The 59,852-nt window shown below is 46.1% G+C and overlaps 1 protein-coding gene across 2 annotated transcripts; it reads left to right on the top strand.

Annotated features, from left to right (window-relative positions):
* Positions 1–26,104: 26,104 nt before the first annotated feature.
* Positions 26,105–47,413, top strand: tap1 (transporter 1, ATP-binding cassette, sub-family B (MDR/TAP)). Of its 2 annotated transcripts, none has more exons than XM_056286145.1 (13): positions 26,105–26,139; positions 27,923–28,252; positions 29,943–30,135; positions 32,126–32,240; positions 33,646–33,776; positions 35,202–35,407; positions 36,636–36,833; positions 38,409–38,537; positions 39,728–39,916; positions 43,252–43,425; positions 44,748–44,907; positions 46,486–46,622; positions 46,711–47,413. In XM_056286145.1, the coding sequence occupies exons 2-13, from the start codon at positions 27,935–27,937 to the stop codon at positions 46,942–46,944; spliced, it is 2,184 nt and encodes a 727-aa protein (XP_056142120.1). In that variant the 5' UTR covers positions 26,105–26,139; positions 27,923–27,934; the 3' UTR covers positions 46,945–47,413. The 2 variants fall into 2 exon arrangements, with proteins under 2 accessions (XP_056142120.1, XP_056142121.1); XM_056286146.1 differs by having other exon boundaries at positions 26,135–26,263.
* The last annotated feature ends 12,439 nt before the right edge of the window (positions 47,414–59,852 follow it).

Here is a 59,852-nt window from a genome sequence, read left to right as displayed (position 1 = left end):
GCAGCGAGGCTGAAAAGATATAAAGCTCGTTTGACTTCGCGGCGGAGGGTGATAAAGTGGACTATGATATCGTACTGAAAAAGTTCGACGACTACTTTATTCCCCGCCGTAACATCATACATGAGAGGGCGTGCTTCTATCAACATAGCCAGCAGCCAGGAGAAACAGCGGAGATGTACATCCGGACATTGTATGAGCTGTCTGAACACTGTGAGTTTGGGGACAAGAGGGATGAACATATCAGAGATCGTCTGGTAGTGAGCATAAAAGACAAAGTGCTCTCCCGTCAGTTCCAGCTCACAGCGGACCTTACTCTGGTGAAAGTCATTGAACTAGTGCGCCAGGCGGAGGCAATAACAAAGCAGCTCAGCCTCCAAGCTAACCAACCAGAGGCCCAGCTGGCTAACGTCAATGTTGTCCGACGGCGGGACGGACGCCAAAAGAAAAAGGGCGGACAGCGTCATGGTGGCGGCAGTCCTGCAACCAACAAAGTAGATGAATGCGGGAGGTGCGGCAAGACGCAGCACACCGATGAGCGGAAGTGTCCTGCAATGAACAGTAAGTGCAACAAGTGTCATAAAAAGGGACATTGGGAGCGTGTATGTCACTCTAAAGCGGTGAGAGAGGTCACTGAAGAGGTTAAACAGCTGTACTTTCTGGGAGAAGTTGGCAAAGAGAGCAGTCAGGAAGATTGGACTGTTAGTTTAACAATAAGTGATGTACCAATAACCTTTAAAATTGACACGGGGGTTGACGCTACTGTTATCAACCAAGGGACATTTAAAAAGCTGAAGCCAAACATAAAACTGGGACCTCCTGACACATACTTCATAAGCCCAGGTGGAAACATCAGCTGCATAGGACAGTTTCAGGCCACAACCAAATACAAGGAGAAACAATACTCCTTTCCAGTGTATGTGATCAAGGGGAGAGGCAGCTGTCTGCTGAGTCGTCCAGAGGCAGTGGAGATGGGTCTAGTGAAGCGGATGGATGAGGTCAGTGGAGTTTTCGGTTCAAGTGGACTGCTGAAAACCGACCCAGTGAAAATAGCTCTAGTGGAGGATGCCCAGCCATATGCGGTGCATACAGCCAGACGGATACCGCTGCCACTTGTACCACTGGTTAAGAAAGAACTGCAGCGCATGGAAAATGAGGGTATTATTGAAAAAGTGACTCAGCCCACAGAATGGTGCGCCGCTATGGTGCCGGTGCTGAAACCGAACAAGAAAGGGGTTCGCTGCTGCGCTGACCTCAGGAGGCTGAATCGAGCGGTGAAACGTGAGAAATACGTGCTGCCCACTATGGAGGAAATAATGCCAAGGCTCGCAGGGTCAAAGTTCTTCACAACGTTGGATGCAGCAAGTGGGTTTTACCAGATCCCCTTGCATGAAGACAGTAGGGGGCTCACCACTTTCATCACCCCATTTGGGAGGTATGCTTTCTGCCGCCTTCCATTTGGTATAACGAGTGCTCCAGAGATTTTCCAGAGAAAGATGGCGGAAACTCTGACCGGGCTAGAGGGCACAGAGGTGTATATGGATGACATCCTTATACATGGAGAGACTGAGGAAATCCATGACTGGCGCCTAGCAGAGGCGCTGGGGGTCATTGAAACAGCAGGTCTCAAACTGAACCAAGCGAAATGCAAGTTCAAACAGAAGCAAGTCCGCTTCCTTGGTCACGTCATCGACGAGGCAGGCATCAGACCTGACCCGGACAAAATGGCCGGAATAGAGAACTTTCCTCAGTCCCAGAACGTGACGGAACTCAAGAGGTTCCTCGGGATGGTGAACTATTTGGCAAAATACGTCCCAGAGCTGTCCACTGTAGGTCAGCCGCTTTATGGACTGCTTAAAGCAACGACAGAGTGGCTGTGGGGACCTGCACAGAACACAGCATTCCAAGACCTTAAAGCAGCACTCGCCACCGCCCCGGTACTCACCTTTTATGACGTCACTAAGGCTACGGTGGTGTCAGCAGATGCCAGCAGCTACGGGCTGGGAGGCGTTCTGCTCCAGCAGCACGGGGAACACTGGAAGCCTGTGGCCTACTGCTCCCGACGGCTGAGTGACGCAGAGACAAGGTACGCACAGATCGAGAAAGAGTGCTTAGCCAGCGTCTGGGCATGTGAAAGGTTCGAGAAGTACTAGTTTGGGCTTGACAATTTCAGACTTGTCACCGATCATAAACCACTAGTGCCTCTCATGAACAGCAAAGACTTGGATAATGTGCCCATTAGGTGCCAGAGACTGTTAATGAGGCTGATGCGTTTCAATGCAGTGGCTGAATACGCACCAGGCAAAACGTTAGCTGTGGCTGACGCACTCTCCAGAGGCCCAGAGCAGCGCTACGGAGATGGTGCTTCTCATGATGTTGCGGCACACATTGATGCCATCGTGTGCCAGGTGCCTGCCACACCTCAAAGGATGCAGGAGATAAAACAGAGCACGGATGGGGATCTGCAGCTCCAGACAGTGTTGGGCTTCATCAGACACGGCTGGCCTGAGTATGTCGATAAAGTGCCGGAGACAGTCAGAGAGGTGAGAGGGGAGTTATCTGCGGTAGATGGTTTAGTCATCAGAGGCAGTCATATCGTCATTCCCACAGAGATGAGGGAGGTGATCTTAGAGAGAATACACGACGGGCACCAGGGGATAGTTAAGTGCAGAGAGCGAGCTAGCCAGTCAGTGTGGTGGCCCAAAATGACAGAGCACATTACAACAAAGATACAGCAATGTCAATTCTGCAGAGAACACAAGAACACACAGAGAAAAGAGCCTTTTAATGTCAAGTGAGCTCCCTCCAGACCATGGCAGAAAGTTGGCATAGACCTGTGTGAGTACAAAAAGCAAAACTACTTGATAGTGTCTGACTATTATTCCAGGTTTTTGGAGAGCCTAAATCTACCAACAACTACTAGCAGTCAGTTTGTAGCTAGGCTGAAAGCTACATTTGCACGTTTTGGTATCCCTGAAATTGTAGTTAGCGATAATGGGCCACAGCTAGTTTCAGAAGAGATGAGGTTCAGTGAGGATTATGATTTTATCCATGTGACTTCAAGCCCACACTACCCCCAGAGTAATGGACAGGCAGAGAGGGCTGTTCAGATAGCCAAAAGCATTAAGACAGGAAGACCCTCTCCTCGCCCTGTTGACATACAGAGCTACACCCTCTTCTTCCACTGGAGCCAGTCCAGCGGAATTGCTCATGGGTAGGAGAATCAGAACCACCTTACCCACATTGCAGCATAACCTGAAACCGGCCTGGCCTAAAGAGGAACTGATCAAAACCGCTGACGCCACAGCCAAATCGAGGCAGGCTTTCTACTACAACCGCAGGAACGGCGTGCGGACACTGCGCCCACTGAACTCAGGTGACGCAGTACTCACCAAACTTGGACAGAAAACATGGACAATGCCAGCAGTTGTTCACAGTCAGAGCTCCACTCCCAGATCCTACATAGTGGAGACAGCTCAAGGTGAACATTACAGAAGGAACAGGCGCCACCTTTTGGCCACACCCAAAACACACCTTTGTCAGCAGGGATCCTGACCATGTCACTCCAGGGGAGAATGGAAACACGGATGAGTCCCGAGCAGCAGAAATGCCAACTTCCACACCATATGTTACTCGCTCTGGCAGGGGGAGCAAGCCTGCAATCCGGCTGGATTTGTGAGGCGTATGGACTTGTGTACTGTGGGGGATTTTTTATTTTTTTTGTGAAAAGGGGGGTGATATACAGGTTAGAAAATCATCTTAGAGGGGGAGATGTAATGAATGAAAGATATTATTTTGAAGGTCCTGTCACGTGTTTAACTTGACCTACTCACGGGTGTACGTGCAGTGCGTGTGACGTATACAGGACGTTAGACGCGCATGTTATGAAGGTTGTATGTTGAACGAACGCTAGTAAAAGCTACACAGTTAAGAACCTACGAAGTCGGCTCATTCTTGAATTATTCTTATGTCAGTAAGACAAGGCGTCTACGGACATTACATCAGTGCACGAAATAAGAGCTATAGACTAGCCAATATACAGATAGGTATAACGTAGCATACGACTAGCAAAAGGGAACATGCTAACACATAGCAAGCCAACACGGCATAACGTACTACAGATAAAACGAATGGGATAGACTTATGAAATCCTGTAGTAAATATAGGCCACACAAACTGAAATACTTAAACGTTGCATGTATTAAGATGTAAGAATCAAGGATGGCAGATAACCTTTTGCGGCACACGATGCACTGGTAAGACGGTATATCACTTCCTGATTACAATTTGCCGGTCGCGAAGGAAGTACTTCAAAATAAAATTCCGTCGACAGAATAAAGGTCTCAACTTAAACAATGACTAACAGAGTCCAGAACACTAGCCATTAGCTTGTTGCCACGAGAGATCGTGCTGTATCTGTTATGCTCACGCACCAGAACCCGACCCGTGTGGCGAAACCCAAGGCAGACAGACACAGGACGACAGTTCAAAATCCAAAAGGCGGTTTTATTGGGGGGAGGGGAATAACAAGGAAGGGAGATAACAAATACTGGCACTAAATAATAAATGGAATAGAGTAGGGGGAATGTATGGTGCAACAACGTTGTGTTAGTGGGATGTGTGAATAAACTATGTGTGGTGTCCAATGGTTTGCGTATATATGTGTGAGTGTTTTTAGCCTATGTGTGGTGCGGTATGTAAATGACAAGGATGTGTTGAATAATGTGCGTGCACCTGGCAAGCAAGTCCAGTCCGTGATCCAAAAGGGGTTGTCCGAGGAAGTCCGGGTCCGAGATCCAGGAAGTCAAGTCCGAAAGAAGGGGTCCAGGTAGAGAGACACGGGGGGAGATCGCTGGAGAGGTCCGGGGGAAAAACATGAAGGTCACTGGGGACGAGGGAGACGCGGGGAGCCGTGGAAGTCGCGGAGGGAGAGTCTTGGGAGGAAAAAGAGAGACACGAATATTAAACACTGGGGAATAAATGGAATTGCAAGAGGGCAAGGAACGCTGGAGGGCTTGTCAGAGCTTTACCGCAGGGTTCAGTACGTCGAAGCACGAAGTGGTGTTCTGGGAGACTTCTTGTAGAAGGCTGCCTGATTGCCGCAGGTGTGCCTGATGGATGATGGCAAACACCTGGTGCAGTGCAGAGCTCGTCTCCTCAGAGCGTGAGCCGAGCGCTCGGATGTTTCCGGCACGTCCGAGCTGGGGGAGTGGCTTGAACGTGCCGGGGAGGCAGCTCGGGGCGGTGTAACCACAACAGTATCGGTGTTGTTTTGTGTGGCGAGTAAACGGAATTAACTCGACTCGATCTCTCCGTCTCCTCATTCCTGCACTCCCACAATGGTGACCCCGCAGGCTGACAACGAGCATGTCGACCCAAAACGAGGACAACACCGCTCCGGCTCCGAGTGATACGGTATGACTCACGTTAGCGCTAGCATCTCAGCAGCAACGGTGAAGTTGCCCGACGTTTGGCAGCACAGTCCCCGGCCATGGTTTCAGCACACAGAAGCCCAGTTCGAGCTGAGAGAAATAACACAGGACGTTACGAGGTATTTCCATGTGGTGGCGGCGTTAGATGCCCAGACGACGGCCCGAGCTATGGGGCTACTGGAAGCCCCCCCGGCTGTGGGAAAATACGGCGCACTCAAGGCATTCCTGTTGTAGCTCTTCAAGCTGTCGGAGATGGAGAAGGCGGCTCGTCTGTTGTCACTCAACGGACTCGACGATGGCAAACCTTCTGAACTGCTGGAGAAGATGTTGACCGTTTTGGGCTCGGCGGATCCCTCTTTCATTCTCCCCCATATTTTTCTACGGCAGCTCCCAGCGCCTGTGCGCACAGGGCTACCCAGCTCCCCCCTCTCCTCCACCAAAGACTACCGCGCTCTGGGTGCGGCAGCGGATAGGATTTTCCTCGCCAACCGGCAGCAGTTCGTTCATGCGATGCTCCCCGCCCAGAACTTGCCCCCGCCTCTGGAGGACGCAGCAGGCACCGCGGCTGCGGTGGCTGCTCGCCGCCATCGTGACAGCGGGCTGTGTTATTACCACAACAGGTTTGGTGCCAGGGCCAAGCAGTGTCTTCCGCCATGCCGCTTCAGCGTCCAGGGAAACGCCAGGGCCGGCGCTAAGTAGCGGCTATGAGCGCCGGCGAGAACAGCAAGCTGTTGTTTATCAAGAACGCTGTATCTGGTCGGCGGCTGCCGGTCGATTCGGACGCTCAGCGTAGCATCCTGCCTGCATCGGCCGCGGACACCATGGCCGGCGGACAAGGGCCCCCGATGGATGCCGCGAACGGCACGCCCATACGTACCTACGGCACCAGGTATGTGGAGGTGTGTTTCGGCGGGCGGCGTTTCGGCTGGGACTTCGTTATGGCCGCGGTGTCTGTTCCCCTCCTTGGCGCGGACTTCCTGTGCGCCTTCAGGCTGCTGGTGGATGTTACGAACTGTCGCTTGATCGATGCTGTCTCTTTCGCTACATACCCGTGCACACTGGGAGGTGCGGGGACGCTCGGCCTGTCAAACATGCTCGCCGCCGGAGATACATATTGTAACGTGCATGGATAAGTAGACACGTTGGCCGCTGGCTGACGGATCTGACCCTTTAGTCGAGCGGTTAGCGATGTCTCCCGCGGCGCGGGATATACGGGTTCGCGTCCCGGCCGCGGCAGTTCCTGTGGTTGCCCCCCGAATTCGCTACATTGGTGTCAGGAGTGGGATACACGGGTTTGCGTCCCGGCTGTGGCGGTTCCCGGACTGCCCCCGAATTCGCTACATTGGTGTCAGACAACCCGGTATCACGCCACAGCGTGTAATACACCTGCTGGTTCAGCGTGGCTCACAAAGTCCGTTGCCCTGCGGATTGTACGCCGTGGTGCGGTGGAGCTTCACCCTCAGCCCCTCCGCGACTGCAATCCAGAGCTCGGACGTGAACGACGGGCCCGTGTCAGAGGTGAGGTGATGAACGCCCGGGCCACCTCAGTAGATGTAACAGGGGAACAGCTTCTGGCCACCTGGTGGTCCTGTCCACCATGGTGAGAAGGTGAGTGAGCGTGGGACGGGGGCAGGGGGCCCACCAGATCCACATTCACATGGTCGAAACGCCTCTCGGGCACCAGGAATGGCGCCAAGGGGGCTTTGGTATGACGGCGTACCTTGGAATGCTGGCATGCCATGCAGGAGACAGCCCAGGTCTTGACGTCCTTCCTGAGGCCGGGCCAGACGAACTTGGGCCCGACTAGCTTAGTGGACGCCTTCACACCCGGGTGGGAAAGGCCATGGATAACGTCAAAAACACGGGTGGGCACCGTGGGGCGGGGCTGGCCCGTGGAAACGTCACAGAGGAGCGTGGCGTTGGCGCTGTCAAACACCACATCCTCCAACCGCAACCCTGTATTGGCTATCCGATAGGCCTGAATGTCCGCGTCAGCGGCTTGGTCTGCAGCCATGGCAGCGTAATCGAGTCCCAAGTGAACGGACCCTGCCACCGCCCGGGAGAGGCAGTTGGCGACCAAGTTGTCCTTGCCAGCCACGTGCTGGATGTCCGTGGTAAACTCCGAGATGGCAGAGAGCTGACGCTGTTGGCGCCCGGACCACGGCTCGGAGGTCAGCGGCCTGTGGCCGACGAAGGCAGTGAAACGGCGGCCTTCCAACAGGAACCTGAAGTGTCGGGTGGCGAGAAAGAGACCCAGGAGCTCCCGGTCGAAAGTGCTGTACTTCCTCTCGTTCTCTTTAAGCTGTTTGCTAAAGAAGGCAAGGGGCTGCCTGGCGCCGCCCACCCACTGCTCACACACCGCGCCGACCACCGCGCCGTGAGGGCAATCAGGGAGGTGGGGGACGGGTGCGCCAGCAAAGCGGCTTTGGCCAGCGCAGCCTTGCGTCGTCGAAAGCTTCGTCCATCCCCGGGGACCAGTCTACCTCGCCCTTGGTTTCCTTACCCCGCAGGGCCTTGTACAAGGGGAATGAACCTGTTATAAAAGTTCACCATGCCCAAGAACTCCTGCAGGGACTTCATGGTGCTGGGGCGTGGGAAACTGGTGACAGCGTCAAATCTGGCGGGAAGCGGAAGGGCTCCCTGCAGGGAGACGCGGAGGCCGAGGAAGTCAATGGACGACAGGCCGAACTGGCACTTGGCTGGGTTGACCATGAGACTATGCGCACTGAGCCGCTCGAACAACTGCCGGAGGTGCGTCAGGTGCTCCTCCGCGGACGCGCTGGCCACGAGAATGTTGTCCAAGTAAACAAACAAGAACGGCATATGCCGTAGCACAGAGTCCATCAGCCGCTGGAACGTCTGCGCTGCCCCCTTGAGGCCGAAGGGCATCCGCAGGAACTCAAAGAGTCCAAGCGGCGTGATGACCGCTGTCTTGGGCACGTCCCGAGGGTGGACCGGTACCTGGTAGTATCCCTGCACAAAATCCACTTAGAAAAAGATGGTGGCCCCCCCCCAGGTGGGCGGAGAAGTCCTGTATGTGCGGGACGGGGTACCGGTCGGGGGTTGTGGCGTTGTTCAGGCGACGAAAATCGCTGCAGGAGCGCCAACCGCCGTCAGCCTTAGAACCAATGTGCAGGGTGGAGGCCCACTGACTGTCCGAGCGGCGCACAATGCCGAGGCGTTCCATGGTGGCAAACTCCTCCCTGGCAATTGCGAGCTTAGCAGAGTCGAGGCGCCGAGCACGTGCGTAGACCGGGGGCTGTCGGTGGCAATGTGGTGCTCGACGCCGTGCTTGGCCACCGCTGATGAGAACGTAGGTGTGGTGAGTTCAGGGAACTCTGCGAGCAGGCGTTGATATTGTAGCGAATTCGGGGGGCAGTCCGGGAACCGCCACAGCCGGTACGCGAACCCTAGTCTCCCACTCCGCAAGCGACAACGTTAACCAGTCGACTAAAGGGTCCGACCCGTTAGTCAAGGACCAACGTGTCTACTTATCCATGCACGTTACACTACCCCCCTCCTTCGGGAAGCGCGTCCCCGTGCTTCAGCGTATCACCTCCCTCACGCCTCTTTGCGCACGCACTTCCGATGACCTCACGGTCTCCCCATCCCACTTCTGACACAGCCCGTGAGCGGTTTCATCGGTCTATGAAGGCTGCTCTTCGTGCCAGCCTCCCGGACGGCAACTGGGTCGACCGCCTCCGGTGGGTCTTGCTCGGCCTTCGCTCCGCCCCCAAGGAAGACCTCCAGTCCTCGTCTGCCGAGTTAGTTCACGGCCAGTCGCTGCGTGTCCCGGGGGAGTTTCTCCCAACGCCGTGGCCCCCTGGTCTGCAGCTTCTCATTGGGCTGTGGCCTGGGACAGTGCCAACGCTTTCGCTCCAGTCCCTACATGTCACCACTGCCTCCCTCAGTCCTATGTCCCCAAGAATCTGCTGTCTACCAGGTACGTCTTCATCCGCCACGACAGCCACCGTACCCCCCTGCAGCCCCCCCCCCTACGACGGGCCCTTCCGCGTCCTGGAAGCGGGGCCTAAGAACTTTGTGGTGGACATGGGGGGCAAGCCGGAGCGGGTCTCGGCGGAACGTCTCAAGCCTGTTCATTTGGACCCGGGGGGGCCGGTCGAACTGGCCCTGCCCCCGCGGCGTGGACGCCTCCTTTCTCGGGCCCCCGGCCCCCTGCCAGGGCTCCAGATATGTCCCCTGCCCCCGCCCCCACCCCTGTCCCCATACCCTTTCAGTGCAGCCGTTTTGGCCGCCTGGTCCGCCCCCCGAGACGTTTACTGTTTCACTGGGGACTGTTCGCCTGTTGGCTGTTGGTGTTACATTACTGTTTATCATTTTTCGTGATGGTGAATTCTGGTGGCGGCCTGGGTGGTGATACACAATGGAGGATAGATTCACCAGGGGCTGCTGCTCCTTTAAGGAAGACGTTCAGAGTTATGACGTAGGCACAGCTTAGAGTTTCCCAGGAGGTGGAACCATGTTTTTGACAGCCTAGCCATTAGCTTGTTGCCACGAGAGATTGTGCTGTATCGATGCTGTTTTGTGTGGCGAGTAAACGGAATTAACTCGACTCGATCTCTCTGTCTCCTCATTCCTGCACTTCCACAATTTATTGATTGCAAAAAGAAATAACAGTATCAGTTCCACTTGGAAAAGGAGAAGGAAAAGCGGTGATTAAGAGGAAAGGAATGGAGATATGGCAGAAAAGGTTGGAGGAAGACCAGAAAGGAAGGGGGTATTACAAAATACAAAAATCTCTCATAGCAAAGAATTATAAAGAAAGGAGCAGAAGTGAGGAGGTCATCGTAACAAGACTAGAATTGGATCACACAGGATTAAATGGCACTTTGTTTATAATGGGGGAAAGGGGCACTGATAAGTGTGAAAACTGTGGAGTTAAAGAAAACGCTGAACATGTAATATTACATTGTAACATGTATGAAGTGGAAATAGAAAGGTTACAGGATAAAGTCCGAGAGGCGGGACGGGAGTGGAATCTGATGGGGTTACTGGAAACAGAAGGAGAGGGAGAGGGTATTGAAATCACCAGGAAGGCACTCTTTACTTTTTTAAGTGACATAAGGTTGATGGGCAGAAGACCAGAAAGGAAGGGGGTTAATAGGGTAAAATGACATGATGTTACACACTTGTACAGTAGGTGGCGGTCTACATCTGAAAGTAGTTTGCGATCCGCCAGTAAACCGAGAGAAGAAGAACCGACGAAGAAGAAAAAGAAGTTACAATACAGCTGTGTGTGTTGCTCAGTGAAAGACTGAGTTTACTTTGGCTGACCGCGTATCCTTCAGATAGGATATCACACCCACAATAGTACAAAACGTGTTTTGGCGTTGTCAAGGTAACGTCAAGGATGGGCACAAGGTAGGGCTAAAGTCGCCCGAGCAAAAGCCCATTTGCCCTCTTTGGCTGAGCTGCACCTCTGAAAAAAAACAAACAAACAAAAAACGCCCAAAAACGTTTGTTTTATTTTTGCTCTTGTGGGTGCATAAATACGAGTAGCCCATAATTACTAAAGTTAAACCAAATTAAATTGCCATAGCGTCTTATTTTTCTTCGGTTTTACTGGCGGACTACAAACTAGTGTCAAAGTTGCATGCCGCCACCTACTGTACGGGAATGTAACAATCGACTTTATAGCGAAGTTATAGTCTGGACAGTAAACCTTTTTCGTTTAAGTATTTAAATTAAACCATTTGCACCTGTAATTGTTTGGCCCCTGTCTCTAACAGACCTATGATGCTCCACCATATCTACCACCCAACACCTCAGAGTTTCTCTTTCTACACAACTTCGTACAACCTATCAGTACATGTCCAACCGTTTCCTCGCAGTTGTAAGTCTCACATTTATCAGACACGGCCTTTTCATGGTGTATAAAGTGACATTGAGTCCTGTATGTCCTCATCTCAACCTAGAGAAAATAACACATTCTTTCCTACATTTACCTCTGTTACTTCTCACTCTCGCAGACTTTTGAATCTTGTAATAACCTCTACCCTTAGTGTCATTATTCACCATTACTTTTGATAGGCCGGTCGACACGGAGACACGTGACGCAGTGCGATGCCCTATGCCCCCTGTCATGTGACACTGTCGCCTTCAAACTTGGTATCGTAGACGTCATGTGAGGGCTCCGGGTGAGTCTTTTGGAGTTGTGGAAATGCTTAACGACGAATGGCATAACCAATGGGATTCCCTGCGAATAGAAATCTCCACATGTGCTTCCGAACAATGCAATGCGCAGCTTGTCACGTTTGTATCACGTCACAAAATATTGCTATATATTATGCTATCACATGGCTAGCTGGCTAGGAAGCAGGCTACATGTCAGATAACTTCTCAGTTACGACCATTAAATGAAGTGCGTTCAGTAGATACTGGGATCTGATGGTTTTGACTGTTGGATCATGCTAGATTAGATATTGTTCACAGTCAATACGTGTCGTGTGCGACCCAGACCAACTTATCATTTGTAAGCTTTTACATTGTATTATTTTGCACAAAGTGAACTTGATGTGTTTTGTTCAAATTGCAATATGTTCGTGAAGGATAGCTTCTTGGCTGATATCACCTACAATTGTAGTTATTGTTGCAGAATTTCGAGTTATGCTCTTGTTCACACAGAACAGCCAACTGTTTTTTTTTACATGTTTTTAAATAAGGCTGATTTCAGTTGTGAAACTTTGAGGAGGATGCGTAGGCATTTGAAATATGAAATGGTAGTTGTGTGGGTTGGGGGGAGGTTTTTGTACGGCCACAAATAGGGTTTGCAGGCTGGAATACTTCGAGGTGATTCCTCATGATTTATCATACACAAGTCCTTGAATAGGCCTTATTGTTATGGCCTTGCTATTGTTGGGGCTAATGTGTTGAACCCCCAAACTTCAACAAATGCCTTAAATTATTTTTTCTCTAAATTGTATGTACATCTGTGAAGTGTCTTTGTGACAAATGTTTTGTTAAAGCGCTATAGAAATAAAATGGAATTGGATTGAAAAGAATGATAAGCATTTTGCCTAGCACTGTCTTTATACTATTGTCTCTGGAAAGTTCATAGAAATTTTTGTTGTTGTAATCCAGACATTCTGTGGTATTCATTCATGGAGACATGATATATGAGTACAATCAGATACTTGGTTGGAACAAGACTATTAGTTGACTAACAGAATCAGGTTTGTAACTGCTTGGTTGGAACAAAGACCTGCAGCCACACATCATGTTGGCCATCCCTGCTTGTGATGAACACATTGAAACAGCAGAATATTTGTCCTGTGAATGTAAATTTGCTAGTGCCTTTTGGGGGGATTTGCATTACTGGTTATTTCCTAAATTTTAACATTTTCTCTGGATTAACAAAGAAAATGTGAATTTTGATATAATTATGGGATGGGACACGTGACTTATCAATTAATATGATAATTATTCTTGAAAATTTATTTTTACATAAGAATAGATTCCTGAAAATACAACCGAGTTTCTACACATTTCACAAGGAGCTGTGTCATTATTTCTTACCACTGAAATGAATGGAGAAAAAGGCTTTGAAACTCTGCAACTTAATAGAGAAACTTGAACTTGCAGAGAACTCCTCTCCTTGGTTTTTAATTTTATATATTTATTTATTTATTATCTGTTCTTTATACACTGCTCAAAAAAATAAAGGGAACACCTAAAAACACAATATAGACCTCGATGAATGAAATATTTCAGCTGAAAATCTTTATTTATTAGACAGAGGAATGTGTTTAGAGCAAAATAACCTAAGAATGATCAATGGAAATCAAAATCATTAGCCCATTAAGGTCTGGAGTCAGAATCATACTCAAAATCAAAGTGGAAAATGAGAACATAGGCTGATCCAACTTCTGTGGAAATTCTTCAAGACGATTCAAAATGAGGCTCAGTAGTGTGTGTGGCCTCCACGTGCCTGTATGCACTCCCTACAACGTCTGGGCATGCTCCTGATGAGACGACGGATGGTCTCCTGAGGGATCTCCTCCCAGACCTGGATCGGGGCATCGGTCAACTCCTGGACAGTTTGTGGTGCGACATCGCGTTGGCGGATGGTACGAGACATGATGTCCCAGAGGTGCTCGATTGGATTCAGGTCTGGGGAACGTGCAGGCCAGTCCATAGCATCAATGCCCTCGACATACAGGAACTGCTGACACACTCTGGCCACATGAGGACGAGCATTGTAATGCATGAGCAGGAACCCAGGGCCCACTGCACCAGCATATGGTCTGACAATGGGTCTGAGGATCTCATCCCGGTACCTAATGGCAGTTATGGTACCTCTGGCTAGCACGTAGAGGTCTGTGCGGCCCTCCAAGGATATGCCTCCCCAGACCATCACTGACCCACCACCAAACCGGTCATGCTGGAGGATGTTGCAGGCAGCAGAATGTTCTCCACAGCGTCTCCAGACTCTCTCACGTCTGTCACATGTGTTCAGTGTGAACCTGCTCTCATCTGTGAAGAGCACAGGGCGCCAATGGCGAATCTGCCAACCAAGATGTTCTCTGGCAAAGGTCAATCGGGCTGCACGGTGTTGGGCTGTGAGCACAGGCCCCAATTGTGGACGTCGGGCCCTCATACCATCCTCATGCATTCTGTTTCTCACTGTTTGAGCAGAAACCTGCACATTAGTGGCCTGTTGAAGGTCGTTTTGTAGGGCTCCGGCAGTGCTCCTCCTGTTCCTCCTTGCACAAAGGACCAGATAGCGGTCCTGCTGCGGGGTTGTTGTCCTCCTGCGGCCCCCTCCACGTCTCCTGGTGTACTGGCCTTTCTCCTGGTACCTCCTCCATGCTCTGGACACTGTGCTGGGAGACACATCAAATCTTCTTGCCACAGCACACATTGATGTGCCATCCTGGATGAGCTGCACTACCTGAGCAACTTCTGTAGGTTGCAGATACCGCCTCATGCCACCTCTAGTGGTGAGGGCACTAGCAAAATGAAAAACTAACCAAAGATCGGCCAGAAAAGATGAGGACAGGCAAATGGTCTGTGGCCACCACCTGCAAATCCATTCCTTTTATAGGGGTTGTCTTGCAAATTGTCTAATTTCCACCAGGTGGAAATTAGACAATTTACCAACAGGTGAAATTGATTCACAAATCAGTGTTGCTTCCTAACTGGACAGGTTGATATCTCAAAAGTGTGATTGACTTGGAGCTACATTGCATTGCTTATGTGTTCCCTTTATTTTTTTGAGCAGTGTATATAGGGAGCAGCGCCGTGTTGTTCGCACTGTGATTTCATACGGAAGAATAAATGACACACGCGTTCGTGTAGTCAATGAGAAATTGTCCGTCTCTACTTTCCTGCAATTTCCACACTATGACCTTTATGAAATTGTCCCCAAAACCAAATGCCTTAAAAGTATGGATCATGAAGGGGTGTTCAATCATGTCGAAGGCCTTTTTGAAATCGAGAAATAAAATGAAACCCTGATCCCCAATCATTTCCCTGTAATCTAGTATATCAATAAGACAGGTGTTATTGTAAATAGATCTACCATTTAAGAAACCTGGTAGTTTCACTGACAACTTGAGACATATGTTTTTTGAGACGATTTGTGTAAATATGTGCTAATAACTTCAACAACGTGATAGGTCTTAGATTGTCTATGATTTTGAGGTGATGTTTATGATTTTGTCATGGCGTTCAGTTGAAAGTCTTCCGGGAAGGCTGCTCTCATGTATCCTTGCTCATGGCTCCTCAGAGCAGAAATAAGATTTTTTTAAAATATATTTTTATTGAACATTGTTCATATTCATGTACAGATTCTTGAAGAAAGTTCATTATAAAACAAACATGGCAAATATACATTCCATCCAAAAATACATAGATATATCCAAAGTGCCAAAGGGAACAGTATGTAAACATTTCTATACAGTATATCAGGAAGTACATAGAGATTGAATGTCACATGACAAATATACGGTAATGTATTATGAAAATAAGGGTACAAACAATAATATTAAATACATGACATACACAAATTGAAAATAATAAAACATAGACCATCATACAAGGGGTAATTAATAAGGATATCAGTCTTCTGATTCAGTGGGAAAATGTCTTAACACCTCATAAATTTTTAGAGCTTTTGTGTCGGTCATTAGTTTTAAAGATTTCCAGTATAATCTAAATTCATTTAAAAAAACAACAAATTTGGGGGATGACTTAAAGTATCTATTTTTATGAATAAAGAATTTGGCTAAGCAGAGGATTACATTACAACAGAATTCATCGTTTTTGTTTTGCAAAATCATACCAAATGTTATATTGTCTCTAGAAATCGAAGTTGGAAAGGACAAAATCCTTTGCTTTATCCATTTGTGAACGTCAAGCCAGAACACAAGTACCACACCACATGAGAAAAATACATGGTCCGTAGTTTCTATGTCATTTTCCCAAAATGAACATATATTATCGTCAAAACCAAACCGTGATCTAAGTAGTTCTTTGGAGGGATATATGTTATTCATAATTTTGAAGTGTGTTTCCTTTGCTTTGTGGGGGATAGGAAATGTTAGATATGTGGCAGGAATGAGGAAAAACACAGGAGACCAAGGCGAGTTTGATGTTTATTCCTCAACTCCAAAAACCATCTGCAGCAGGAACAACCCTGCACCGGCGAGCCCGGGAACGTAAACCACGCCCCCAGCTCACAGTCCTGCTGGGTGAGAGGCATAGCCCCTAGTGTCCGCCACACAGCCCCCCCCCCCCCAAACACCCAGAAGGGACTCCTGGAAAGAAAATTAGTGTCTCATTGGAGGCTTAAGCAGCCTGCCATAACGGCTGCGCCGTCCCTCAGCCGAAACAGTAGGTGAAACACAGTCCAAAGCCGGCTGAGAAGCAGAACGCTGAACCCGTGAAGACACTGCCGGGGTCCTGGAAGGAGGACGACCCCGACGGGGAACCTGGGCCGGAAACACAACTTCGCCTGCCACCCTGTGCGCCGGTTTAAGTCTATCAAGCGTGACACGCTCCCTACGCCCACCCATATCTAGCACAAAACCCTTAGGACCCGTCTCAAGAACCCGAAATGGGCCATCGTATGGGGGTTGGAGGGTCGAGCGGTGAGCATCATGCCGTACAAAAATTAAACGAGCCGACATGAGCTCCGCAGGCACGAACGACCGCGGAAAACAGTGGTGAACGGGGCCTGGAACCCGAGTGCTGTCGGACAAAAAAGGATAAACGGCCGGACGGGGTCGAGGAGCGGAACTCCCAGGCAAAAATTTCCCAGGGACGCGGAGTGGCTGACCGAGCACCAGCTCAGCGGGTGACGCGTCGAGGTCCTCCTTAGGAGCCGAACGCAACCCGAGCATAACCCAAGGTAAACGATCCACCCAGTTACCATCCGAGAGCGCAGCGCGCAGCGCTGCCTTGAGCGACCGGGGAAAACGTTCACACAAGCCGTTAGCCTGAGGGTGATACGGGGTAGTGCGGTGTACCTGCACACCCAAGGATCGCGCAAGTGCCGCCCAGAGCTCTGACACGAACTGGGGGCCCCTGTCTGAGGTGATATCTGACGGAGTGCCGAAACGGGCGACCCAGGAGGAAAGAAAAGCGCGTGCAACATCCGCGGATGTTGTGGAGGATAGAGGGACAGCCTCTGGCCACCTGGTGGTCCGATCTACCATTGTGAGCAGGTGCGTAAAACCCTGTGAAGAAGGTAGAGGGCCCACCAGGTCCACATGCACGTGGTCGAAACGCCTGGCCGGGATCGGAAACGGTTCAAGGGGCGATTTAGTGTGCTGGTGGACCTTAGCGCGCTGGCACGCTACACATGCAGCTGCCCACCCCTTGACGTCCTTGCGGAGGCCAGGCCAGACGAACTTGGAACCGACCAACTTCACCGACGCCCGAACTCCAGGGTGCGAGAGGGAGTGAATCGAATCGAAAACTCGACGGCGCCAGGCCACTGGAACAACGGGGCGGGGACGGCCGGAGGAGACATCGCAGAGGAGGGCAGGACTGCCTTCCTGCATCACAGCGTCCTCTAGCTTGAGACCGGTACGCGTTGACCTAAGGGCAAGGACGTCCGGGTCGCTGGGCTGGTCGGCAGCCATAGCGGAGAAATCCACACCGAGGTGCACAGGACACACAAGCACACGCGACAGACAATCAGCAACAGGGTTGCACTTCCCGGCCACATGCTGAATGTCCGTTGTGAACTCGGAGATCGCCGCTAGGTGGCGCTGTTGACGAGCAGACCACGGCTCAGTCACCTTGGACATGGCAAAAGTCAGCGGCTTATGATCCACATAAGCCGTGAATGGGCGACCCTCCAGCAGGAAGCGGAAATGCCGGGTTGCAAGGTGCAGTGCCAGCAACTCCCGGTCAAACACGCTATACCTGCGCTCGCTATCCCGCAGTTTGCGGCTAAAAAATGCGAGTGGCTGCCACGCATTCGCCACACGCTACTCAACCACAGCCCCCACGGCTATGTCAGACGCATCGGTTGTTAAAGCTATGGACGCCGTGGGTGTGGGATGGGCGAGGAGGGCAGCGTTAGCCAGGGCGCACTTAGCTCCGTCAAAGGCCTGGACCTGTTCGGGAGTCCAGTCGACAGGGTCGTTAGCCTTCTTAAGCCGCAGGGCTTCGTAAAGTGGCTGAAGGAGGTGGGCAGCGCGAGGGAGGAAACGGTTATAGAAATTCACCATGCCCGAGAATTCCTGCAATGCCTTAACAGAGACCGGGCGGGGAAATTCCGCCACCGCTTGCACCTTAGAAGGCAATGGGACCGCGCCTTGCGGCGAAATGCGGTGACCCAAGAAGTCAATCACCGGCAGTCCAAACTGACACTTGGCCGGGTTGACTATCAGGCCGTGTTCGTCCAGACGACGGAAAACCTGTTTCAGGTGCGCCAGGTGCTCTTCAGCTGACGGACTGGCCACTAATATTTCGTCGAGATAAACGAACACGAAAGCAAGGTCATGCAACACCGAGTCCATCAGCCTCTGAAAGGTTTGCGCTGCCCCCTTCAAGCCAAAAGGCATGCGCATGAACTCAAAAAGCCCAAACGGGGGGATCACTGCGGTCTTGGGCACGTCCTCTGCGCGCACGGGAACCTGATGATAGCCGCGCACCAGGTCCACCTTAGAGAAAATAGTGGTACCTGCCAGGCGTATGGAAAAGTCCTGTATGTGTGGGATGGGATAGCGGTCATTGGCGGTGACGTTGTTCAGGCGGCGAAAATCGCCGCAAGGCCGCCACGACCCATCCGCCTTGGGCACCATGTGAAGCGGCGAGGCCCACGGGCTGTTGGAACGCCTCACTATACCCAGACGCTCCATGATGGCGAACTCCTCCTTAGCTATAGCCAATTTTATCGCGTCGAGGCGCCGCGCGCGCAAAAACTGGCAGTCCCAGAGTGGGAATGAAATGTTCTACCCCGTGTTTGGTAACCGCGGTGGAAAAGGCAGGCGTAGTCACCGATGAAAAATCCGCCAGCAAACGCTGAAAAACATCCCCTAATGCTAAAAAGTTAGCGTGTGTTAACGGCCCGGCTCCCCCTGTCTCGCACGGAACAGTGGCGAAAGACACAGCATCAATTAAACGGCGGTTTGCAACATCAACCAGCAGACCATTAGCACACAGAAAATCCGCGCCGATAATAGGAACAGTAATGGCGGCCACTACAAAGTCCCACTCAAAATGGCGCCCGTGGAAACAAACAGTCACCAACCTTGTGCCAAACGTCGCAATGGACGAACCGTTAGCTGTACTTAACTGTGGGCCGCCGCCTTTTGCCGACCTGACTGTCTTAGCAGGAGGGAGTAGGCTCTTTTGCGAGCCTGAGTCCACCAGAAACCGTCTTCCTGACATCGTGTCCTTAATGAAGAGCAGCTCACTACGTCCGCCAGCGCCCACAGCTGCTACTGAGCGCTGGCCCTGGAGTTTCCCGCCGCCTCAAACGTGCACGGAGGGACGCAGCGCCTCGCCTTGCCGCCGAACCGCCGGTGGAAGAAACAGAGGCCTCTCTCGCGCCGTCTCCGGGCAGTCACTTCAGCCACCACTGCCGGGTCCGCGTCCTCCGACGTCGGCTGCAGAGGCTCCGATGCCACACTCTGCACAGAGAACCGTCTGGTAGCCAGCAGGACCCGATCGGCCTCCTCAGCCAAACCTCGGCAGTCACCAGCGGCCAGACACGGGGAGTTAGCCAAAGCCGCGCGCACAGGAGACGGGAGCTGGCGCAGGAAAACGTGTGGGAAAAGGAACCCATCTTCGTCTGAGCCTTGCAGCGACAGCATATTGTCCATGAGATCCACAGCCGTCCCGTCGCCCAAACTGGATAGGGAAAGGATCCTATCTGCCCTCTCTGCGGTAGATGGGCTGTACCTCCGGAGCAGAAGATCTTTGAGGGCGACGTATTTATCGTGTTGCGGAGGCGCGCGCAACAGCTGCATGGCCCGCCTCTACATGCTGGAACCACGAGGCCGGGTCGCTCTGCCAGAACTCTGGGAGTTTCACAGCCGCGGCGAGAACGGCCGGCTGTGAGAGTTGGGGCGGCGTGGCCGAAGTGGATTCACACTCCTCTTCTGCTCCAAACATGTTCAATTCGGGGTCACCAATGTGGCAGGAATGAGGAAAAACACAGGAGACCAAGGCGAGTTTGATGTTTATTCCTCAACTCCAAAAACCAACTGCAGCAGGAACAACCCTGCACCGGCGAGCCCGGGAACGTAAACCACGCCCCCAGCTCACAGTCCTGCTGGGTGAGAGGCATAGCCCCTAGTGTCCGCCACAGATACATTGTTCTCAATTTAATAATTGAATTTTTATCAAATTTGTGTAAAATGTCATTTTTGTTATGTCTTTCAGGGAATAAGTTTTCAGTGAGACAGTTTCTAATAAAATGATTATCACATTTTTTGTCCAAGATTAAAAACCCTTGAATTGACAGTGGGGCCAATCGTGGCTGTATAGGTTGGTGAGTCATTATATTTGTTATCAGAGATACAAATTCTTTGGAGAGTGCTTTATGTAATTTAGTAAAGTCTGATTTGGAAGTATGTTTTGTCTGGAATTGTTCATAATTTAATAAATTACCACTAGGATCCATTAGATCAACTATTGACCATATATTTTCCTCATACCAATCTTTAAAGAATAAAGACTTGTTCCGATATAATATATATCTATTATTCCAAAGTACAGTGGTGTGGGGTGAAAAGTTATGTTCATATAACATTCTCCAACACAACAGTATCGAGCAGAAATAAGACGTGACAACGAGCTTTGGGGGGCGGTCTCCAAAATGGCGGACCAGACCTACTTCCGGTTCAAACGAATCTCGGGGAGCGAGGAAACGTCAAACAAGAGATTTGAGACGAAAGATGAGAAAGCTGAGATGAAAGGATGGTATTTGGTGTAATAAACTAATAAACAAGCTTTTGTTTATTATAAGAATGACTAGCGAGAGTTCGGTATTTTGCAATTAAAGGACGGGTTTATTGTCCGTGCTCTTAGGCTCCACAACAACATCAGCATCCGTGTGTAACGTACTGACTGCTTTTCGGCACCTCCCACTTAAAGTAGCAGCTGTCGTAAAACACGTCATAAAACTCACATCTATGACATCTCACCCCTTTTAGATACTGCCATTATCCATATCCACGTAACACTCAATGCTTAATATAAACAACAGCACCCTCTTGTGGCCCAAGAGTAACCGAAGAGAGAATGAGTAAATGTTTACCAACCATTATGTCTCTCAACAAACATGCATAACCAACAATGTCATACCTTTTTTTCACACTAAACAAACATGACAGTCCTGTTTTTCCTCTTTTTTTTCAAACTCAAGTCTGACTAAACCTTCCCTTCACATGTCAAGTCTCTGGACAGGTTTAACAAGCCTACCAGACCTGGTTTGTGGCAGTCCATCAGTGTTCACTTTTGGGCCAGGTGAGCTATGTTTTGGGCTCGCCTGAATGTCTGGTGGGTCATTCCTGAGGTTTGTGTTGGCCTCCACTGGGGACCCTGCAACGGGCACCGCTTGGAGATGGCGACGGTTTCGCCTGTACAGAGAGCTCCTTGCTCTGTCTCAACGATGTACGACCTCTGTGTGGCGCTCTCACCTGCCACTACCGCCGGTGTGGCCCAGGCTTTTTGATGACCCAGCCTTGTGAAGACAGTCTACTTGCTGTAGTGGTGTGAGCTTTTCCACACCATGACGCTTGTTGTAGTAAAAGGCCTGTTTACTCTTCTCCACGGCATCTCTAGCTCTGATGTGATGTCGGCTCGGCCATTTTGGTTGTAGATTCTTGGGAAGGATGGGCAGGGTCGTCCTGATTTTCCGCCCCATGCTGACACCCGTGATGCTGTGTGGAGAGGATGTAGATCATGAGAGCAAGGACAGGATCTTTTCGTTTCAGAATCCCCTTGGCTGTTTGGACTGCACACTCTGCATGTCCGTTTCCTTGCGGGTTATGGGGGCTAGAGGTCATGTGCTTGAAGTCCATTTCACAGGCAAAGTCTCTGAAGACATCACTACTGAACTGTGGCCCATTGTCACTGACAACCTCCTCCGGTATTCCGTACCGGGCAAATGTAGCTCTTAGCTTCAAGGCTAAGTGTGCTCTTGTCGTGGTTGACATGTGGAGTATCTCCAGGTATCGAGAGTAGTAGTCCGTTATGACCCGGTAATTTTCTCTTTCATGTTCACACAAATCTATGCCGATTTTCTTCCACGGCCTGTCTGGGAGAGGTGTTGACAATCGAGTCTGTCTGCTCTGTGCTCTCCTCTGCTCACGACAGTACATGCAGTTCTCGACCTTGTGTGTGATCTGCGAGGCAGCATGAACCTCTCTCTCTTGACAGCTTTGTTAAGCTTCTTTAAGTCGACACAGATGCGCGCTTTACCCGACTTTTTTTGGGACTGGCACCATCGGGGCGCACCACAATGTGTGTTCAGTTGAAGCCTCGATGATGTCGTTGGCTTCCATCTGTTCCAACTCTTCTTTCACTGCACCCAGGAGGGGCATGGGGACACGGCATGCGGTTCAGACTGCATAGAGCTGGGCATTTTCCTGCAGCACTATTTTTACAGGCTGTGTTTTAAGTAGACCAAGCTCATGTTCACTGCTGCTGATTTCATATACTCTCTTTACTAGCCCCATTGCTAAAGCTACAGGCCTGCTGAGCAGCTTATTCCCGCTCGCCCCTCTAATAACATAGAGCCTGAATGTGTATGATTTGCCTTTGTAGCTGGTCTGAGTTATAAACTGCCCTAAACAGTTCAAACCGCCCCCTGGACCACTCAGTACTTTCTTTGGCCTCTGTAGGACTCTCTTGGGCTCGAGTGTTGTGTACACCGCTTCACTCACGATGCTACAATCAGCCCCTGTGTCAATTTTAAATTCTATGGGCACACTACTGATGTTCATTGTAACTGTCTCATCATCATTGTGAGGTGTGCTTAACTGAGCCCAGATAATAGTGTCCATCATGTTCCTCACCCTCAGTCACTTCACTCACCAGCCTGCTTTTACATACCCTCTCCCAGTGTCCACTTTTCCCACATTTGTTGCAAGTTGATATATCCTCCTGGCTGTGTGGTGTTTTGCCGAACCGCCCGCACTTTCTGCGGTCACTGTCACGGTCCCTGTGCGTGTCTCTCTGTGGGCGCCGCCATTTTGCCTTTGCTGTGTCGCTGTGCTACCTCCTGTATAGCACAAGCCCTCTCTCCCTGCTGATTGACCTGAGCTTTTACCTCCTCTGACGGCCGCACCTACTGCACAGTCGTCCCCAGAGTGAGGTTCGGGATCAGCTGTAGCCTCTGTGACAGGTCTTCGTCCCGAATGCCCACCACGATGCGCTCCCTGACGTGTTCCTCGCGGTTTGTCCCGAAGTCGCAGTACTCCGACAGTTCGTATGAATGAATGTGTCTGCACGCTCTCCCGCACGCCGCACGCGCTGGTTAAAGCATGCTCGCTCGTGAATAACGTTGCGTCTCGGGATAAAATATGCATCAAACTTCGCCAATGCAACCTCATATTGCGACTAATTTTCCCCTCACCGTAGGTGAAAGAGCTGAGAATGTTTTCTGCTTCTTTCCCGAGCGCATACACCAGCGTGCTGACTTGAACTGGGCCGTCCTCTTCGTCCAGTTTAGTAGCCGCTCTGTGGCGGGTAAACCGTTATTTTCCAGTCGGGCCACTCGGCGGGCTTCTCAAAGCAAAAGCGAAAGCTCTCTGGCCATCCACAACCACTTCTGACACCATGTAATAAACTAGCGTTTGTTTATTAGAAGAATGACTAGCGAGAGTTCAGTATTTTGCAATTAAAGGACGAGTTTATTCTCCCTGCTCTTAGGCTCCGCAACAACATCAGCATCGGTGTGTAACGTACTGACTGCTTTTCGGCACCTCCCATTTACAGTAGCAACTGTCTTAAAACACGTCATAAAACTCACATGTATGACATTTGGAAAGGAAGGAAATTATAGGAGGGTTTCCGTGCAACGTCATCACAGAGCTACGTGCGCAACTAGGGGGCAGAAAGCAGCTACAGAGCAGAGATTTATTTTTTCAATTTTATTTAATTTTTTTCTAATAGACTTTAAACGTAGTAGTAGTAGACTTTAAATGCAGAATTCCCCTGTTGTTTCAAGTAGAGGTCTGCAAGCCCGTCTCGACACGCCGAGTTGATTCGGGCCGGGCGTGGGCCAAATTTTTTTTTATAAACCGGGCTCGGGCTCATTTAACTTCTCCATACTTGCAGAGCACATAGGCCACTGTATCAAACACTTAAGCTGACAATATTGCAGCGAATTCGGGGGGCAGCCCGGGAACCGCCACAGCCGTGACGCGAACCCGTATCTCCTGCACCGCAAGCGACAACGTTAACCAGTCGACTAAAGGGTTCGACCCCTTAGTCAAGGACCTACGTTTCTACTTATCCATGCACGTTACAATATTATAAATATCATACATGCGTGCAGTACAAGTGACAGCTGACCTTGCCGTGTGTGTTTGCGTGTATCAGAGAGCGCGCGCATCAGAGAGAGTTTGAATATTAGTGTTGGTCTCGGCTCGGGCTGTAAAATTGCAGACTTTGTCGGTCTAGGGTTGGAGGTTTTGACCCGTGCAGGGCTTTAGTTTCCTGGTCTTCGTAATTGCAGCACAAATACGATGACAAATATGTTACAAATACCGAGGGTCATGTCAGACCCTTTACAGACTGCGTCTTGACTCTTATATATATATATATATATATATATATATATATATATATATATATACACTACCGTTCAAAAGTTTGGGATCACCCAAACAATTTCGTGTTTTCCATGAAAAGTCACACTTATTCACCACCATATGTTGTGAAATGAATAGAAAATAGAGTCAAGACATTGACAAGGTTAGAAATAATGATTTGTATTTGAAATAAGATTTTTTTTACATCAAACTTTGCTTTCGTCAAAGAATCCTCCATTTGCAGCAATTACAGCATTGCAGACCTTTGGCATTCTAGCTGTTAATTTGTTGAGGTAATCTGGAGAAATTGCACCCCACGCTTCCAGAAGCAGCTCCCACAAGTTGGATTGGTTGGATGGGCACTTCTTTGAGCAGATTGAGTTTCTGGAGCATCACATTTGTGGGGTCAATTAAACGCTCAAAATGGCCAGAAAAAGAGAACTTTCATCTGAAACTCGACAGTCTATTCTTGTTCTTAGAAATGAAGGCTATTCCATGCGAGAAATTGCTAAGAAATTGAAGATTTCCTACACCGGTGTGTACTACTCCCTTCAGAGGACAGCACAAACAGGCTCTAACAGGTACTATTTAATGAAGATGCCAGTTGGGGACCTGTGAGGCGTCTGTTTCTCAAACTAGAGACTCTAATGTACTTATCTTCTTGCTCAGTTGTGCAACGCGGCCTCCCACTTCTTTTTCTACTCTGGTTAGAGCCTGTTTGTGCTGTCCTCTGAAGGGAGTAGTACACACCGGTGTAGGAAATCTTCAATTTCTTAGCAATTTCTCGCATGGAATAGCCTTCATTTCTAAGAACAAGAATAGACTGTCGAGTTTCAGATGAAAGTTCTCTTTTTCTGGCCATTTTGAGCGTTTAATTGACCCCACAAATGTGATGCTCCAGAAACTCAATCTGCTCAAAGAAGTGCCCATCCAACCAATCCAACTTGTGGGAGCTGCTTCTGGAAGCGTGGGGTGCAATTTCTCCAGATTACCTCAACAAATTAACAGCTAGAATGCCAAAGGTCTGCAATGCTGTAATTGCTGCAAATGGAGGATTCTTTGACGAAAGCAAAGTTTGATGTAAAAAAAATCTTATTTCAAATACAAATCATTATTTCTAACCTTGTCAATGTCTTGACTCTATTTTCTATTCATTTCACAACATATGGTGGTGAATAAGTGTGACTTTTCATGGAAAACACAAAATTGTTTGGGTGATCCCAAACTTTTGAACGGTAGTGTGTATATATATATATATATATATATATATATATATATATATATATATATATATATATATATATATATTTTGGCAGTGTTTTTCGGAAGCGGGACTGGGAAATGGGACGAACTGTAGTTCGAGTTTTTATGCGCATGCTTAGTGCTGGATCAGTGCCATTATATGCCGTGTCAGTTTTACTTTCGATTTCACTTGAAAGCCGGTGCCGGCGGACAAGACATCGTAACAGGTCAGTGTATCTGAATATAACGATACAATAAAATTATAAGGTTTTTGTTTGGTCTAGAAAAGAAGAGGGTCTAAGACACACTGGGAGTTTTGGACTTGAAGTTGGTCCCGTCACAATAGTTAAGGTGGAGTGACATTGGTTTGTCTGTATTTTTCTTCTTTTGTTCTTTTTTTGCTTTAGTTTTCACTCTGGAGATTATTGAAAAAATACGTATTTTTCCACATGTCTTTTGGGAGGGGGGTTGTTTGTTGTCTTTACGGTGTTTGGTGAGGTTTTGTAAGGTGAAAGTAGTGCGTTAATGTTCAGAAGAAAAGCATCCGCGGGAGGCTCAAACTGAAAGTAATTAATTTCACGTCATTGTCACTAAACGTTATTCTCAATTTTATACAAATTTAACATGTACAAGTTGTATATTCTGCACTGTGTCAGTAACCGTGTTCTCTCACAGTCTTCTACCAGTGAATGTCGTGTACACATGGATGTGGTATGCAGTGTGTGTGTGCGCGCCATGTCGCATTGGACAGCATGTATAGGCACCATTTACGTTTTGCGCGTGCGGGTCCAAATTACGTGAATACATTGGCCACAACGTAACACTACGTCGCTCGCGTGTATATTAGTACAACCGGTAGCAAGACCAAAACGAGAGGGGGAAAACCTACACATGAATTCCGCATTATGGCCACATTCACAACTTAATACTACGCTGTTTGTGTAATCTTTCAGTACCATTCGCAAAACACACGTTGACACACGACAAGCCTACAGTAACCTACTGTAAAAGAACCGAATCACGCTCAATGCGGTTAGCGGTATTGGTACTTTATTTGTACTCATAACATAACACTCATGAACAACTTAACTTTGCGCTGCATCTTCTTCTCTACCCCAGCATCCCCGTCACAGACCCTCTATTGCCCACTAGTGGATAGCCCGCTTTACTACAGTAGTATACAATTGGTCGTATACCTGTGTCCCCCGTGTGTGAATGCATGGATGTATAGATGTAAATATGTATGGCGATATACTTGTATTTTAAAGGGAAAATTCACCGATTTTTAATCTTATCGCGGTCTATCTGCGACATGAATAGCATATGAAAAACACCTGCGGTTGTTCCTGGTCATTTCTGCATCTCCAGGGCGGCAGCAAAACAGATTTTTCCAGCCACTAAGTGATGTATCCTGACGTCATTTGGCGGCCGGAAAAACTAACAGCCTAGCAGGGTTTCTAATACTCACACTATTAAAAGAAAAAAATCCTCGTTCTCTCGGCTGAGCTATGTTTTTGATGGTGGAAATGATGTCTCACAGATAACAAATCCATCGGTGAAATTTCCCCTTAATGCATAGACTTTGACAATACATTTCCTCAAATAGGACAGTAAAGAATCTATCTATCTATCTATCTATCTATCTATCTATCTATCTATCTATCTATCTATCTATCTATCTATCTATCTATCTATCTATCTATCTATCTATCTATCTATCCATCCATCCATCCATCCATCCATCCATCCATCCATCCATCCATCCATCCATCCATCCATCCATCCATCTATCTATCTATCTATCTATCTATCTATCTATCTATCTATCTATCTATCTATCTATCTATCTATCTATCTATCTATCTATCTATCTATCTATCTATCTATCTATCTATCTATCTATCTATCTATCTATCTCACCTGTTGATTATAGTTAGTCCTCTATTTATTGAGACACCACGTGTAGGTCCAAATATGCATCCATCAACTTTTGTACTACTCTCCTTGCAGAATCTGTGCGCTATGAAGAAAATGAACTTCTTTCCATTGCTCTTCATTGCGGTGGATGTATGTGTGGTCCACGCGATCCACCTGGCCCAGCTGTCCCTTCTCCTTCTCCCCCATCCCTTTATTGCCATATGGGTTGGAGGGCTGGTAAGAGCTGGCCTGCTGATCCTCTTCACCTTCACCTCCCCCAGGAGGATGTCATGGATGGGCAGCTTCGTGGGGCTGCAGACTTTACTGGTTCTTTGTTTCCAGTGTCCTGTCTACATCAGTCTGCTCTGGCTGTCGGGCCAGTCCACTGTGGAAGAAGTGATGGGGTGGCACTCCTGGCAAAGGGTGGGTGATTTTGGATTGCACTGGTTCTCAATTTGGTCCTCGGATACCATCAGCACCACTGGTTTCTATTCTACCCGGAAGTTCCTTGCATCCATCTGCTCTAGTTATTCCAGTGTCCAATCGGGGAGGTTTTAGATCTGGAACAATGGGTGAATGTAATGAGCTACCCGATAGAATAGAAAATCAACAATACTGGTGATACTTGATGACCTGATTGAGAATCACTGGTGTATTGGTATTTGTTGTTTTGGTGCATTTTTAATCACTTTGGGTGCACTCCAAAGCCTGACCAGCAGAGTTTGGCATATCAAACAGCACATTTAGTATTTACTCACTGCTAGTTGCACTAAGTAAATAAAATAACACGTGTACCAAAACCAGGACAAACGACAGAGACTGGTAAAACACTTGTCTTTGACAGGGATTGGCATGGATGGATCCAAATGGAAAAGGTATTGTACTAAGACAAGTTATCCTCAACAAGGAGCATTACGACAATGTCTACCAAACTGATCATCAGCTGATAGGGATTCAAACATAATACCTACGATTGGCACTCCAGTTTTCCTTGCCCTTGCCACTATACAGTATGTGGCATGCCGGCAAGGCCAAATGAAGCATACCAGTCTAGTCGCTGTTAAATACAGTTTGAGTCGCATAATCACTTCAGACAGATGAAATGATGTCCAAATGAGAAGAATTATAGAATTATCCCAAAATGAATTGTACAGAAATCTTCACTGTTCTTTATAATAGTGTGTATCAGGTGGCACTTTTAAGCTTTTTAGACCCAGGACTTGAAATGAACAAATGTATTGTGGCGAGCTATGCTGTGAAGGAACTAATGACCGGGGACGAGCTTCCTTTTTCATGCCAAACCTGCGTCCCATACACTGCACGGCCAACAGGAGTGGCTTTTATTTTGAACAACACTTACCATGTACAGAAAATCAAAATCACAATACCCCCCCCCAAGGTCACAACAGGTCACGTTAGTCTAAGTTCAGGTCCTACAGTCAGTCAGTCAGTCAGTAAACAGTGTTCTACTTAGCCCGAGTCAAACCCCCAGACAAACACAACCTAGCATGAACGGAACATTTGAACATGTAAAAATACAACATAAATCAACAATTTCCCACCCCCATAATCTTTTGCACAGAGCAAAGCATTATACTGTGCTTCATCCCCTTGGGTCACTACAAAGCCCCCACCTGAGTGGTCAGTCCCCCCTGACGACCCTATCATGAAGTCTGCGAGGTGTCCAGGTTGTCAGGGTTGACAAACTGGCCGCTGGTGTTTCACAGGAGATGTCTCTGTGTGCACAGCGCGCCAGTAGGGGCGTGGGGTACTGTCCTTGCCCTTGTCCCCAGCAGCAGGAAGGGCGAGAGGCCGGTAGGGAGAGGGTCCTTCTCTGTGCAGCACTACCGCACGGCCCTGACCTGACATGCGTATTTATGTATTTACATAAAATGAATGCCATTTCATTTACAGTAATACTTATTTGCTAGTTGATGTCCACATCCATTTTATTGTTTTCCCACATGTTGCATCAATGGTTGTATAACATTTTATGTAGTCTTTTGTTATTTATCTGTTTAAATTCTTCTGTTTGTGGTTTTTCCCTGCCTATCATGTTTTCTTTTGGTTGTATCCTAAGACTTGTTTTTTAATTTTCCGCATTTTTTTCCAGCTTTTACAGAGCTATGGCGTGACGTTGGTGGCGCAGCTCTACTGGAGCAGATTAACCTCATCTGTCATGACAGAGGGGAAGTCTGAACAACCAAAGAACACAGAGGCCTCCCTGAAAAGGCTTATGGGATACATGGTGCCGTACGGCGGCCGCTTTACTGTCGTGCTTCTTTTGGTGCTCCTCTCCTCCTATGGTGAGCAGGCTTCATGTCCTGTTAAAGGAAAATTTCGTTGATGTAGTCGATTGAAGCCATAAAAGCCTCTCTGTGTACTATACTGATGGAGAAATCAGTTTTCACCTGCTCACAGAGCCCTTCCCTCAGCGCCTACATGTACCAGAATGCATTGCATGCAAGCGTCTGTATCGTCGTCCATAAAATCCTCTGGGCTAATGTTGTGAGATGTCATTTCTGCCACTGAAAACATAGCTTAGCCAAGAGAACGAGGGTGTGCTTTCTGCACGGTAGATTGGAGCAGAGACCAGAAACCCAAGCTAAAGTATGCTGTAATTTTTCTGTCTGTCAGCTGACATTACAATACGTCACATGGCAGACAGAAAAAACTGTTTCACTTCTGACCCACAGATACACAAACAATCAGGAACAACTGTAATTGTTTTTCATATACTATCCCTGTTGCAGATAGATATAGTTAAGGTTGAAAATCAGCAAATTTCCCGTTAATGTGATGTATAATTCTGATTCAAAGATGGCATTAGCAATACCAGGCTTATTATTTGATTCTATTGTGGCCATATGTACTGCATACTCAGGATAAAAGCGTCATCAGAGAGCTTTAAAGGTACTATTATTATTATCATTATTATTATTATTATTATTAATACTGATAATAATAATAATGATAATAATATAATGATAATGAAGTTTACAAGGTTTTGGTGTGAAGAAGCCATCAGACGAAATACAATTCTCCTGTTTTCTGCAAGCGAGATGTTGTCAGATCAACATTTATAGGTCCCACAAAATGGCTTTTAGAGCACAGTGATCTTCCGCAATTTGACGTACTATATCTGAATGGAACGGAACGGTCAGTTGGGATTTTGTGAGGGGAGGGAGTTTGATGTAACTGACAGCTAAGGTGACCAGTCAATTGTGGGTGAATGTGGACACTGATATGCTGTTAGCTAGTTTCAATTTGCTGGTAGAAGAGCTCTCATCTTCTCTCAATCTCAATTCCATTCATTCAGTGGATGTTTTTGTTAGTGTACGTCTACAAGTGCTCAATGATGTAAAAAAAAATTATTGTATTTGTCAGGAAGAAAAAAATATCTTATAAACACAAAAATAAAACTTTTTTTGTGAATTTCCAGAAAATAGTGTTAGATAGATGGAAATGAAATGAAGTTGGAGTGTCCGGGTAGCGTAGCAGTCTATTTCATTGCCTGCCAGCATGGGGATCGCTGGTTCGAATCCCCATGTTGCCTCCAGCTTGGTCGGGCATCCCTGCAGACACAGTTGGCCGTGTCTGCGGGTGGGAAGCCAGACGTGGGTGTGTGTCCTGGTCGCTGCACTAGTGCTTCCTCTGGTTGGTTGGGGCGCCTGTTCGGGGGGGAGGAGGGACTGGGGGGAATAGCGCGATCCTCCCATGTGCTACGTCTCCACTGTCAGGTGAAAAGAAGCGGCTGGCGACTCCACATGTATCGGAGGAGGCATGTGGTAGTCTGCAGCCCTCCCCGGATTGGCAGAGGGGGTGGAGCAATGACCGGGATGGCTCGGAAGAGTGGGGTAATTGGCCAAGTACAATTGGGAGGAAAAAGGGGGAAAAAATCCCTTCCCCCAAAAAAGAAGTGCAGATAAGAGCTAACAAGAATGAATATACAATTTTAATTTTATGAGATCGTTAACACGATTTCCCTGGGCTGCCATATTCAGTCAGATCCATGATAGATTTAGGGTTAGCCTAAGGTCAACATATGAGATGTTTATCTGAAATTATTTCTCACCAGCCAAGTCTTGCATCTCAAACCAAGACATGCATCAGAATATGGCACCGTGTCCATAGTAGTATTGGGCCCAGGGTTAGATGTCTTGTCTCCCATATTAAAAACAATTTTGTAAACTTCAGTAGTGGTTCCATTTACATAACATTAACTCTGCCAGTCCTGTCATTAAGTTTCTGTCAAGATTGTTGGCAAGTTTATAACCTGTTGAGTTCTTACCTCAGGTGAGATGGCCATTCCTCGATACACTGGCAACATAGCAGACTGGATCATGAATGAAGACACACCTGATGCATTCACAGATGCCATCGTAGCAATGACGCTGATGACAATTGGCAGGTACAGTAATCATTGAGAACTGCAAAAAAAAAAGGGAAATCAATGCTTTAATGGAAAAAAGAGATTTTCTATATTACTTTTAAAGGATAATTCCATTTTTAGGGGTCTTACTTTCATAGTTTTTGCCATTGTGCATATCAGCTATGATATAATTTTACAAGCCTGTTCTCCTCCCATGGCATGATACTAAATCTATATATTGACGATACTGACAAAGCATCAATATATTATGGGGAAAGTATCCGTCAGTGTCTGTACAAGACACATGACATGGGCATGGTAAGGATAACTATATGAGAAGCAGTGGGTTAACCACCACCTAACCCTAACCTTAACCACTACCTAACCTGTATGTTATTGATATTCAAAAATTAGTGCATGAGTGTCTCTACAGATGCCAAAGGGTACCTTTAATGTCAATATAATGATACTCATCAATTGACTCAGTGGCGTCAATATATGGCGCTGTGGGATGATATTTGGGAGATCTTGGACATAGAACAGTTGCTGCACACAGTTTTATAATGGTGTCTCATGGGGCAACTGAACACAAGCCTTAAACCTTTCCTTTCAACAACAAAGAACCTTCTAGTCCTTCAGTTAGCCTGTGTACATGGTTTCCCATTGCCTATGACCTCTCTATTGTGCTGGTGGGTAGTTTATCGATGGTTTCCACTACCTACGGTAAGCTGCTCATTCCTGCAAGGTTAACCAGGAGGTAGCTCAGCAGTGCAACTCGCCATTGATAACATTGGACATTTCACGTAATAACTTTTAATTTGTATTTTTATTTCCCTCCTAAATGCACGGTTTTGATAATCAGGTGAAATTGGATTTGTTAAAACAGGTCTGACGCTCATGTTCAGTTGCCCCATAAGATGCCATTGTAAAGCTGAGTCCAGCAGTGGGCCGCTATCCAAAATCTCCAAAATGAAGCCAGTGAATAAAATGATACCATAACCAATACGCATGATGGCAAAAACTTTGGAAATAAGACCCAGGTTGCAAAATGGGAAAAAAAGGGAATTATCCTTCAAAAACGTACCAAAAGCTCAAAAAGTGAATCACAAAGAGTATAAGAGTACAAGCATCTCAAATCTCTGTCAGGCACATTGTAAGAAGCCATCATACCCTTGAGAAATTGATTGGTCTTCATTTGTGCAGGAAACTTACTGAGACTGCCGCCTCGTTTACAAAGGTGACCTGCTCACAAGAATTTGAAAAGCTTTATAGTTGCGTTGGGAATCATTATTATAAATGAAATAATATGGTGGCAGTAAAATGTTGATTTATTACCATCGTGCTATAAATGGGAGTCGCGATGTTAGTAGTGGTGCATGTAGAGCAGCAGAGCTTGTAGGAGTGATATGTTCTGTTTAAAAAGTTGTTCCTCCATCTTTTCCAGTGCTGTGTTTGAGTTTGTGTGTGATCTCATGTACAACGTCACCATGAGTCGCATCCACACGGCGGTCCAGGGCCTGGTCTTCAGCTCTGTGCTCAAACAGGAGATCGCATTCTTTGAATCCTCTCGGACAGGCAGGTCACACTGACTTCACACAAGATATGTTTCCATGCAACGTTTGAGTAAATTATTGATCGAATACTTAGTTATTGCAGACAAAATCATGCAAATAAGTTGAATTCCCATCAGCTCTGATTAAGCGAATAAAACCCTGAGCTTAGTTTTACTTATCATTCATCACATGTCCATATTTTGACACCCATCAGAAAGGTGAACCGATTAAGATAAAGAAATCCTTGATCATGTGATGAAATTCTAGTTGCATTTCATTTGTAAATGTTGTCTTCCATTGCCCATTTAGCACAGAAATTCTTCACTGACAAAAGCAAAAACCAGCTCAAGTAAAACTAAACCTCAAGTCAAACAAGTAAAACTAAACCAAAAACGTTTTAGCGAGAATAAGTTAGTTTTATTATTTGATAAAATTTCCTCATTCTTGCCATCCAGTTTTTGTAATGCAATACTTCATAATGCGCATACTTTTTTTTGGATCCCCCCCCTCCCCATTTTTCTCCCCAATTGTACCTGGCCAATCACCCTGCTCTCTGAGCCGTCCCAGTTGCTGCTCCACCCCCCACCCCCCGCCTATCCGGGGAGGGCTGCAGACTACCACATGCCTCCCCCGATAGATGTGGAGTCACCAGCCCCTTTTTTTCACCTGACAGTGAGGAGTTTCGCCAGGGGGACGTAGCGCATGGGAGGATCACGCTATTCCCCCCGGTTCCCCCTTCCGGCGAACAGGCCAGATACAGTTAGGGAGAAAAGGGGGGGGGATTAAAAAAAGGGGGGTGGATTTTGCAACACATCTGGGCTTGCTCACCAATTGTGTGCACAAATCTGTTTGTAAAGTGTTTGTACTTATGAAGTCTTGTGGTATTCACCAGTTTTCACTTATCACAAGTCCATAAGTTACTGGTTTCGCTCACAGAAAGACTAGTCTTGATACTGGAGAACATACAGGATCAATTTAGGCCTACATGAATATAAATATATGAAGCCTACGTGTAAATACTGCATAATCACATTTTGCCTTAGGGCCATGAATCAGCAGGTAGTTCCTTATTTCGATATTACAATGATATTCTAGTGCTGATTCAATACATAGTGCAGCTAAAAATTATTTGTCCTTATGTGGTCTTTCTGAGGATTTAACTCTGCTCAGTAATTATTGATTGACATGTGCTTTCAGCTGAAGAATAATGTTCATCAACATTCAGTGCACACGTGTAAATTTGAGTGGAACAATTCATGAATTTGACATTAATTTATCACGCAGCCCTTCTTAGAACAAATCCCATGAAGAATTTCAGAAAAGATCACGGAAAGGTTCTTACATGATTGTGTATTGAAATAAACTTATTTTTCCAAAGTGAACCTCATAGTGGGCATAGCTGAGCCTTACATTCCTCCTTGACACTAACAGTTGGTTCATCTTGTAGGTGAATTAGTGTCTCGTATCACCACTGACACCAACACCATGAGTGAGGCTCTGAGCGAGGAGCTGAGTCTGTTGATGTGGTACGCCGCCCGTTTGGCCTTTCTCCTTTTCTTCATGATTAGACAGTCATGGAAAATGTCTCTCTTCTCCTGCATGGGGTTACCCATCATCTGGGTAATACCAGAACTTTTTGGAAAATTCTATCAGGTATGGCTGAGTTCCCAGCATTCATTTCTATACATATTTTAATTGAGTTGTCAAAGGATCATTCTTGTTTTTTACAACCTGGCTCTTATTTTTGCCATTTTTACCATTGTGCTTATCGGTTATGATATCATTTTATTCACCAGCTCGATTTTGGAGCTTTTGGACACGGGACTGCCGCTGGGCTCAGCTTTACAATGGCGTATTACAGAGCAACTGAACTCGAGTCTTAAACCTGTGCTTTCAAAAAAATAGAAAATAAAAACACTAGTGTCTCAGTTAAACTGTGTACATAATTTCCCATTATCGATGACTTCGGTATTGCACTGGCTGGGTAATTTACCAATCAATGGTTACTACCTGCTATGGTAAATAGAGGCTTCTCCATCCTGCAAGTTGAACCAGGCAATAAATCAACAATTCACTCCGCCATTGATAATTCTGGAGATTTCGAGTAATAGCTTTTAACTTTCACTTTCATTTTCACTTCCAAATAAATGGTTTAGATAACAGGGTTAACTTGGACTCGTTGAAACATGTCTGATGCTCGTGTTCAGTTGCCCCATAAGATGCCATTGTAAAGCTGAGTTCAGCTTGGTTCCGTATCCAAAATCTCCTAAATGAAGCTAGTGAGTAAAACGATGTAACCAATATGAACAATGGCAAAAACTACAAAAATAAGATGCAAGCTGTAAAAAACTTCCTTCTTGTTACCTCTTTTATCTGCACTTAATTTATATCTATTTAACAGTATTTTCTCAAAAATTGCAAAAAAATTTTTTTATCTTCGTGACAATTATAACAATGTTTGAGGTATGTCACCCTGAACTTGTGGGTGTACACTAACCAAAATGTCCAATTAATGAATGGGAGCCAGATTCAGAGTAGATGAGCAATTTCTTATCTCCAAAGTGAAACTAATCAATAGCATATCTATGTCCACATTCAGTCAGATCAAACTCCCTCTCCTCAGACTTTCCCAAGCAGGTTCTGTTTCATTCAGATATACGTCAAATCACAGAAGTTCATGGTTCTTTAAATGCTGTTTCATTGGATCTTTAATAAATGTCCTCTTCTGTATGTTCTTTAAGGACCACTATCAAAATAAGCTTTCAAAATGTTCAGTTTTACCTAACGTATGGTATTGTTTTAGTGAATCTGTCCATATCCCTCAATAAGAAATGGTTCATTGAGTACAACCAATTAACATTTCTGATTTCCATTTGTTCAGAGTATTTCTGTAAAAGTTCAAACGTCCTTGGCGGAGACAGAGAGAGTAGCCACAGAAACCTTCTCCAGCATGAAGACAGTCAGAAGCTTCGCCAATGAGGATGGTGAGACAAAGAAATACAAGCGATGCCTGGACGACACCTACGCCCTCAATAAGAAGGAAGTAGTTGCCTATGCAGCCTCCACCTGGGCCAACAGTGTGAGTTGCAAACTGATCTGGCTAAAAAAAGGATTTGCAATTCTTTTATGCTGGGATCAGACTACACGATATTTTTGTCTTTCATGATGGTCACCATGTCAGATTAGACAATCATAGTGCCATACATTCTTGCCATGTCTTGGTCGGTAGACTGGCAACACTACAAGTATGACCCCAACCAGTCATCATATGCTGCCTTTCATGATCTTGCGTGAGTTCATCGGTCGTCGGGGAGGAGGTTCCAGAAATTGTCAATCATGGCTACAGAAACACTTTGTGTGATGTTGGCGGTCTTGTGTTCCGAAACAAAAAAGAAAAGGAAAGCATAGCTTAACCAGCTACTCCTCACTGGGTTGCTGAAGTGCCTCTGCTATTTCACGCCAACATTTAGCCCATCTTTTTTGACTCTGTCACGGTACTCCCTCGAGAAAACATCGAAAAGGCAGGGGAATTGTTGCCACTGCTCCATGAACCTTTCCTCGGTTTCGTCGTTCCACCTGAGAGCAGAAATAGCAGCATCCATATTTCTCTTTGCCATGTTTACATACGTGCAGCAGAGAGCAGTCTGTCATCCTATTGGTCAATGTCAAGGAACACGTCATAGGAGTTGTCAGACTAGGCAGGAAAATACAAAAAATTCTGACATGCTAGACTTTTTGTCAGGGTATCATGGGGCGTCCCAGACGCCACATCGCTGTTCTTTGATTATGTCACACTACACGGGGTAAAGTCACCCATTCATTGTTCCTGACGGCCCAATGCTGGAAATATGTTGGTGATTACAAAATCAGGCTGAATTTATATAGTCTGATCCTGGCGTTAGAGCATTTGTTTTAGTCTGCTTTGGCAAGTGACGTGAAACTATATTAGAGTATCTTAGACTTGGCGTACCTTGGGTATCTTGGTGGCATGGTGGCACAGTGGTTAGCGCAGTCCCCTCACAGCAAGAAGGTCCTGGGTTCGAGCCCTGGGGTTGTCCAACCTTGGGGGTCGTCCTCTGTGTGGAGTTTGCATGTTCTCCCCGTGCATGCGTGGGTTTCCTGCGGGTGATCCTGTTTCCTCCCACAGTCCAAAGACATGCAGGTCAGGTGAATCGGTCGTACTAAATTGTACCTAGGCGTGAATGTGTGTGTGTGTGTGTGTGTGTGTGTGTGTGTGTGTGTGTGTGTGTGTGTGTGTGTCGGCCCAGTGATGGCCTGGCGGCCTGTCCAGGGTGTCTCCCCGCCTGCCACCCAATGACTGCTGGGATAGGCTCCAGCATCCCCGCCACCCTGTGAGCAGGATAATTGTTTTGGATAATGGATGGAATGGTGTCTTAGACACTTTCAGGCAGGTTGTCAGTCACAAAAACACTCTGAATTCCTTCAAATGCTTTCCAGTGGTTATCTAACACTCCTGAAACTCATTATACTTGCCCAAGGGGTAAAGTCAACTTATTTAACCTTTCAAGCAGGCTAAATCAACCAGTAAGAATTTTACACTATAATATTTAACCCTCTACAACCATTTTGTCATTGTACATATGTAATTTGTGTGTCGTGTTTAACAAACAGGGTAATGTTTTTGTGCTCTTAGATGGGCAGTCTGGGCCTGAAGGTATGTATTCTGTATTATGGAGGAACACTGGTGACCAGAGGGACAGTCAGCAGTGGAGACCTGGTGGCCTTTGTGCTCTATGAGCTGCAGTTTGCCTCAGCAGTGGAGGTAAGGCCATAGATGACAATAAAAGATTACAGCAGATTAAAATCCAACCGCTCCAGTCAATAAAAACGGTTGATTCCACAAACAATACAATTTCAGCCAGATGCTTATATTTCTTGATGCTGCAAGAAAAAGGTGTTTATTCTGTACAATGGGGTCTCCTGAACTTTGACGTGCTGTGACCCCACTGTGGAGATGCTTTTTGGCCAGGGACCCTACAAATATTTTGTGCAGTAAAATAAAATAATAAAATAAGCAGTAAATTCTCATTACCTGTCAAAAAACAAGGTAAATAACAATCCTCTCTATATTGTTAATGCAGTATTTCCTTTTTGGTCTTCAGTCATGGCTTTCTAATGATCAAATGAAATGGACAATGCAGGTCAATAGTACAATTAAATAATTGCATTTTTTCAGTGACTCAAAAAGTATATAGTAGGAATTTTTTTTATTATTTAAGAGATGTTTTAGATATTCATAACTTAATTATAAATATCCCTCGAATCACCTGGCCTCCTGCTGTGACTTATGTGGAATCATGACCCACAATTTGAAAACCACTGCTGTACAACAACAGATTATATTGGATATTGCCAATATGTTGAGAAGGTTAACTCCATTTTTGTTTTTGCTGGTTAGCCAGAGAATACCATAAGACATTCTTCGATTACGTATCTGCAGAACACCCAACTGCTGCAAAACAAATTCATTTTTCACATTTGGTGGTAAACTATTTCTTAAAGAGAATAGCTCTAAATATTCACCAGTAACTCTTATGTGCACACAAGGATACTGAACCAAGTATTTGGTGATCTATTAAGCTGAAATACAGGTGGTTTGTCCTCCATTAGGAAAACCCAGCAAAGATGGAAGAAAGCATAGCTTGTCTGTATTACTTGTCTGTCCTTTTCCTGTTCTCCTTACTCACACAAAGTTATCTTTCAGACCCAGCATTATATTCATGAAAAAATTACAACAGAGTTATTCTGGCCATTGACCAGAACACATGAACACAACCGCTGTAATGATACCGCATCCTCAATGTCTCATCATGTCCAGTTACGCTGATGGGACCACTGTTCCAACATTAACATCTCACATCTCATTAACATTAACATTTTTTCAATATGAATGCATATTGATACATACACCCCCATTTTTCACTACTTTTAACTTCCCTTTCCTTCCTTAAGGCTGTGATGAGGTGCTACCCACAGGTGAAGAAGGCGATTGGTGCCTCTGAGAAAATCTTTGAGTATTTGGACCGAGAGCCCAAACTACCCCCAGAGGGCACTTTGTCCCCCAAACATCTGGATGGACACGTCGAGTTCAAAAATGTCACATTTGCCTATCCTGGAAGGAAAGACAAGCCCGTCCTCAAGGTGTCAACACGTTTGATTCTTTGCTTGCTCTTTTCTCTATTGTTTGTCTCCATCAGTTGTCTCTCTGGGCTCTATTTTGGGGAAGCAAATGCAGGCTGATAAGCAGTTTCCTTGAACATAAGGTGATTTTTTTTCCTGCCTGCATCCTGCCTGATTGGTAATTTCATGGCTCAGCCTGCACTGAGATGGGTGAGGTGGTGTGGCTTGGGGTGTGTTAACACAGGAAAATGTTGGTGTCCATTTTGGCTCGCCATTGTGCTTGTGCATCCGTTGGGTATGACCATGTCTAAGTGTGCAATTTCAATTGCACAATTGCAATTGTAATTGTCAATTGCAATTGCACACACAATTGCGCAGGTGCAATGTGATACTTTTTTACAACAGTCTTGGCAAGGACACATGGAAACATCTATCCAAATGTGTTTTAATGGCTGTAAACCAATGCATTCTCATCCCACTGAAAGTCAAGTCAAGTTTATCACAAGGTGGTCATGAAGGTGTTTACAGTCAGTACAACATACAACGATATACGACATACAACACCCTCTATCCTTGGACCCTAGATTCAGTTGAGGAAAACTCCACAACAAAAGCCTTATCAGGACAAACAATATGGGAGAAACCTCATGTAGAGCAACAGAGGAGGGACCCCTCTTCCAGCACGGACAGTCATGTAATAGGTGTCAAATACACAAACTACATAGGGCATCCGGGTAGCATAGTGGTCTATTCCATTGCCTACCAACACGGGGATCGCCGGTTTGAATCCTTGTGTTACCTCCGGCTTGGTTGGGCGTCCCTACAGACACAGTTGGCCATGTCTGCGGATGGGAAGTCCGATGTGGGTATGTGTCCTGGTCATTGCACTAGCGCCTCCCCTGGTCGGTTGGGGCACCTGTTCAGGGGGGGAGGGGGAACTGGGGGGGAATATGATTCTCCCACATGCTACGTCCCCCTGGCGAAACTCCTCACTGTCAAGTGAAAAGAAGTAGGTGGCGACTCCATACGTATGTATCGGAGGAGGCATGTGGTAGTCTGCAGCCCTTCCTGGATTGGCAGAGGGGGTGGAACAACGACCGGGATGGCTCAGAAGAGTGGGGTAATTGGCCAGGTACAACTGGGGAGAAAAATAGACAAAAATAACAATTATAATTTCACATCATAGAGTACACAGAGCAAGGTAATGTAGAATACCGACAGTTAAAGCATAAAATGTGCTGCTGGGTAATAAAATTGTAAAGAGATTGCAAGACAAATTTAGTGAATCTGTGACCATCCAAGACAACGTCAGGAACCCCACAGATGCAGATAAGAGCCGGTCGGACCCTGAGCCACAAAAACCAGCTCCACTCAGTGGGGTCCTACAGAGAGAATAGACTTCACATGCATGCAAGATGCAAGGCAGACTTCGACACTTAGAAAACAGGTCTATGTGGCTGTTAAATGTGATGTGAATTAAACACAGTGTGTGCTCTTCATGACACACTGAAAATATTGACCCTAGCGTGACAGAGTGAATGTCGGTCTGGTCCAGACAGATGTATCCACCCGTACAAACTGTCAACACTAGAGCCTGAGATCTGGTTGGGAATCCCGTGGGTTGCAGAACTCCTGCAGAATTCCCCTGAAATGGGAGTCATTTTCACAATCAATCCCATGAGCAGAACGGGACTGGGGATTTTTTCCCCACTGAGTCACAGGATCGGGATGTGAAAATCCCTTCCCATGTCAGGCTCCTGACTAAAATATTGTGTCCAATGTGGCTGTGGAATCATGATGTTTTTCTTATACATTACCATCCCTGGATTTCATTCATGCAAGTTAACCAAAAAGGAATACAGAGCCATTCTAATAGGTTTCCCTCTTCATGCATCACAAAAATTACAATATGCTGCAGGACAGCACATCTAAAGGGTATGTGAGGATTTCATTTGATTGGCCAAGTCAAAGCACACCCCAACTCCACCTGCTTATAATGTATTTATACTAATCCAACCCCCTTATCAGCTGTGCCAGGGCTGTGCGTACATTTCTGGACATGCCCATGAGCATCCAGGCTTCCCCCTGCACTTGCACCCAGTTTCATGGAAAAACAGAGCCCTCTCTGTCTCTCTGTCTGTTTGCTTGTTCAATACCCTATTTTACTGTGCAACATTTTATGCTGTCAATTTGTCTCTGCAACAATACCACCAAGACAAATATTTAGACCTTTATGACAATGATGGCATTTATGGACATTACAATCACACTGTTACAACAACTCCCTCTTGCGCCAGATTTGTTATTCATAAAACAGATTCAAAACTTTAAACGCAATGTAAGACAGTATATCTCAATCAATATCTAAATTCAGATGTCTATTTGTGGAATTCTTTTCTTCAAATGCAGATTGAAAGTTATTTATGTCTTGTGTCTTGACAGGTATATCTCATGTTCTTTGCATTTATTTATAGTTTCTTTGTATTTATATCAAGGTCATGGAGAATACTTATTTCTAATTGGCTGGAGGGTGTGCATTAAAACCGTCTAATGCACACATAGTTATTTCGGCTTAAGTTTTATCGCGGTTCTAAATTCTTACGCTGGCCACATGCTGCTATGTAATCATACTGAATTAGTAGCAAACCCAATGAACATTCAAAGCTTTAGCTTAATGACTAACTTCTGTTTCATAACTTTTAAATTATCCCGTTGCCTACCAACACGGGGATTGCTGGTTCAAATCCGTGTTACCTCCGGCTTGGTCGGGCATCCCTAAAGACACAGTTGGCTGTGTGTGTGGCTGGGAAGATGGATGGGTATGTGTCCTGGTCACTGCACTAGCGCCTCCTCTGGTTGGTCGGGGAACCTGTTTGGGGGGGAGGGGAGACTGGGGGGAATAGCGTGAGCCGTCCACTTACTACGTCCCCCTGGCGAAACTCCTCACTGTCAGGTGAAAAGAAGCAGCTTGACGACTTCACATGTATTGGAGGAGGCATGTGGTAGTCTGCAGCACTCCCCGGATCAGCAGAGCGGGTGGAGCAGCGACCGGGACAGCTCGGAAGAGTGGGGTGGCCAGATACAATTGGGGAGAAAAAAAAAAAGTTCAACAAAACATAAGTGAATGTTTTTTTTTTTTTGCAAGACCATGGTATATGTGGGATAATCCACTCCAAATCCCCTCCAAGATGTGCGTTAAAGGACTTAACATGCTGTGCTTCACATCGGGTGGTTCTTTGCCTCCAATATTGTGTAGTAAAAACCTTTCAAATCCTTTAAGGCACACCTTGTCATGATTATCCCTTACTTGTATTAATTTTGAAACAAATGTAATTCTGTGCTGCTCTATATTCCAGGACGTGTCGCTGGAGATAAAGCCGGGTCAGATCACTGCTCTGGTTGGGCTCAACGGCTCGGGGAAGACCAGCTTTGTCAAACTGCTGGAACGGTTCTACCAGCCCCAAGCAGGAGGGATCCTTTTGGACGGAGAACCGCTGACACACTACAAGAACCAGTATCTCCACGACAAGGTAGCTTATAAAGGGTTTCGACATACTACCTGCATTTGTGAGGGCCTTAAATTTCAACCGGTTCGCCCTGTTTGGGAGTAGCACAAACAATTGCAGTGCAGTGGTTTGGGTTAGCTAGTCTTTAGCTAACACTAGTCATGTTTCTGTCTAACTTTCGGAAAAGTTTCAGGGGAATAATTAAATGTCACAAAAGTTGTATAGATGAAGATATGTTTCCATCAAATCTGTTGAAGCAAATAAAACCCTGCAGGCCTACATGTTTTATGTTACATCTACGTATATTGCCCATGTTAAGTTAAGATGAAGAAACAGCCGACCAGGTGATAAGATTCCGTTACGTTTTATTTTGTTTTAATTCGGCAAACGTGTTTCCATTTATTTAGTTATTTTATTAATTTATTGGTGTCAGATAACATAACACAAGACAAAATAAGATGCCATAAGGTGAGATGAGATGAGTTGAGATGAGATACGTAAAATAAGATAAGGTAAGACTAGAGAATATAAGCATTTGTAGTAATCTGATTGTTCTCCACTTTTGGTGGTAATCTGATTTCAGAGAAGTTCATGTAAACCAGAAACCCAGTTTCCTTTATCAGGTTAATTGAATATGAAAACTGATTCTGAAGGAGAAACCTGACTACATGGGAACATGCACAAAAACCCTTACTCCTTTAGTCACATTTCTTTTAAGGTTCTTTTTTTTTTTTGTGAAGATTTTTCTCCCTTTTTCTCCCTAACTGTACCCGGCCAATTACCCCACTCCTCTGAGCCGTCCCGGTCACAGCTTCCCCCCTCTGCTGATCTGGGGAGGCCTGCAGTCTACCACATGCCTCCTCCGATACATATGGAGTCGCCAGCTACTTCTTTTCACCTGACAGTGAGGAGTTTCACCAGCGGGACGTAGCGCATGGGAGGATCACGCTATCCCTCCCGTTCCCCCTTCCCCCCGAACAAGCGTCCAGACCGACCAGAGGAGGCGCTAGTGCAGCGACCAGGATACATAACCCACACTCGGCTTCCCAATCACAGACACGGCCAGTTGTGTCTGTAGGGACACTCAACCAAGCTGGAGGCAACACAGGCATTCGAATCAGCGATTCCCGTGTTGGTAGGCAACAGAATAGACTGCAACGCCACCTGGATGCCCCCCTTTTTAAGTTTTTTTTAAGTGTTTGCATGTGGATGGCAACATTGCCGATTAGCCACATGTAAACTTGGGATTTTAGACTTATCAGGCCAACGCAACTTATGTAAAGGAATCATCTGGTTCGTAAACATACTTATGGACTTCTGCTCTTTTCATTGTGTTTGTGTGTCAGATGGCAGTGGTGAGCCAGGACTGTGTACTGTTCTCTCGCTCTGTGAAGGATAACATCAAATATGGCTGCGAGACGGCTTCTGATGAAGAGATGTACAAGGCCACCAAACAGGCCCAGGCACACAAGTTCATCACTGAGCTAGTGAATGGATATGAAACAGGTCTGGCAGAGAGAGCTGGGGTTTCCAACACGGGTTCTAAAGAACAACACAGTTCCTTTAGTGTTTACATAGAAAAAGGAGATAAATTGCACTTTTTGTTCAGTTGTGCGAAATTAGCACCATGTGATCATGTGTTAACCTGATTATTTGGTTCATAGGTTTCATTACCTTGACTGGCACATTCCTATAGAAAAGACAGATGTGTAGTTATATACAAAGTCGTATCTAATGGCAAAACTCCTCCCAGATACTGTTAGGACTAAACCCTATCAAATGGGTGCCCTTGGTCATTATGCAAATCAGTTTCACAGGGTTAGAATAACACCTGTTAAACATTGTCAAGCTGACACCTCTGATCCTCAGGGCTCTGCCCTAAGCCTCCTAGGTTTCCTTTTTTTTAATATTTGTATACTTTCATATTTCAGAAATGGTTATTGCATAATAGTTTGATAAGAGATGGGCTGCAGTCCCGTTATCTAAAATTGATTTACATGTTTGGTAAAAAAAGCAAAAACAAAATTACTCTAGTGAAAGTGATAGTACCACATTGTCATTTCTACTTAAGTAAAAGTATATAAGAACTCACTAGGTACTCACTCTTAAATGTACTCAAAGTATTAAATTGAAAAGTACTAGTCATATTCAGTTCCCTTATATAACACATAACAGCTTTAAGTATACCTACAGTGCCTTTTTTCTGCAAATGAGCGTAAAGGCATGCCCTGATTACAATTTGTAAAATTGTAAATATCGTCATATATTTTTACAATATGGATTTAATGAATTATTGATGAGCAATCTAAATAAGCAGTTCTTTTAGATGTTTGATAAATACGTGTTTTGTTTGTACCCTGTGACCCAGATCTAATAACTACAAACCAAATGTTCACTTGTGAACACGGATTCAGTAAATCAGAATGAGATGTTTTCTGCAAGTTGACTGAAATGCTGAATTCTAATTTGGCAAAAGAAAATATTGCTGACTTCACATTAAGAACAATGGGAAAACAATGAAGATTTGATCTTAAGTGCAGAACATCTTAATGAACTGTCTGATTATCTCAGCACGTTGATTCCTTTCTTTTGATACAAACACAAACACTGTTTTTTAATGAAAGGTAACACAACTGTACAGATACTTGAAAAATGTGTACAGTAACCGAGCACTTATACTTCATTACTTTCCACTACTGCTCTTTTCTCAGGTTGTACATGAACACAGTTTCTGTTAGCAAGAGGCCCTGGGTTCGAGCCCCAGGGTTGTCCAACCTTGGGGGTCGTCCTGGGTTGTCCTCTGTGTGGAGTTTGCATGTTCTCCCCGTGTCTGTGTGAGTTTCCTCCCACAGTCCAAAGACATGTAGGTCAGGTGAATCAGCTGTACTAAATTGTCCCTAGGTGTGAATATGTGTGTGTGTCGGCCCTGTGATGGCCTGTCCAGGGTGTCTCCCCGCCTGCCGCCCAATGACTGCTGGGATAGGCTCCTGCATCCCTGCGACCCTGAGAGCAGGATAAGCAGTTTGGATAATGGATGGATGGATGCACATGAACTTATTGCTATGCTGCTATTCTGTTGTTTAGATGCAGGGGAGAAGGGCGGTCAGGTGTCTGGAGGACAGAAGCAGCGTATTGCCATTGCCAGAGCATTAATAAGAAAGCCGAAGATCTTGATACTGGACAATGCCACCAGTGACCTGGACACCGAAACAGAACATTGGGTAGGACGGCCTTCCATGGTGAGCATCACCCTGACATGGGTCTTCAATAAGACATTCATTTACAGTTGTATTTGTTTTCTCATTGTAGATCCACCAAGCCATGTTGAATGACACAGAGAAGCGCTCAATCCTGCTGATATCTCACAAGATGAGTGCTGTGGAGAAAGCTGACCATATAATTGTCCTCAATGAGGGGAAGGTGGAAGAGGAGGGGAGCCATTACGACTTACTTAAGAACGGAGGGCTCTATGCTGACTTGGTGAGAAAACAAAATGTCGGTTTTCATCGTGAAGAGGAGGAGAACGGAAGAGCTGCTGATTAAGACCTTCTGCTGGTGGGATACTGACCGGGTAGAGAAACTTCATGAGAACCCCCCCCCCCACTACCATCAGCAAATCCTCCAAGAGGGAGTCACCAGTAGCCACTGGTGAAAAGGCTGTGGTTGTACTGGGAAGTTACAGTGTGTAAAAACGTGCTTTTGTCAACTTTTTATATTGATAAGTTAAAAAAACATTTGTTAAAAAAAGACACCATACACTTTGTTAGCAATGTAGTTTGGTTAAAGCCTGCCGAAATTAACTAGAAAATGTGTGTACTCCTTAGTTGAACTATGAACTCTGTATTTTTTCCAAGCTCATTTGTTTTTCATGTCAAATGTAATTTTGTTTTTAACCCTTATAATTATTAGTGATTTGTCATAGTTCTGTTAAATATTCCTGTCTGTATGCTGTCAAGACAATATACTTGAGAATTTATGACAAGCGTTGTAATTAATGATTCCATTAAAATTTCATGACCTTGTGAAAAATCCCTTGTGCCTTCTCATCTCTATTTACTTTCAGTTTTACATTGACAAAGTCAAATTATATGTGTGTACTCGAATGTTGAACTTCACTTCCAACTCAGAAACAGAGTAACACATTTAATTAATGTGATTGGATATTACACACAGCTATATTTCCAAATGGCTTCAAATGGGTTTTTCCTTCGACAGCCAAACCATTACAATACATTTTAGAAAAAATAGAAATGAAGATTAGATAGATCTTTGAGAAATTAGTGGTGTCTCAAAAAATGCATGTGTCTGGTGCAGGCTTGCTTTGGAGGTTTTCAGCATTATTCACTGTACAAAACAGACAAGACACGTTGTTTGTAGCGTAGACATAAGCGACTATATGCTGAATTACCTTTTTAGTAGGCAGTATTCTTCTTTTAGTCTGATTATATAAAAAGTTCAAGATTTACATACAAGGAGACGCAGTGGGTGATTCCCACCTTTTCTCCATAGCTATACAGAGAGCGACAGGGGATAACTTTACAAAACACAAGTATTTAGTATTGTTATAACACGATACATATCTCGTGATAAAAAGAAAAGAACTTACCAAAGAAATGGCTAAAAATAGCCTAAAAATTACGATTTCTGAGGGGTTGCTTAACAATACAAGTTTTTTTTTTGTAACTTCCTATGAGATCACCAGGGACTGAAAGCACATGGACGATCCTCCTCACTCAGTATTAACAAATATGATTGGCTTCAACAACAAATGAAAGTTAAGTAACAAATAGTTGTACTGGCTAAAATAATGAAGAGCACAAAAAGTTTAATTGATTTTTTTTCAACTTTAAAGTGGAAAGGGCTTAAATGGGTAAACTACAGCTATATACGCACTAATGTTATAACGAGCTACGTTTGTTTACAGAAAACACACGCTGCACGTCATTATCAGCTAATTTCAACATTCTGCAGCAAAGCCAGTATGTACATGCAAATATTTAGATGTTTACAGGTCAAAAGGCGCAATGAAAAAAGCATTTTAATATATTGCTCACCATCAGCCAAAGTATCGAACGTATGCTCGACAGTAAGGTTGCATAAATTTATGGGCGTGGACAGAGCCCAAGACTTGTGGGTCTGCGCATGTGCAGAACTGCTACGTGGCACATTCGATAGGTAGCACTTATGGACAGAACACCGGCAATGTCACCAACTCATTCATTCAGTCACTGTCACTCTACCCTCTAGTGGCATCCCACAAGCATTATCCATCCATCCATTTTCTGAACCACTTATCCTGCTCTCAGGGTCGCGGGGATGCTGGAGCCTATCCCAGCAGTCGTTTGGCGGCAGGCGGGGAGACACCCTGGACAGGCCGCCCGACTATCACACAGGGCCGACATACACCCACACACATTCATATCTAGTGTTAAGTGTTGTTATTTGATGGCGCTCTTACTCATTGTATTACGGTGCATTCGGATGTGACGTCCCCACGTTCTCAGTGTGCGACTGTGTTGTAAGAGTTGGTAGTAGAGAGCTAAGACCTGCTGTATTTGCCTAAATAAATATGCCTAACGTTAAAGGCTAAAGAGAAAACCGAGTCAAGCTTTGCTTATCCTCCATACGCTTGGAGAAGATTGCGCACCCAAACTCAACAGGTTATGGGGCCCAGGCAGAGTTGGACACAAGCTAGCATTCCGGAAGAAGTTTAACGCGAAGTATTACACGGAACTTCTACAGGCTATGTGGACCAGCTCTGAGATAAGTGAGCGTTTATATCACAGAGTTTCTTAATCTGTGTTTATATTCTCGGAAGAAGTTTTATGCGACGTATTATACGTTAGCCAATGACACTAACAAGGTAGCTTAGCAAAGAAAAAGTATAGCAAGCTAGTAGGCCACGGTCAAATTAGCGCGTTAGCAAAATGGCAAGCAGAGCAACAGGAGTCTCGGCACCGCAGCTTTTGTTCGACGGATCCGAAGGTAAGTATGAACTTTGGGAAGAAGATTCCTAGGCTGTCTACATACTCTGAAGCTAAACGAGAATATTTTACGTGAGCCCACCGGTGCTAGCGAAGAACAGTTAGCTGAAGATAGGCGGAGGAACGCTGATTGCTACGCTGAACTATTAAGACTGATAGATGATAAAAGCCTATCGCTGATAAGACGTGAAGCCGCTGATGATGGCAGGAAGGCTCTGAGAATACTGAAAGAACATTATTCCGGAAAAAGCAAGCCGCGGATAATAAATTTATACACGTCGTTGACCAAGCTACGCATGGCGGACAACGAGAGTGTTACAGACTACATCATATGGGCGGAGAACCTCATTACGACTCTGAGAGATGCAGTCGAGACCATGAGTGATGGAATGATACTAGCCATGATAGCCATGATACTAGGCGGGCTACCCGACTCTTTTAAGCCACTAGCCGTCCACATAACACAAAACGAAGATAACGTTACATTCGCAGACATTAAAATAATACTGCGGGTCTATGAAGAGGCGGACAAAATGAACACGGCGGGATCTACAGATAATGTGATGAAGACATGTGCAAGGCAAGGCCGAGGCCCCACCAAGACGCACGCTAGCAACAGAAAAGATGAAGATGCCAACGTGACGTGTTACAAGTGTGGAGTAAAAGGGCACAAGGCAAGAAAATGTTTTCGAAAAGTGTGGTGCAGTTACTGCAAAAATAATACACACCAAGAATCCCTGTGCAAGAAAAAGGGGGAACAAGATGGTGTCAGAAAAGTAGTGGAGGAACAAAATAGCGACCAAGACCATCCCTTCAATGCCAAGCACACAAAGAACGAGAGACCACCAGACAACGTGAAGATGAAAGGCATCATGGTGGATGCAGGAGCAACATCCCACATCGTGAACGACATCGGAAAGTTTAAAAGCTTCGACAACTCATTCCAGCCTGACACCCATTCAGTAGAGTTAGCCGATGGCACCAAGTGCAGTGGAATAGCACAACAAAGAGGAACGGTGATGATATGTCTACTAGACAGCGCCGGACGACAGCACAGAGCACAGCTACGGGATACACTGTATATGCCTTCATACCCACATGACATCTTTTCAGTGGCAAGAGCAACAAACGGAGGGGCGAGAATCACTTTCAAGAAAGGGGACAGTCGCATGGTTACCAAGGACAGTAGCAGGTTTGACATCCACGAGAGTGGAAATTTGTATTAGTTGCCAACTGTTGAGGAGAGTGTTGACCAATGTAAAGGGTGTCACGAAATGCAAACTTGGCCTGAAATTTTGTGTCATTGTATCTACGAAGATGTACAAAAGTTACAAGGTGCAGTGAAAGGCATGGAGATAAAAGGAAGTGCAGTCAGACCAGATCAGTTATGTGAAGTGTGTACACAAGGCAAATTCACCCAGACGAGAAATAGGGAGCCAGACAGAAAGGCTAAGAAACCCTTAGAACTAGTCTACACTGACTTAGCTGGTCCCATGCCAACACCGAGCATAGAAGGGTACTGATATGCAGTCTTTTACAGATGACTACTCAGGTACCGTGTTGGTGTATTTTCTAAGGTCCAAGAGTGATACAATGCAAGCCACTGAAAGGTTCTTAGCAGACATAGCACCTTACGGAGAAGTCAAGTATATCCGTTAAGATAACGGCACTGAGTTTACAAGCTGAGACTTCCAGGCACTGTTAACCAAGAATAGGATTAGACACGAGACGTCTGCATCCTATTCACCCCACCAAAATGGCACAGCAGAGAAAGGTTGGTGAACCCTCTATGATATGAGCAGATGCTTACTGACAGAAAGCGAGTTACCAGATAAGCTATGGAACTATGCTATGCAGACAGCCGCTTATGTGAGGAACAGGTGCTACATCAGGCACACAAAGAAAATGCCATTCGAGCTGTTCACAGGCAAGAAACCAAACATATCCAAACTGCAGAAATTTGGATCATTGTGTTTTGCTTACAAGCAAGAGAAAGGGAAGCTAGACTCTAGGTGCGAGCAAGGTGTTTTCATTGGCTATGATAAAAACAGCCCAGCTTATCTAGTGTACTATCCAGACACAGAGAGGGTTCAAAAGCACAGGTTGGTGAAGTTCACAACCATGACAGCCAAAGAAAAGGAAACACAAACACCTGAGTCATACATAGAATATGGTGATAGGAATGTACATCCCAGGGTCAATGACAGTGAAGAAAATGTTGTTGAGGAAAATGTGGAAAATGTACCAGGTCAGGGTGTTCAGAGTGGAGTTTCTGGGACTTTACCTGAACAGACTGGACGCACACAGCCGGGCAAAGTCACCGAGACTGTAATCAGAAGGAACCCACCGCGAACCAAGACGAGACCAGCTTACCTATAGGAATTCGAGACTGAGGATACAGAGGATAAACTGCAAACATGCGTGGACTCTTGTTATAGAGCAGTATGCTACATTCCTCAAACCTATCAGGACACCATAGCATCAACTAAATCAAGGCAGCGGAAAAATGCCATGAATGAGGAGATGTGAACACTGGAGGAGGAGACCTTCAGCCTCACCCAGTTGCCACCAGGTAAACAGGCAGTGGTAGGTAGATGGGTCTACGCACTCAAGTGTGACATTGATGGATCAGATAAATACAAGGCGAGATTCATAGCAAAAGGCTACAGTCAGAAACCAGAACCTGACTACAAGGAGACATTCTCACCCACAGCTGATATGTAAGTGTAAGAGTAGTCATGCAGAAGGCAGCACAGGAGAACCTAGTCTTACACCAGATGGATGTTAAGACAGCCTATTTGCATGCACTAATTGACTGTGAAATCTATCTAGAGCAACCAGAAGGTTATGAGAAAAAGTCAGAAACGTGTGAAAAGCTACTATGCAAGTAGCAGAAGTCTCTCTATGGTCTAAAGCAGTCAGGCAGAAACGGGAATGCTATGTTACAGACATGTTTGAGTGAAAATGGTTTTGTGCAGAATCCCGCTGATCACTGTGTTTATACAAAAGAAAAGCATAATGGAAAGGTAATCTTGGAATACTGTCCTACTGAACAAATGGTCGCTGATGTAATGACAAAGCCAGCCACCAAGCTAAAGCTAAAGAGGTTTGCTGAAGACATGTTTGGCACTTAGAAGTGCAAAGAGTGTGTTCTCATTGTCAAGGTAAAGAAGAAGCCTTATTTTTTGTTGTTGTTTTGTTTTCCAGGTAATCCAATGAGCTAAGAGTGAGTGGGGGTGTTAAGTGTTGTTATTTGATGGTGCCCTTACTCATTGTATTACAGTACATTCAGATGTAACGTAGCCACGTTCTCAGTGTGCGACAGTGTGTGTTGTAAGAGTCGGTAGTAGAGAGCTAAGACCTGTTGTATTTGCCTAAATAACTATTCCTAATGTTAAAGGCTAAAGAGAAAACAGAGTCAAGCTTTGCTTATCCTCCATACGCAAGAAGAAGATTGCGCACCCCAGCTCAACAGAAGTGTACCTGCAAGAGTTAAAGGGAAGGTTTACAAGATGGTTGTGAGACCAGCTATGTTATATGTTTACTAGATGGCTGTGAGACCAGCTATGTTATATGGTTTGCAGACAGTGACACTGACCAAAAGACAGCAGGTGGAGCTGGAGGTGGCAGAGCTGAAGATTTTTATTGGCAGTGACGAAGGACAGGATTAGGAACAATTATATTAGAGGGAAAGCACAGGTTGGACGGTTTGGAGACAAAGCAAGAAAGGCAATATTGAAATGGTTTGTACATGTGTGGAGGAGAGATGCTGGGTATATTGGGAGAAGGATTCTGAATATGGAGCTGCCAGGGTAGAGGAAAAGAGGAAGGCCAAGGAAGAGGTTTATGGATGTGGTGACGGAGGACATGCAGGTGGGTGGTGTGACAGAGGAAGATGCTGAGGACAGGAAGAAATCAAAACGGATGATCCGCTGTGGTGACCCCTAACGGGAGCAGTCGAAAGTAGTAGTAGTAGTAATAGCAGTAGTATCTCTCCATCCTTCCATGTAGACTCGCCACATTGGTGTCAGAAGTGGGACTGAGTGAAAGAATAGAGAGGGGGATATAACCCAATGGTTATATCTACTCATCTTCTCTTTTCAGATGCACTTCTGAAATATTTCAATCCTGGGCCACCTGCAGACACCTCTACCTCAGGAGATGGCACTCGCTAAGGTTGAGAGAAACAGGTGGCGGGAAGTTCTCACTAGCTTGGTGGCAATAATTCAATCCTTAGCTGAAAGAAACATGGCTTTAAGGGGGTCCACAGTCACCTTAAACAAACCAGACAATGGCAATTTTCTCAAAGAAGTGGAGCTTATGGCCAAATTTGATCCTGTAATGAAGCAGCATGTTCATAGGGTGAAAAGTGAAGTTGGCAGTCACACATTACCTGGGCAAAAGAATCCAAAATGAACTGGTAGACACCATCAGTGCAAAAATAGTGGAAAAAATGGTTGACGAGATCAAAACATCAAAGTATTTCTCCATTATTTTAGATTGCACCCCTGATCTGAGTCATAAGGAACAACGCTCTGTCATTGTCAGGACTGTGACAAGAAGACATGCCACAAATTAAAGAAGATTTCATGGGTTTTCTCGTGGCAGAGGAGTCAACAGGGGCAAGTTTGTCATCTCTCATCCTCAAAAGGCTGGAGGACCTTAACATCCCCCCTTTGATGACTGCAGAGGACAGTCTTACGACAACGGCAGCAACATGAAGGGAAAGAATAAAGGTGTTCAGGCCAGGCTGCTTCATCAGAACTCAAGAGCCTTTTTTGTCCCATGTAGTGCCCACACTTTAAATCTGGTGGTAGCTGATGCTGCTAAGAGCTCACCAGATGCCACTGGCTACGTTGGATATTTGACCACATTATTCAAACTCTTCTCAGCCTCCACCCATAGATGGGATACCCTCCTGAAACATGTCAAAACCACCCTGAAATCATGGTCAGAGACCAGGTGGGAAAGCAGGATAAAAAGCACCGAGGCAGTGAGGTAACAAGCTGGGCAAGTCAGAGAGGCTCTTCTGGAAGTTATGGAAACTACTGCAGACCCTGTGGTGAAAGTTGAAACCCAGTCTTTGAATGAGGAGGTTGGATACCGGTTTTCTATTTGCACAGTCATATGGTATGACATCCTCAACAACATCCAGCATGTAACTAAACTGATGCAGTCACCCTCCATGCAGCTAGATATGGCTGTCACCTTGCTGAAGAAAACCAGAGATTCCATCACCCACAACAGAAACACTGGATTTTCTGATGTGCAGACAACTGCAAAGGAGATGTGTGAGGAGATGAATGTGGAGGCTGTTCTCAAACAAAAGCGATTGAGAACCACAAAGAGGCACTTTGGTTATTAGTCTCCATATGAGCCTATTGATGATGCACTTCGAAGAATGGAAACCACATTTTTAACATGGTAGTGGATACAGCCCTCTCCTCACTTGAGAGATTTCAGAACCTGGGAGAGGTGAATGACAAATTTGGAGTGCTCCTCAACTTCACCAACATGCGAAAAGAAGAGCTGCTGGAGTACTGTCAAACCCTGAGCACTGCTCTAACCCATGATGGACAGCCAGATATTGATGGCAGGGAACTTGCTCTGGAAATGCAAAATTTTCTACATTTGCCATCAAGAAACATGGCAAACATGGAACTCTTGACCTTCTTGCATTAGAAGAAGCTGACAGAAATTTACCCAAATATGTGGGTAGCGCTGAGAATCTCTGCCACTCTACCTGTTACAATGGCTGCTGCTGAAAGGAGCTTCTCAAAACTCAAACTCATTAAAACTTACCTGAGATCTACTATGGTGCAAGAACGTCTCCGTGGACTTTCCATCGTAAGTATAAATCATGTGGTCTCACAACAGCTCTTATGTCATAGATGACTTTGCTGCAAGAAAGGCAAGGCAAGTAAGGCTGTAGAATGTGGGTAGCAAGCGTCAACTTGAAGCCTTAAGACCACTCCGAATGTAGACAGCGTCCTCTGATGGAATGGACTGTACAGACTCAGTCATTTGCCTCAACTGACATTCATTAGCGTAACGCTGCCTCCAGTGTTTTTGTATATATGGCCCCATGTTTATTGTAGAACAATGCTACATTATGCATATTGTATATAGATTTTTTTGTGCAACACTCTTATATTTATAATTTGCTATGTATGCACTGGGTTCTGTTATATCGTATTTTGTGAAATACCTTATTTATATTGTGACTGATTTTGTGTCACTTGTTTTTGAATACTGTTTTTATTTTTTGCTGTTTCGTTGCATATAAAATGGAGCTGTATTTGCCCATGTGTGCTGTAGAACAATGCTACATTATGTATATTGTACTGTGGTTTTTTTTTTAATAGTTTTTTTGTGCAATACTTATTTTTATTATATTGTAATAAACAAGCCCGATATGGGCTTTGTCAGAGACCCAAAAGACACACAACACCAGTCGAGGAATATGGAAAAGTAGATAAACCTTTATTTCATCACAAATTATATTAAAAGGCATACAGAATTGAACAGATAGGCCTGAGGACCGGCGACTACTCACAGGTAAGTAAAGTCTGTTTACTGTAGTACAAACCACGCACATGGAATAGGGCACACTAAGATCAGGCACGGCACGCATGAATGCAAACGCCACACCCTTTACGCTCCGCCCGCTGGAGACACTGCACACGGGGAATGAAACACTAGGCTACACCTCCACTCAAGGAGCAAACGGGGACTATAACGCCTGCTCAAACACTGCAAATAAGAACAGTAAACGTCCCCACCACCCAGGTAACTTGAGCCGCCCACTAGCCCTCTGCTTCTCTGTAAAAAGCCGGCACAATAAAACTCATCAGTGAATACATATATAAAACATAGTACAAAAGGAATAGGGAAATAGCAAGAGTTAAAACTTAGCTCGCTCGGCTGGCGAGACCCTCCCCCAGGGTCTAAGCTTTGTTGGCACCGTCCGACAGCCGGGGAAACAATCGCGTTCAGTCGGCGGTACAGGCAGCGGGCGGCGGCGTGCCGACTACTGGAACCAGGGCTGGAGAGCGGAGGTCCGCGAAAACACTCCTAAGCGTTCCCGGCCCTCTCTAACTAAAGGAGGCAACTAGCCTCCCCTCCTAATCTGGAACAGCTCCCCTACCGTTCTGTCTTCAGCGCCGGCAATACTATAAACTGCGAACGCCGCCTCCCCCCAATGAGTGTATTCGCAAACCAAACAAGTTAGCTCTCTCCAGCAACCCCGAGGGACTGCTTAGCCCTCTCTTTTAACTTGCGTCTCCTCCAGTCTAGTTGCGCGGCTGCAAGCAATCAGTTCATTAAGGAGCCACGTCTCATGTCAATCACCTCCCGCCGCAGGTTTACTACACTTTTATGTCTGCACTGTTTTCTTTAATATATTTTGTGCATAGCTTATGTATTGATAATTCGTTTTATGTCACTTTCTTTAGTAAAGAAAACCTCAAAGGCATGAAGCTATGCAGTTTCTGTGTGTGTATGAACATTGGTGGTGTTAAATGATGTAAAAATGCATAGTTTTTTGTAAAATAACGTGAAAATTTTTGGCGACCGGGCAGGAGAGGGGGCGGGGGGCGCCACACCCTAATCTCGCCTAGAGCACCAAAATGGCTAGGGCCGGCACTGAAGCCGTCACTCTGGGGCTGCAAGGGGGTGGTGTGGGTCTTGCGTATGGCTAGACACTCACACATGCAGGCAAACACCCAGGACTCAAAATTCCTCCCCTGGTCACTGTATATGGTCTCCGACATGCCAAAACGGCTGACCATGCCCTCCACCAGGGAATCTATGATTGTCTTTGCCTCCTTGCCATTTTGTGAAATAATATATGGCGGAAAGGACATAGCAGTTACCCTTGTCTGAGCAAAGTAGCAGACCCACTACATCCACTGCCACTCTTTCCACCAGGGCCCCCGCTGGAAACTGTTGGAGCGGAGCGTGCTAACGACCAGGGGGACCCATACAGCGGCTGCAAAAATCTTCCACGTCCCTCCTGCACTGACCCCAGTAGAAACCCTGCCAGAGGCAACGGAGTGTCTTAGTAATTCCAAAATGCCCAGACCCTGCAGCTCCATGCATGGCCGTAAGCACCACCTCCCACAGACCCTTGGGAACCACCACCTCCCATCTCTCTCCCTTCATTGCTGGCTCCTTCCAAGCCTGCTGCAACACACCCTGACACAGCCACAGAGCCCCAAACTTAGACCACAGTCCTTTGGTTGCTGGGGAGAACCACTGCCACATCTTCCCACGGAGGCTGATGCTGTGCCCCTACCCACTGACGTACGGGCTGAAGGTCAGCATCCTGCTCCTGCTTCTGTCTCCACTCTGCTCTTTCCACTGTCTGCAGCTCCCAGCAGATGAGCTCCTCCACCTGTCGCACTGCAGCACAGCCCTCCTCCTCCTTGTGCAGCTCTCTCTCATGGGCTTCTCTCCACTCACAGTAGCAGCACCCGTCTGCAGCATATGGGCAGCGTGAGAGTGCATCTGCATTGGTGTGATGCGCCCCAGCCCTGTACTCCACATTGAAGTTGAAAGCCTGGAGCTCCTCCAACCACCTGGCAACCTGCCCCTATGGCTCCTTGAAGGTCATGAGCCACTGAAGAGCAGAGTGGACAGTCTTCACGGTGAAAGGCGGGCCACACAGGTAGTACTTGAAGTGTCAGTCGGATTGACACTACCACTGCTAAGAGCTCCCTGTGGGTGATATAGTAATGCTACTCAGCATTGTTGAACACCTGGCTGAAGTACGCCACCACTTGCTCCCCGCTCGGGTCCCACCTGAGAAAGCACACCCACACCGCTAGCATCTGTGTTCAGGATGAGGGGCAAGGTGAGGTTGGCTGGAGCGAGCACCAGGGCCTCACTCAGAGCACGCTGAAGGCTGTTGAATGCCCCCTGACATTGCTCAGTCCACACAAAATCTCTATCATTCTGTAGCAGCTGAAACAGGGCTGCAACAGTGCATGAGAAACCCCGCACAAACCTCTTGTAGCACGAGGTCAGGCCTAAGCTCTTCAGCAGTTTCTGTTTGGTGGGGGTGGGCCAGTCTGCGACAGCCTGCACCTTCTCCTCCATGGTGCCGATACCCATTTCCCCCCACCTTGTGCCCCCAAAAAAGATACCTCTCTCTGCATAAAGTTACACTTCTCGGCGTACAGCTTTAGTTTAGCTGTTCTGATCCTTTCCAGCACCAGCCACAGGGATCCCAGGGCAGCCTCGAAGAAGCGGCCATGCACCAGGATGTCATCAAGGTAAACCAGGCACTGCTGTCAGGGAATACCAACCAGCACCTTGTCCATAAACCTCGTGAAGGCAGGGGCATTACAAAGTCCAAAGCTGAGGAACTTGAACTGCCACAACCCCTGCCTGGTACAGAAGGCTGGCTTGGGTCTGGCCTCTGACGTGAGGGGTACCTGGTAATACCCACTGCGGAGGTCCAAAGAGGAGAACCAGAAAAAGAGGCCATCTATGAGAAGAGGGAACGACCATCCCTGAACTGAGGGGCGGAGCCTTAGAGTACATCTGTTGCCATCTTACAATGCTGTGATTGCAAATATTCCCCGATCCTCTGTGACGAGTACACATTGCAATTGAAACTCTAGTTAATGCGCACGACAATTTGCATATGAAACCGATTGTTTTCGGTCATTATGCCACTGTATAAGGATGGGGATACTTGCTGTTAGTTGTGACTGAGGAGGTCGCTTAGATGAGTGATTAAATGTTTCTCTCAATAAACGTTGTGTCCGGATGAACTGATTCAACTTTCTTTGAGTCTAAAATTATTGTGAAATATGAAGACAGAGGACAGGTCACGCGACAAGCATAAACATTTGACGCTAGGGAAAAGAAGAAACAAATCAATAACAGATGTTATGATGAACAGAGGCTCATCTGAAGAAGACAAGGTGACTAGCTAAAGTTACAGCAGTCTAGTGCAATGGTCATGGCAATTTGCATATGAAACCGATCGTTGTTTTCTATTGTTATACCACTTTATTGTTCTTAAGGTAGGGGATACCTGCAGTCAGTTGTGACTGAAGAAGTCACTTAAATGAGTGATGAGACGTTTCTCTCATTAAACCTTGTGTCCAGAGATGAACTGATTCAACTTTCTGGTATGTACCTACTAAAGGGGTTACTGAGTGTGTGTTGTAAATATTGTAGCGACCCAGTACGGTTGGGAGTGCTGATTGGCGCAATCAGTCTACCGTCCACCGGCTCTCTGCCAATCACTGGAATGCATGGTGTGTCTGTCAGTGTGCGTGCCTGTGGTTGGTGGAGCAGAGGGGGAGCGGGCTGGCTCACTGGTTACGTATTCATTGTTTTGCATGTTTCCATGTTTTGCTTCGTTGTTTTGCATGAATGGCTTGTTGAGTTAATGACGTTTTGTATGGCGTGGCTGTGGCCAACAACAGCAGAGAATAAAGACGTCATTCGGTT

This window comes from Lampris incognitus, chromosome 9 (assembly GCF_029633865.1).
Source record: "Lampris incognitus isolate fLamInc1 chromosome 9, fLamInc1.hap2, whole genome shotgun sequence".
NCBI lineage: Eukaryota > Metazoa > Chordata > Actinopteri > Lampriformes > Lampridae > Lampris > Lampris incognitus.
Note: the sequence above shows the minus strand (reverse complement) of the source record. Positions and strands in the feature narration are given on the sequence as shown.

What these genes read in the sequence shown, in the direction of transcription:
- tap1 (XM_056286145.1), top strand. Translation starts at nt 27,935, where the DNA reads ATGAAGAAAATGAACTTCTTTCCATTGCTCTTCATTGCGGTGGATGTA. An exon ending in GGTGCTCCTCTCCTCCTATG is followed by an intron (nt 30,136 to 32,125) that starts GTGAGCAGGCTT and finishes TTCTTACCTCAG; the next exon opens with GTGAGATGGCCATTCCTCGA. An exon ending in TTTTTGGAAAATTCTATCAG is followed by an intron (nt 35,408 to 36,635) that starts GTATGGCTGAGT and finishes CCATTTGTTCAG; the next exon opens with AGTATTTCTGTAAAAGTTCA.